This window comes from Bubalus bubalis, chromosome 3 (genome assembly GCF_019923935.1).
Source record: "Bubalus bubalis isolate 160015118507 breed Murrah chromosome 3, NDDB_SH_1, whole genome shotgun sequence".
Lineage (NCBI taxonomy): Eukaryota > Metazoa > Chordata > Mammalia > Artiodactyla > Bovidae > Bubalus > Bubalus bubalis.
This window is the reverse complement of record NC_059159.1, coordinates 85272035-85344123: the sequence shown is the minus strand read 5'-3', so window position 1 is coordinate 85344123 and position 72089 is coordinate 85272035. Positions and strand designations below refer to the sequence as shown.

Genomic DNA, 72089 nt, shown 5'->3' with positions numbered 1-72089 from the left:
AATACTTATTTTGTCTACATAAACTTATCATGGAATAGCATTTGCCCATTTATACTACAGAATAGTCATATCACGTGATTTTTGACAATCAGAAATGATTGTCGAAAGGTAGAATTCCTGGAATTCCCTGGCAGTCCAGTGGATAGGACTCCATGCTTCCAGTGTGAGAAGCTCAGGTGCCATGGATACCTGGTCAGGGAACTAAGATCCTGCAAGCTGTGGAGTGCAGCCCCCACTCCAAAAAAAACAAAAAAACAAAAAAAAAAAACAAAAAAAACCAGGTAGTCCTAGATATATTTTTACTATTTTTACGATCATTCTTTCTTTTTTTTTAATTAAAAAAAATTTTAAGTCCTCTATTATTCCTTTAATTTTCACTTTTATAACCTACTTTGCAAAAAAAAAAAGACCCTATATTTTTTAAAGCAAACTTCATATATATATATTTTATAATTTTTTTGACCTTGTTTTTTTTTTTTTCATTCTTTTCTTTAACATTGTATTTTTGAAATTCCAAACTCTACTCTAGATTTTTAATTTTAGCTTTTTGGTATTTGCTATCAATTTTGTACCTATTTTTTTATATATAATTTTTGTGACTTTTTTTTCCTCTCTTTCTTTCTCTTCTTCTTTTGTATAACATTGTATATCTGAAATTCCAAACTCAACTCTAGATTTTTAATTTATGCTTTTTAGTATTTGTTATCAATTTTGTACCTATATTTTCTTTATAATTTTTGTGACTTTGTTTTTTTTTCTCTCTCTCTCTTTTTCTTTTCCTTCTTCTTTTCTTTAACATTGTATTTTTGAAAGTCCAAACTCTACTCTAGATTTTTAATTTTTGCTTTTATGTATTTGTTACCAATTTTGTACCTTTAAGAACCCAATCTTCAGTACCCATTTTTCACTAGGGAGTGAGATTACTGGCTTGACTGCTCTCTCTCCCTTTGGACTCTCCTTTTTCTCCACCAGGTCGCCTGTGTCTCCTCCCTAACCCCTCTCTACTCTACCCAACTCTGTGAATTTCTGTGTGTTCCAGATGGTGGAGAACACTTAGGGAACTGATTACTGGCTGGATCTGTCTCCCCCCTTTTATCCTCCTGGCCACCTCTGCTTCCTTCCTCCTTCTTCTCTTCTCTGTATAACTCCGTAAACATCTCTGAGCGGTCCAGTTGTGGAGTGCACATAAGGAAGTGATTACTGGCTAGCCCACTCTCTCCTCTATTGATTCCACCTCATCTCTTCCGGGTCACCTCTAACTCCCGCCTCCCTCTTCTCTTCTCCATGTAATGCTGTGAACCTCTCTGGGTGACCCTCACAGTGGAGAAACTTTTCATCTTTAACGTAGATGTTTTATCAATGGTGCTGTATAGAAGGAGAAGTTTCGAAACTACTGTAAAAATAAGACCGATAACTGGAAGCAGGAGGCTTAAGTCCAAACCCTGACTCCGGGGAACTCCTGACTCCAGGGAACATTAACTGACAGGAGTTCATCAAACGCCTCCATACCTACACTGAAACCAAGCACCACACAAGAGCCAACAAGTTCCAGGGCAAGACATACCAAACAAATTCTCCAGCAACAAAGGAACACAGCCCTGAGCTCCAAGATACAGGCTGCCCAAAGTCACCCCAAAACCATAGACATCTCATAACTCATTACTGGACACTTCATTGCACTCCAGAGAGAAGAAATACAACTCCACCCACCAAAACACCAACACAAGCTTCCCTAACCAAGAAACCTTGACAAACCACCTGTACAAACCCACACACAGTGAGGAAACGCCACAATAAAGAGAACTCCACAAACTGCCAGAATACAGAAAGGACACCCCAAACTCAGCAATTTAAACAAGATGAAGAGACAGAGGAATACCCAGCAGGTAAAGGAACAGGATAAATGCCCACCAAACCAAACAAAAGAGGAAGAGATAGGGAATCTACCTGATAAAGAATTCCGAATAATGATAGTGAAATTGATCCAAAATCTTGAAATCAAAATGGAATCACAGATAAATAGCCTGGAGACAAGGACTGAGAAAATGCAAGAAAGGTTTAACAAGGACCTAGAAGAAATAAAAAAGAGTCAATATATAATGAATAATGCAATAAATGAAATTAAAACACTCTGGAGGCAACAAATAGTAGGATAACAGAGGCAGAAAATAGGATTAGTGAATTAGAAGATAGAATGGTAGAAATAAATGAATCAGAGAGGAAAAAAGAAAAACGAATTATAAGAAATGAGGACAATCTCAGAGACCTCCAGGACAATATTAAACGCTACAACATTCGAATCATAGGGGTCCCAGAAGAAGAAGACAAAAAGAAAGACCATGAGAAAACACTTGAGGAGATAATAGTTGAAAACTTCCCTAAAATGGGGAAGGAAATAATCACTCAAGTCCAAGAAACCCAGAGAGTCCCAAACAGGATAAACCCAAGGCGAAACACCCCAAGACATATATTAATCAAATTAACAAAGATCAAACACAAAGAACAAATATTAAAAGCAGCAAGGGAAAAACAACAAATAACACACAAGGGAATTCCCATAAGGATAACAGCTGATCTTTCAATAGAAACTCTTCAAGCCAGGAGGGAATGGCAAGACATACTTAAAGTGATGAAAGAAAATAACCTACAGCCCAGATTATTGTACCCAGCAAGGATCTCATTCAAATATGAAGGAGAAATCAAAAGCTTTACAGACAAGCAAAAGCTGAGAGAATTCAGCACCACCAAACCAGCTCTCCAACAAATACTAAAGGATATTCTCTAGACAGGAAACACAAAAATGGTGTATAAATTCGAACCCAAAACAATAAAGTAAATGGCAACGGGATCATACTTATCAGTAATTACCTTAAACGTAAATGGGTTGAATGCCCCAACCAAAAGACAAAGACTGGCTGAATGGATACAAAAACAAGACCCCTACATATGTTGTCTACAAGAGACCCACCTCAAAACAGGGGACACATACAGACTGAAAGTGAAGGGCTGGAAAAAGATTTTCCATGCAAATAGGGACCAAAAGAAAGCAGGCGTAGCAATACTCATATCAGATAAAATAGACTTTAAAATAAAGGCTGTGAAAAGAGACAAAGACGGTCACTACATAATGATCAAATAATCAATCCAAGAAGAAGATATAACAATTATAAATATATATGCACCCAACACGGGAGCACCACAGTATGTAAGACAAATGCTAACAAGTATGAAAGGAGAAATTAACAATAACACAATAATAGTGGGAGACTTTAATACCCCACTCACACCTATGGATAGATCAACTAAACAGAAAATTAACAAGGAAACACAAACTTTAAATGATACAATAGACCAGTTAGACCTAATTGATATCTATAGGACATTTCATCCCAAAACAATGAATTTCACCTTTTTCTCAAGCGCACATGGAACCTTCTCCAGGATAGATCACATCCTGGGCCATAAATCTAGCCTTGGTAAATTCAAAAAAATAGAAATCATTCCAAGCATCTTTTCTGATCACAATGCAGTAAGATTAGATCTCAATTACAGAAGAAAAACTATTAAAAACTCCAACATCTGGAGGCTGAACAACATGCTGCTGAATAACCAACAAATCACAGAAGAAATAAAAAAAGAAATAAAAATTTGCATAGAAATGAATGAAAATGAAAACACAACAACCCAAAACCTGTGGGACACTGTAAAAGCAGTCCTAAGGGGAAAGTTCATAGCAATACAGGCATACCTCAAGAAACAAGAAAAAAGTCAAATAAATAACCTAACTCTACACCTAAAGCAACTAGAAAAGGAAGAAATGAAGAACCCCAGGGTTAGTAGAAGGAAAGAAACCTTAAAAATTAGGGCAGAAATAAATGCAAAAAGAAACAAAAGAGACCATAGCAAAAATCAACAAAGGCAAAAGCTGGTTCTTTGAAAGGATAAATAAAATTGACAAACCATTAGCCAGACTCATCAAGAAACAAAGGGAGAAAAATCAAATCAATAAAATTAGAAATGGAAATGGAGAGATCACAACAGACAACACACAAATACAAAGGATCATAAGAGTCTACTATCAACAATTATATGCCAATAAAATGGACAACATGGAAGAAATGGACAAATTCTTAGAAAAGTACAACTTTCCAAAACTGAACCAGGAAGAAATAGAAAATCTTAACAGACCCATCACAAGCACGGAAAATGATACTGTAATCAAAAATCTTCCAGCAAACAAAAGCCCAGGTACAGACGGCTTCACAGCTGAATTCGACCAAAAATTTAGAGAAGAGCTAACACCTATCCTACTCAAACTCTTCCAGAAAATTGCAGAGGAAGGTAAACTTCCAAACTCATTCTATGAGGCCACCATCACCCTAATACCAAAACCTGACAAAGATGCCACAAAAAAAGAAAACTACAGGCCAATATCACTGATGAACATAGATGCAAAAATCCTTAACAAAATTCTAGCAATCAGAATCCAACAACACATTAAAAAGATCATACACCATGACCAAGTGGGCTTTATCCCAGGGATGCAAGGATTCTTCAATATCCGCAAATCAATCAATGTAATACACCACATTAACAAATTGAAAAATAAAAACCATATGATTATCTCAATAGATGCAGAGAAAGCCTTTGACAAAATTCAACATCCATTTATGATAAAAACTCTCCAGAAAGCAGGAATAGAAGGAACATACCTCAACATAATAAAAGCTATATATGACAAACCCACAGCAAACATTATCCTCAATGGTGAAAAACTGAAAGCATTTCCTCTAAAGTCAGCAACAAGACAAGGGTGCCCACTCTCACCATTACTATTCAACATAGTTTTGGAAGTTTTGGCCACAGCAATCAGAGCAGAAAAAGAAATAAAAGGAATCCAAATTGGAAAAGAAGAAGTAAAGCTCTCACTGTTTGCAGATGACATGATCCTCTACATAGAAAACCCTAAAGACTCCACCAGAAAATTACTAGAACTAATCAATGATTATAGTAAAGTTGCAGGATATAAAATCAACACACAGAAATCCCTTGCATTCCTATACACTAATAATGAGAAAACAGAAAGAGAAATTAAGGAAACAATTCCATTCACCATTGCAACAGAAAGAATAAAATGCTTAGGAATATATCTACCTAAAGAAACTAAAGACCTATATATAGAAAACCATAAAACACTGGTGAAAGAAATCAAAGAGGACACTAATAGATGGAGAAATATACCATGTTCATGGATTGAAAGAATCAATGTAGTGAAAATGAGTATACTACCCAAAGCAATTTATAGATTCAATGCAATCCCTATCAAGCTACCAACGATATTCTTCACAGAGCTAGAACAAATAATTTCACAATTTGTATGGAAATACAAAAACCTCGAATAGCCAAAGCGATCTTGAGAAAGAAGAATGGAACTGGAGTAATCAACCTGCCTGACTTCAGGCTCTGCTACAAAGCCACAGTCATCAAGACAGTATGGTACTGGCACAAAGACAGAAATATAGATCAATGGAACAAAATGTAAAGCCCAGAGATAAATCCATGCACATATGGACACCTTATCTTTGACAAAGGAGGCAAGAATATACAATGGAGAAAAGACAATCTCTTTAACAAGTGGTGCTGGGAATACTGGTCAACCACTTGCAAAAGAATGAAACTAGAACACTTTCTAACACCATACACAAAAATAAACTAAAAATGGATTAAAGATCTAAACGTAAGACCAGAAACTATAAAACTCCTAGAGGAGAATGTAGGCAAAACACTCTCCAACATACATCACAGCAGGATCTTCTATGACCCACCTCCCAGAATATTGGAAATAAAAGCAAAAATAAACAAATGGGACCTAATTAAACTTAAAAGCTTCTGCACAACAAAGGAAACTATTAGCAAGGTGAAAAGACAGCTTTCAGAATGGGAGAAAATAATAGCAAAGGAAGCAACTGACAAACAACTAATCTCAAAAATATACAAGCAACTCCTACACCTCAATTCCAGAAAAATAAATGACCCAATCAAAAAATGGGCCAAAGAACTAAACAGACATTTCTCCAAAGAAGACATACAGATGGCTAACAAACACATGAAAAGATGCTGAACATCACTCATTATCAGAGAAATGCAAATCAAAACCACAATGAGGTACCATTTCACGCCAGTCAGAATGGCTGCGATCCAAATGTCTACAAGCAATAAATGCTGGAGAGGATGTGGAGAAAAGGGAACCCTCTTACACTGTTGGTGGGAATGCAAACTAGTACAGCCACTATGGAGAACAGTGTGGAGATTCCTTAAAAAACTGGAAATAGAACTGCCTTATGATCCAGCAATCCCACTGCTGGGCATACACACTGAGGAAACCAGAATTGAAAGAGACACGTGTACCCCAATGTTAATCGCAGCACTGTTTATAATAGCCAGGACAAAAAGCAACCTAGATGTCCATCAGCAGATGAATGGATAAGAAAGCTGTGGTACATATACACAATGGAGTATTACTCAGTCATTAAAAAGAATTCATTTGAATCAGTTCTAATGAGATGGGTGAAACTGGAGCCTATTATACACAGTGAAGTAAGCCAGAAAGAAAAACACCAATACAGTATACTAACACATATATATGGAATTTAGAAAGATGGTAACAATAACCCTGTATACGAGACAGAAAAAGAGACACTGATGTATAGAACAGTCTTATGGACTCTGTGGGAGAGGGAGAGGGTGGGGAGATTTGGGAGAATGGCATTGAAACATGTATACTATCATGTATGAAACGAGTCGCCAGTCCAGGTTCGATGCACGGTACTGGATGCTTGGGGCTGGTGCACTGGGACGACCCAGAGGGATGGTATGGGGAGGGAGGAGGGAGGAGGGTTCAGGATGGGAAACACATGTATACCTGTGGTGGATTCATTTCGATATTTGGCAAAACCAATACAATATTGTAAAGTTTAAAAATAAAATAAAATTAAAAAAAAAGAATATGGTTCTCTCTGCTATACCATAAAAAAAAAAAAAGAAAGAAAAGAAAAGCAATCTTCAGGCAAAGGAGAAATGTACTGAAAGGAACTGGAGCCCCAGCATCACAGAGTAGAGCTGAGAAGAGCTGTGGAGTTGAGACTTTAGTTTTAAGACCAGTGTGCTAGAGCAGGTGACAGCCTTTCCCCATCATATCCACTGGAAATGCAGGTTTCTTCTGTGAATTTCTGATCCATGCACAATGCAGCCACTGCTCTTGCATTGTCACTTTACCCATGTAAAGGAGTTCATGATTCATTTTTGTTCAAACTCCATCATCTCCAGCTAGAAGACACACAGATTGCAAGGTCCTCAACCAGATCCCAGGCTCCATACTCACACTGCACTCCTGCCATCTGGCTTGTATCCAGTTGAGGTTCATGTATGACAAGACACTTGTGGTTTTCCTCTGTTCAGAGCCCAGTACTATTTTCTGTTTAAACTCATGAACTAGGTCATGACCTGCTCTAGTTTTCAGGCCTTTAAAAATCTCTCTTGATGGTGATGCCATCCGAAGATGCATGCTGCAATCATATACCCAACTGCCTATTTCACAGTTGGTACCTACTGAGCACCCAGTATGCTGAAATCAAAAGCATTTTGACTGCATGTTTTTAAGCAACTTATCCATATGATTTGACATTTTGAAAAAGTTAATGAAACTCTCCAATGAAAAACTGACTACATAAAAAAATGAATGTTTAATAGATGATCCTTGGTTAACAGACATGAGAAGAAAAAGGAATTTGTAAGTTGAGATTGGTAATTTAAGGTAGTATTGGGTCATAATTTGTCAAATATGGCATTCCCTCAGTGAAGAGAGATATATACAAAGTAGCAATTTTGAAAACATTACTGATGATTTTGCTTCCATTAAAGCTAGGAACTTAAAAGTACTGTTGTGGCATAAGGAAAATATTTCAGCTTGATGTGAGTTTAAGACGTATATTTTAAAAGATTTTTCAGACAATTAACATTACAGGAGAAATTTACCTTTTATATTAATATTGAATGAAATAATTTTCTCTTTCCCCTGGGGCTCCTTTAAGTCTCAGTCTTGTCCCCAAGTCTTCCTTCCCACTGGAGAGTCGCAATATCGAGTAGATTTCTGTCCGGATTGTAGATGCCTTTCCCGTTGTCCCTGAATTAGCCCTTTTCCCAAGAAACAGTCCTGAATCTGAAAACATACCACAACATGCTCTGATTTTCAGCCATCTGCTGCTGCTGCTAAGTCGCTTCAGTCATGTCCAACTCTTCGCGACCCCATAGACTGCAGCCTACCAGGCTCCTTCGTCCATGGGATTTTCCAGGCAAGAGAACTGGAGTGGATTGCCACTGGATTTCCAGCCATCCATCGCAGCATAAACGGGCACCGGTGTAAATCGTTCTGGGTAAAATCTCCTCCCAGGAAGGGGAGGGTGGATACAAGGGCAGGTGCAGAAATCAAAGGCTCTGATAGAAGCGGCGGCAAAGCTCCCCTGGGCAGTCGGGCCGAAAAAGAAGTTTCCTTTCTGCTCGCGCGGCCCCACGCGCTCCCTGGGCCCCGGCGGCGCCTTGCCCGGGTCGCGGCTCCTGCCGAGGGCGACCCCCGAGTTCTCCCCGTGGATCCGCCGCCCGAGTTGGCCGCTCTGTACCTGGAGGCGGGTCCAGCTTGGTTTGCGGCGCCGGTCTGTCAGTTACTGAGAGATCGGGCGCCCCCTACCGGCCGATGGGGCGCAGCAAAAGGAGCTCAGAGGGCTGCTTAGCTTAGTGCAGGACCTGAGCTGTTGTTTCACTGAGGCCCAGGGGAAGTGCTGAGTTTCCGGACTCCTGTTTCCCTGCTGATGGCCATGGGGATGTTCTGCTCCATCCCTCACAATTCACCCGTTAGCATACGTCGTCTTCTATTCTTCCAGTCATTTCCCATATTCATGTAATTTGGTAGCCTTAAGTATGCTTTACTTATATCCACAAGTACCATCAGCTTGGGGTTTTCTACAGAGGATTCACTGAAAGTTTTGTAACCCAATCTCGTGCAGGGGTCATAACTCTCAAGGATCTTGTCCATTATGTATCTCAATTTTATGGTGAGGATCACTTAACAATCTATGAGTCATCTTGGACAGTTAAATACGATTATTTTATAATTATTAGAATTATTAATTTTGTCAAGCACAGTTAGACTCTCAGTAATAACTACAACTTGATAATTTCATTTTGCTTCTTATACAAAATAATCAGGATACTTTGTAAATCGCTCAGCTTATCGAGAATTTGGAGGCAGACGTTAATGGAAATAAGAGATTTGTAACATCGAGGTATGAAACAACAAAGGGACATCTTGTGTTAGAAGTAAAAGAGGTAAATAAGCGAGAGTTCAGTACATGCAGTGTGCTCAGGTGTTTATGCTGTGGACAGGGAGTTTGGAATCTGACATATTAGGTTTTGAAATCTGGATTTGCAAATTCATTATTAGATTATTTCATTCAAATAAAGTCCTAGCAGGGGGCTCTTGGAAAGGAGAACATTAACTCAGTTTCACTATGTTGGAAGGATTACGTGAGTCCCTTCAGAGGCTAAGGAATTTGTCGCTGTTGTCACTGTCATTTGATGAACACTGATAGTCTGTGGAATTTGTCTGGTGAAAGTGTTAGTCGCTCAGTCGAGTCCGACTCTCTGTGACCCCATGAACTGTAGCCTGTCAGGCTCCTCTTCCCATGGAATTCTCCAAGCAAGAATACTGGAGTGGGTTACCACTTCCTTCTCCAGGGGATCTTCCCGACTCAGGGATTGAATCTTGGTCTCCTGCATTGCAGGTGGATTCTTTACCACCTGAGCCACCAGGGAAGCCTGGTAGGTCCTTTGTAATTAGGTTCACAGTATAACATTTATTTAGTAAACAATTCAGGATGTATGTGCCATAAAAAGTGAGGATAGCATCAGGGAATGTGTTCTTTCTCCTCAAATAAATACAGGAATGAAATAGATCCTAATGAATCCTTGCCATAAACACAATACCTTGGTATCTTCTTATTACCACGTACAGACTGAATGTGTGTGTGTTCCCCAAATTCATATATTGAAACCCCTCGAGACTTACCTGAGGGTTCAGTGGCCAGGACTCCATGCTCCCATGGCGGGGAGCCTGAGTTGGATCTCTGGTTAGGGAACTAGATCCTGCATGTGGAAAGCAAGATTTCCCATGGCCCAAGTAAAGATCCTGCATGAAGCAAGGAAGATCCAAGATCTAGCATGATTCAACTAAGACCTGGCCCAGCGAAATAAGCACATAAAATAAATATTTTTAAAATTCTTAAAAAACCTGTAGAAACCCAACCCATCAATGTGATCATATCATAAACTGGAATATTAGGGAGATCATTAGGGTTAGCAATCAATAAAATTCAGCTATTACTTTTAATATCATAATTTTACTCTTACCCTGATTAAGATCAGGATCTTTTGGAATCATTTCATTCCCTGTCATTCTAGTTTTTTCAAACCATCTTCTCATTACCCAAGTGGATTTACCAACTACACAGATGCTAGGCAACGCTGGTCTCCTAAACCCTGCCAGAAAGGGTTTGTGTTCTAGCAACTGGGGTTCTGATTGCCTGTCTCTCTTCCGTCTCCGCTTATACTGATCACATGTGGATTAAAGGAAAGGAAAATCAGCTAGCTGGTCTTACAAAGCTGAAGGCAGTCAACTGACCCAGGACTTGGCCTTCATTGAGCTTCTGTAAGAAGCAGCCCTGTCCCAGTCTTTCTGTTGTGCATACTGGCCTCATCCTTCCCCTCGGCCACAGCCACTCCCCAGCTGTGCTGCACTGCAGTTTGCTAACTCAGAATAATACATCATTACGTCAGGGGAAAACCACTTCCCTTCTTTCATACTCAGGACATTGAGACTTACCCTTGTTTTCTTCTTGCCCACAAAACAACTGTGCAATTTTACTTTCTAGGAAAGTTGCAAAGAGAAACAAAAACAAATCCAACGTCTTGAAAGTGAAAGAGATGCAGCCTCTCTGGCTCTCTTTACTTCCCTTTCTTGTTCTTACCTCATCATGAAATACAACCAGAGCAGAGGCAGGAATACCAACATTGTCCAATAAGTCACTAAGTGTATATAAAAAGTTTAAACGAAAAATTACACTCAAGTAAAGGAAAGAAGGCTATTTCTCCTGATCTAGTACCCCAGGTCTCACTGCCCTGCAATCTCAGAGGAGACAGAAACAGAGGAACAGAGATGCCCAGTAGAATCAACTGCCTGAATCAATGACTGAAACTCATTAGATTCTGTGACATAAGCTTCCAATAAGAGACAATACCATCACTGAATCTCCTTCCTCCAGCTCAGAAACTCTGAGCGGAACAAGTGTTGAAGAGTTTAAGTAAAAGAGTTGAATAATAAAACCTATACTTGGCAAAGTAAATATTATTTATCTACTGAAAGTAAAATAATTGCAGATGGAAACTCCTCCACCAACTTGCACAAACACACTTTTGCTCTCAGCATCTGAGCACTGCTGACACTTTAGACACCTGGGGAAACGGGTCAGGAGAAGAGGAGGTCACCACTGAGAACTAGGGTCCTTCACACAAAGACTCCAGGGGAGAGGTTGAGGTTTCGGGGAGACAATTTATTTTCCCAACAAATCAATAAGCCCTCCACAGAAAGGAGATTTTCGAGTCCACAGGATGTGGTGAGCCTGTCCTCAGGGAGGGAGTCCAGCAGGTGAACAAGGGGACTCAGTCACTCCAGAGGACAGGGGGTGGCTCCATGTCATCTCTCCCTGTGAGTGAGGTGCTTCTGGGAAAATAAAATTATCCTGGATTTACAGTTTCCTCACCGATGTACCCTGAGTAGAACCAGGATTCTGGTGGGGGTATTGGCCCAGTCTGTGGAGGACGATAGGTCTCCAGTAAGAAAATGGTGGAAAGAAAGGGTGAGTTCTGTAATGGTCCTGCCCTCACGGTTCCCTGAAGGGCAGGGATTTGCAGGAACATGTTCTAGAAGGAAGAGAAATGTGGGAGGGGTTCAAGGACTGATGATAATCAGCCTCTTCTCTAAATCAAACACTAAAGAAAACTCATCATTTGTTTTGAAGAGCTTAACTGCCAGAGTGATCTGGTAAATCCCTTATAAAGACAGAAACCATAGAGCAAACAGAGCCTGGCTTCCTATGGAACCTAAGAGGGAAAAATGGAGCCTAAGAGCAAGCCAAAAATGTGTTCATGGATGAGAGGAGAGCAACACTTATGCATGAGAGATAAAGGGCAATAACGTGTGTAATTACAAATGTCCATCAATTATGACTTAAGACAAAGACCTTTGTCATTTGATTGAAAAATATCCATTTGGATGGGCACATCTGAACTCACTACGAAAAGGCAAAATTAATAGTCTAGAAGGAAGAAAATTTCTTAGACTGTGTTGAGAATACATAACAGAAAACCAAAAAAGGAAGTAAAAGTGCACAGAAATGATTAGAAAATGAAAACTATCATATTCACTATTTAATGGCCTCACTTAGAAAGCATGGCATCAGAGAACCTACCTCAAGGTTCCACCAGACGCCGCCTCAGCCAGGCCAGCAGCAGCCTCATCTTCCCCATGGCCTTCGTGCTCTCTCTATTGATGGCCCTGGTGCTGGTCAGCTATGGCCTGGGAGGATCCCTGGGCTGTGACCTGTCTCAGAACCACGTGCTGGTTGGCAGGCAGAACCTCAGGCTCCTGGGCCAAATGAGGAGACTCTCCTCTCGCTTCTGCCTGCAGGACAGAAAAGACTTCGCTTTCCCTCAGGAGATGGTGGAGGGCGGCCAGCTCCAGGAGGCCAAGGCCTTCTCTGTGCTCCATGAGATGCTCCAGCAGACCTTCAACCTCTTCCACACAGAGCACTCCTCTGCTGCCTGGGACACCACCCTCCTGGAGCAGCTCCTCACTGGACTCCATCAGCAGCTGAATGACCTGGACGCCTGCCTGGGGCAGGTGATGGGAGAGGAAGACTCTGCCCTGGGAAGGACAGGCCCAACACTGGCTGTGAAGAGGTACTTCCAGGGAATCCATATTTACCTACAAGAGAAGGAATACAGCGACTGTGCCTGGGAAATCATCAGAGTGGAAATCATGAGATCCTTCTCTTCAGCAACCAGCTTGCAAGGAAGTTTAAGAATGACGGATGGAGACCTGAACTCACCTTGACATGACCCTCACTGACTAAGTTGCCACATCATCCTTGTATACTCACATGGGGTCATTTGAGAAGACTCTGAATTCTGCTTTAGCCTCCAAATTTATTGAATTAACTCAGCTAATACATGTCAGTAGTAATAAGCAATTAGACACGTGCAGGTGTATCAATCCATAAGCGATAACTGCCCTGATGTTATTTATTTTTTTCTTTATTTATTTAGTTAAAGTAATATTTTATCTCATCATATTTATATTTTCATATAAAAGATGTGTATGTTTACATTGTAGTAACATTTAGAAAATATATTTCCCTATTTCATTAAAATTGTTATTCGTTTTACTTATTAAATAGTTATCAAGATAAATTTCTTGAGTTCTTATTTTGAAAACCTAAATCCTTATTTTGTCTGCATATACCTATCACAAAATAGTATTTGTTCACTTTATTCTGTGGAACAGTTCTATCATTTTCTAGGAAATGTCTGTCAAAAGGTGGAATTCTGAGAATTTTCTGTGGGTGCCATTGTTAGGACTCTGAGTTTTTCCTCCAGGGAGCTTTGGTTGAGGAACTAAGAACCTATAAGCTGTGGAGGGTGACGAAAACAAAAAAGTTAGAAAGGAAATTATGAATTTGTAGAAAATGGTTAGTCTTGATGTCACAGGCATAACTAATTTATACCCACTCATTAAAGAATGGTGGATAGACATATCTGAGGGAAGCAGTCACCTCGTGCAGGAAAGCTGATGCCATACGGTGTTGACTGGCTGCTCCTGACTCCTATTACTCTGTCTCCCACCTTCTCCTCAGCACTGCCTTACTGAGCAATTCACTCCCTTCCACAATACCTTCACTGCCTCCACACAGGAGCTCTGTTCTGTGCTGATTTCTTCTAGCTGCATGGTGTAGTCAGAGTGGAAGCCACGGGAAGAGAGTCCAAGTGAAAGGAGAGTTCTAGAAATTCCAAAACCTCTGAATCCCAACTCTGCTATTTACCAACAGCGTGACCCTGAAATATCTTACAAACACAACAGGTCAGTTTCCTCATCTTTAATACGGGGACAGTAAGAGTGCTTTTCATACAATTACTGTTTGGATTCAATGAGTCCATATCACACAAGAGGCATCAAGCGCTCCTGGCAGAAATCATCAGGACTGTGAGAATCATGGAGTGGCTGCCCTCAGGGAGGAGACAGGACAGCCGCCCTGAGACAGCGACTGGAGGGCAGCATGGAAAGGTGCTAGCCCCTGGCAAAGGTATTTTCTTTTCCACTTGGGTGCTAGTTTCACAGTGCTTTCAGTGTGAGAACGTTCCTTTGCTGTATGCTGAAGAGCATTCCAATTTCTGGGTTTCATACTTCTAAAAGCATACCTATGTGTTCATAAAAAACTCTTTGAGAAAGAAGAATTAGTAGAAAATTCTTGATCTAACATAAATACAATAATAGGGAAAGAATAGAGATCACATATCAGTGCAGATAATCAAACACAAGCAGAGGCAGGAAGGAAAGAGCAGGGGCTGTGAAGTGTGTGGTTCTGATCTCCAGTTCTGGGCTGTCCCAGGTTGGATCCTAGTTCCCCTTTCCATAAAATCCCTTGTCCATACTTGCTGGCAATGTCACCTCCTAGAGCCTCTGTTTTGCTACTGAAAGAACAAAACCCAACAAATGGTTCAGAAGCCAGTTTTACCTCTTCTCATACTAAAGAAGTGAGAAACATGATTAATGAATGAGGTGCTTGATTTTTGGCAACCTCCAAGGAGACTTACACCAAGGGCCACCTTCCAGGATTGCTTCTGCTAGTACCCTTGTCCCCAGAGCAAGCCACTGCTGACCCACACTTCCATAGGAGACTCCAACCTTAGGAGGTAGGTCTGGTTCAGTCTCCTGTGGGGTCACTGCTCCCTTCCCCTGGGTCTTGGTGCATGCAAGATTTTGTTTGTCCCCTGCAAGAAGAATCTCTCCCACAGTACTGTGGAAGTCCTGTAATCAAATCCCACTGGTCTTCAGAGTCAGATTCCCTGGGGATTCCCTATCCCTTTGCAGGCTTGCCAGCATGACATGAGGCTCAGAACCTTCACAACGGTGGGAAAACTTTTCTGGTATTATTGTTTTCCAGTTTGTTGCTTTCCCATCTGGCAGGTATGAGATTTATTTTTATTGTGCTTGAGTGCCTCCTGGATCTCGTTGTAGTTTCTTCTTTGTGTTTAGACGTGGGACATCCTTTTTCAGCGGGTCCAGAGTCCTCCTCTGGATGGTTGTTCAACAGCTAGTTGTGATTTCGTTGCTCTTGCAGTAGATAAGTGCATGTCCTTCTAGTCTGCCATCTTGAACCAGAAGCTAAGCCAAAACTTTGATATTTGACCATTTGACCATGGATGTACGTGTGGCTAAGATTTGAACAGGGTGTTAATTACTGGAAATAGGTATGTTGCCTGTCTTCAAATAGTATGATTTTCTAAGAAAGATTTTAATTTCAATATGTCAACATGCTGCACAGAAAATATTGTTACTGAGGTATATCCTAGTTCCTGCAGTAACAAGCCAGGGTTCATTTATAAAAACTGATCAACCAAGATCCCACCAATTTATACATTTCATTCACCATATTTCAACCTTTATTATTTTAAGAATTTCTTTTAGTCTGTAGTTTCCAAGATCAAAGTCTTTCTTTTCATTTTAAAATCCTTCCCCACACACATCCTCCATCAGGACCTTCTAACTGAGAGTCCCTTAAATGGGGAGGAATTGACTCCCCAAAGCAGGAGCAAGTCTCCATTTCTTATTCCCACCCAGCATCCTACACAATGGTAGCATACTACCGGTCCTCAGGGTTGTCAATAAAAGTGTAAGCGTAATAATGATAATAATAATAATGATAAGCTTAAAGGAGTTTTACCAATTAAACTGTTTGAAAACAACAATTTTGCTACATTTTTTGTCTTTATTTTTTGTGGGTTACTCCTGTCTTCTCAGGTGACCAGTATATTTGTTATCTAGGCATCTCTTTAGTTTTCCCTGAATTTCCTGCATCATTTCGTCCAGTCGATTTTTCTGTCCTATGCTACAGTTTTCTCAGTTTAAAATAAGGATATGGGAGTGGATGTCGGACATGACTGAGCAACTTCACTTTCAATTTTCACTTTCATGCATTGGAGAAGGAAATGGCAACCCACTCCAGTGTTCTTGCCTGGAGAATCCCAGGGACGGGGGAGCCTGGTGGGCTGCCGTCTCTGGGGTTGCACAGAGTCGGACACGACTGGAGCTACTTAGCAGCAGCAGCAGCAGCAGCAACATATGTGTACTTACAGCTGGTTTACATTGTTGTACAGCAGAAACCAGCACAACATTGTAAAGCAATTATTTTCCAATTAAAAAAAAATAGGGATAATGAGACTACTGTACTCCATTCAATATACCATCTCATGTTCTGTACTCTATATGATGTTAATATAACAACTTAGAAAATTAGCAAAAATAAGTAGATTATATAAAGCATGAGGGACACATTAAACAGCTGTGAGAGTTGTCACTGTGCCAGGTGTATACAAAGGTTTCGCCATTATTTCATGTCTACCCTAAAGATGATTATGCCATATCTGTGCCTTGCTCAACTCTAATTTTTAATGCAAAAATTCTACCTCTGCAACTTAGAATAAGTTAATCTTTTCTGCTGCTGCTAAGTAGCTTCAGTCATGTCCGAAACTGTGCGACCTCATAGATGGCAGCCCACCAGACTCCCCCGTCCCTGGGATTCTCCAGGCAAGAACACTGGAGTGGGTTGCCATTTCCTTCTCCAATGCTGAAAGTGAAAAGTGAAAGTGAAGTTGCTCAGTCCTATCCGACTCTTCGCGACCCCACGGACTGCAGCCCACCAGGCTCCTCCATCCTCGGGATTTTCCAGGCAAGAGTACTGGAGTGGGGTGCCACCTACACATTTAAAAGTTTTACTAGCAAATAAAATAATCATATGACTTTACCAAGCACACTGCGATATTTAGTGGGCATCAAATCAATATGCAATCAGTACATTTGGCATATAAGATGTTTATTAGATAGGAAATGGTATATTAAATGTAAACCTACATTATTCTGAAATAAAAAACCTCTTGTTTATGACTTTTAAAGCACTTATGTGTACGAAATGACAGTTTTAAAAAGTTAATAAAACTCTCTAATGCAAAACTATGTATAAATTTGAAAGCTTAACACAAGATCGTTAGTTAAAGGAAATGAGAAGAAAAAAGATTTTGAAAATTGAGATTAATTATTTAATCTACTGGGTCATACGTTTTTCAAATATGGCTTTCTGTCAATTGAACTGAGATGAACAAAGAAGTAATTTTGAAAACATTACAGATAATTTTGCTTCCACTGAAGGCAGGAACCTAAAGTTTTGTTTTGGCATAAGGAATATTTAGACTTAGTGTGAGTTTCAGACTTCTTTATACATTTTAAAATATTTTTAACTACTTGAACGTTGCAGGAGAAATTAACCATTTATATTAAATAAAATCATTTTCCCTTTTCCCAGGGGCTCCTATAAGTCTCAGTCTTGTCCTGTAAGTCTTTTCACTGGATGGTCCCAATATCTAGCTTACTGTCCAGAATGTACATGCCTTTCCCCTTTCCCCAAGTTAGTCTTTGTCCCCAGTAACAACCCAGAATCTGAAAACATACCACAACAGGTTCAGATTTCCAGGCGTCAGTAGCAGCATAAACGGGCACCAGTGTAAACCACTCTGGCTAAAATCTCCTCCCAGGAAGGGGAGGATGGACTCAGGGGCAGGTGTAGATATCAAGTTCTAACCGAAACCCCTGCAAAGCTCCCCTGGGCCATCTGGCCCAAAAAGGAAGTTTCCTCACTGTTCCCGAGGCCCCACGCTCTCCCTGGGCTCAGCAGCACCTAGCTCAGCTGGATGCTCCTGCCTATACAGATTCCCCGGTTCTCCCAGTGGATGTGGTGCTGGAGTTCATGGTGTTGGAGTTCAAGGTGCTGGACCTGGAGACAGGTCTGCTGGGTGAGCAAGGCCAGCTGCTCTGTTACAGGGAGTTCTGTGGTGCCCTCCCGGTTGCTGGGGCGCAGGAAAGGCAGATTTGAGCATCTTATTGAGCTGGAGCCGTGGGACTCAATTTCACTGAAGTGCTGATTTTGGGGGATTCCTGGTCTCTTGGAGGGTGGCAATGGTGATGATCACCATTCTCCAGGGCTGGAGAACATCACCCTCTGTGTCACCAGGGAAGAAGTTGGCATCTGGTGAGCTTGGTGATGCTGCAGGTGTTGGGCTGTACCAGCCTTTATCAAGCTGTTCCCAGCACCTTCCCATAAATAAGATCTTTAATTAGGCCAGAATTGTCACTTTCTACACTTTTCTCAATTTTGTCTCCACTGAAAACTTTTCTCTTCTATTCTGGGCATCAGAGAATGTCACAGCTTCGATGCTTCCTTTGTGTTATTACACTGGAAATGAAATATACTCATGGAAAAGTCTCAATCCAAAAGGAAATATTCATCTATATGAGTCAACTCAGCTTGAAAGAAAAACCTGAGGCTCAATCTCTCCTCTTTAGTCTAAAAGAGAACTTAGAGGTGTGACTCCATAAGGTTTGAATTCTTCAGTTATTTACAGGGCTATAGCTCCTGTGTTCTGGTGGTCTACAGATAATAGTGGCATAATAACAAACATGGGTTAATTCATAGAGTTCTCTTTGTTCTCTCACCAAAGTGTGCTGACCACACACACATATGTGACAATGTGCTTGGCGATGTGGATTCCAGGAGGGGATGATGACTGCCCTCCTGGGAGCAGGGGAGAAGACTTTGGAGGCAGGAAGAGGAGCATGTGCTCAGAGCAGCTGAGGGCCAGTACTCAGAGTTGATGAAGAGGAGGGACTGGGAGCAGCAGGAAGCTCTACTCTCACACAATCTGGGGCTCCTGAGTGTAGCCCACACTGATGTTCATTTCGTCTTCTAAAACATCAAGACAACTTTAGTAGCAGTCACAGAGGACATTCTTTAATTCAAATAATTCAAAGTTCAAATAATACAAATTAACCTGAGAATGTGGAACTTAGTGAATGATAGCAATCTTTCATATCAATATAACCAATAGTAACCTCTTTACTCCACCCTCAGTCGAAGCAAGAGCAGCTTTGACTGCAAGTTCCTTAACACAGTCAAGGGTCATAAGTGTTCATTCTAGGAGAGGGAATGACCGCAGGACTGTGAAGAGCCCAGGAACCCAAGTTTCCTCCCTTTTGAGCAGGGCCTTGTACATAATGGAGAGAAATCCCACAGCACTTGAAGTTCTTTGCTGAGGAAGAGATTCTAGGAAAGTTGTCCACTCTCCTAGAATGTCAATGTCTTGTTCCTAGCCAGGGAACTAGATCCTACAGTCCACAACCAAGACTTCCCATGCCACAAGTAAAGATCCTATTTGAGGCAAGGAATACGGAAGATCCAGCATGCCAAACTAAGACCTGGAACAGCCTAATAAATACATAAAATGGAACACATGTATACCTGTGGCGGATTCATTTTGATATTTGGCAAAACTAATACAATTATGTAAAGTTTAAAAATAAAATAAAAAAAATAAAATAAAATTCTTAAAAAACCCAAAGAAACCCAACCCATCAATGTGATCATATCACAAGGTGGGATATTAGGGAGATTAGGGTTACAATCAATAAAATTCAGTTATCATTTTTAATATCATAATTATTGTTACCCAATTTAAGATCAGGATCTTTCAGAATCATTTCATTCCCTTTCATTATAGTTTTTTCAAAGCAACTTCTCATTGCCCAGGTGGATTTGTCACAGATGCACAGCAAGACTGGTCTCCTTGACCCTGTGAGAGAGGGTTAGTGTTCTAGCAACTAGGGTTCTGATTGCTGTTTCCCATGAGCTGGTGCGTGTGACTTCTTCCTTCTCCCCTTATACAGACCACATATGGATTAAAGGAAAGAAAAATCAGGTAGCTGGTCTTAGAAAGCTGAGGGCAGTCCATGGATTCAGGACTTGGCCTTCCTTGATATTCTATCAGAAGCAGCCATGTCGCAGCATTTCTGTTGTTCATATTGACCTGGTCCTTCCCCTCTGCCACAGCCTAGGCCCCAGCTACGCTGCACTGAAGTTCGCTAACCCAGAATACATCACTGTGTCAGGGAAAGCCACTTCCTTTCTTTCATATTCATGACATTGAGACTTACCCTTGTTTTCTAGTTGCCCACAAAACAACTATGGAACTTTACTTTTTAGCAAAATTGCAAAGAGAAACAAAAAAATCTAACCTCTTGAAAGTGATGCAGCTCCTCAGGCTTTTTTTACTTCTCTTTCTTGTTCTAACCTCATCATGAATTACAACCAGAGAAGGAGCAATGAGACAAATCTTGTCCAATAAGTCACTAAGTGAATATAAAAAGTTTAAATGAAAATCTACGCTCAAGTAAAGAAGGCTATTTCTCCTGATCTAGCATGCTGGTTCTCACTGCCCTGCATTCTCAGAGGAGACAGAGACAGAGACAGAGGAACAGAGATGCTGGGTGGAATCAACTGCCTGAACAAACAACCGTAACTCACTAGATTCTGTGACATACGCTTCCAACAAAAGACAACACCATCACTGAATCTTCTTCCTCCAGCTCAGAAACTCTGAGCAGAACAAGTGTTGAACAGTTTAAGTAAAAGAGTTGAATAATAAAAACTATACTTGGCAAAGTAAATATTATTTATCTACTAAAAGCAAAATGACTGCAGTTGGAAACTCCTCCACCAACTTGAACAAACATACTTTTGCTCTCAGCATCTGAGCACTGCTGACACTTTGGACACCTGGGGAAACGGGACAGGAGAAGAGGAGGTCAGCACTGAGAACTAGGGTCCTTCACAGAAATACTCTGTGAAGGATGGGGTTCAGGAAGAGAATTTACTTTCCCAACAAATAAACAAGCCCTCCACAGAAAAGAGATTTTCGAGTCCACAGGATGTGGTGAGCCTGTCCGCAGGGAAGGAGTCCAGGAGGTGATGAAGGGACTCTGTCACTCCAGAGGACAGGGAGTGGCTCCATGTGGTCTCTCCCGTGTGAGTGAGGTGCTGCTGGGGAAATACAATTATCCTGGAATTACAGTCTCCCCACCCATATTATCTGAGAAGAACCAGAATTTTTGGTAGGGAAATGGCCAGGCCAGCAAAGGACAATAGGTCTCCAGTATGAAAATGGTGGAAAGAAAGTGTGATGTCTGTAATAGTCCTGACTTCGTGGTTCCCTGAAGCACAACCACATGGACCTGCAGGAACGTGTTCTAGAAGGAAAAGAAACATGGGAGGAGCTCATGGACTCATAATAATCAGCCTCTTCTCTAAATCAAACACTCAAGAAAACCCATCCTTTGTTTCAAACAGTTTCTTTGCTAGAGTGACCTGGTAAATGCTTGATAAACACAGAATCTGCCTTCCAAAGTAGAGTAAGAAACAGAACTTGATCCTAGGATCAGGGCCAAAAATGTGTTCACGGAACAGAGAAGAGTTACATTTACATATGAAAGAGAAAGAGTGATAATGTTTGTACTTAGAAACCTACATCATTTCTGATGTAAGAAAAAGACCTTTCTCATTTGATTGATAAATATCCATTTGGATGGGTACATTTGAAGTTATTGGGAAATAGATAAAAGTAATAGTTTAAACTGATGACAATTTCTTTGACCATATTCAGAATACATAAATGAAAATCAAAAAAGGAAGTAAAAGTCTAGAGAAATGATTAGAAAATGAAAATTACTGTGTTCCCTATTTAATGGCCTTGCTTAGAAAGCATGGCATCAGAGAACCTACCTCAAGGTTCCACCAGACGCCGTCTCAGCCAGGCCAGCAGCAGCCTCATCTTCCCCATGGCCTTCGTGCTCTCTCTACTGATGGCCCTGGTGCTGGTCAGCTATGGCCCGGGAGGATCCCTGGGCTGTGACCTGTCTCAGAACCACGTGCTGGTTGGCAGGCAGAACCTCAGGCTCCTGGGCCAAATGAGGAGACTCTCCCCTCGCTTCTGTCTGCAGGACAGAAAAGACTTCGCTTTCCCCCAGGAGATGGTGGAGGGCAGCCAGCTCCAGGAGCCCCAGGCCTTCTCCGTGCTCCACGAGATGCTCCAGCAGACCTTCAACCTCTTCCACACAGAGCAGTCCTCTGCTGCCTGGGACACCACCCTCCTGGAGCAGCTCCACACTGGACTCCATCAGCAGCTGGACGACCTGGACGCCTGCCTGGGGCAGGTGACAGGAGAGGAAGACTCTGCCCTGGGAAGGACGGGCCCCACACTGGCCGTGAAGAGGTACTTCCAGGGCATCCATGTCTACCTGAAAGAGAAGGAATACAGTGACTGCGCCTGGGAAATTGTCAGACTGGAAATCGTGAGATCCTTGTCTTCATCAACCAGCTTGCAAGAAAGGTTAAGAATGATGGATGGAGACCTGAACTCACCTTGACATGACTCTCATTGACTAAGACGCCCCATCATCTTTGTACACTCATCTGTAGCCATTTCAGAAGACTCTGATTTCTGCTTTAGCCACAAAATTTATTGAATTACTTCAGCCAATACTTTGTCAGTAGTAAATGAATATATATAAATTTTTTTGGCTGCAGGTGCATCAGTCCCAAAGTGAAGACTGTGCTGATTTTATTGTTTGTTTGCTTATTTATTTTGTTATATTTATTCTTTTATCTCCTCATATTTATTTTTCATATAAAATATTTTTGTTTACATTGTATTAAAATTTCACATTTAACATTGTATTAAAATTTCACATTTTTATTTCATTAAATTTGTAATTTGTTTTATTTACTAAATATTATCAAGGTGAACTTCTTGAATTTTTTACCATTTTATATTTAATTGCTAGGAAAGGTCTGACTCTTTTGTGACCCCATAGACTATAGCCCACCAGGCTCCTCTGTCCATGGGACTCTCCAGGCAAGACTACTAGAGTATGTTGCCATTTCCAGGGGATCTTCCCAACCAAGGTAGGAATCTGAAATCTGCATTTCAGTCAGATTCTTTACTGTCTGAGACACAAGGGAAGACCCATGTTTGAAAGAAATGAGAGAAAAAGGGATTTTGTAAACTGAAATTAATTATTTACAATAGTTACTGGATCATTAGTTCAGTTCAGTTCAGTCGCTCAGTCGTGTCTGACTCTTTGCGACCCCATGAACTGCCGAACGCCAGGTCTCCCTGTCCATCACCAACTCCCAGAGTCCACCCAAACTAATGTCCATTGAGTCAGTGATGCCATCCAGCTATCTCATCCCCTGTCATCCCCTTCTTCCTCCTGCCCTCAATCTTTCCCAGCATCAGGGTCTTTTCCAATGAGTCAGCTTTTCCTTTTCCCATCTGGTAGCCAAAATATTGGAGTTTCAGCTTCAACATCAGTCCCTTCAATAAACACCCAGGACTGATCTCCTTTAGGATGGACTGGTTGGACCTCCCTGTAGTCCAAGAGACTCTCAAGAGTCTTCTCCAACACCACAGTTCAAAAGCATCAATTCTTCGGCACTCAGCTTTCTTTATAGTCCAGCTCTCACATCCACACATGACCACTGGAAAAACCATAGCCTTGACTAGATGGACCTCTGTTGACAAAGTAACGTCTCTAGTTTTTAGTATGCTGTCTAGGTTCGTCATAACTTTCCATCCAAGGAGTAGGCTTCTTTTAATTTCATGGCTGCAATCACCATCTGCAGTGATTTTGGAGCCCCAAAAATTAAAGTCAGCCACTGTTTCCACTGTTTCTCTATCTATTTGCCATGAAGTGATGGGACCAGATGCCATGATCTTCGTTTTCTGAATGTTGAGCTTTAAGCCAACTTTTTCACTCTCCTCTTTCACTTTCATCAATAGGCTCTTTAGTTCTTCTTCACTTTCTGCCATAAGGGTGGTGTCATCTGCATATCTGAGGGTATTGATATTTTTCCCCACAATCTTGATTCCAGCTTGTGTTTCCTCCAGCCCAGTGTTTCTCATGATGTACTCTGCATATAAGTTAAATAAGCAGGGTGACAATATACAGCCTTGACAGACTCCTTTTCCTATTTGGAACCACTCTGTTGTTCCATGTCCACTTGTAACTGTTGCTTCCTGACCTGCATACAGGTTTCTCAAAGGCAGGTAGGTGGTCTGGTGTGCCCATCTCTTGAAGAATTTTCCACAGTTTATTGTGATCCACACAGTCAAAGGCTTTGGCATAGTCAATAAAGCAGAAACAGATGTTTTTCTGAAACTCTCTTCTTTTCTGATTATCCAGCAGATGTTGGCGATTTGATCTTTGCTTCCTCTGCCTTTTCTAAAACCAGCTTGAACGTCTGGAATTTCACGGTTCACGTATTGCTGAAGCCTGGCTCGAACAATTTTGAGCATTACTTTACTAGCCTGTGAGATGAGTGCATTTGTGATGTAGTTTTAGCATTCTTTGGCATTGTTAGTCAAATACAGCTCATGCAATGAAATGAGATAAACTGGGAAGCAATTTTGCAAACATTACTGATGATTTTGTTTCCACTGAAGCCAAGAACTTAAAATTTTGTTTGGTCTTAGAGAAAATATCTTAACTTGATATTTAAGACTTATAAAGTTTAAGTTATTTATAATTACTTATAAATTATAAGAATCCACCTGCAGTGCAGGGGTCCCTGGGTCGATGACTGGGTCAGGATTGGAGAAGGAAGAGGCTACCCGCTCCAGTATTCTTGGGCTTCCCTAATGGCTCATCTGGTAAAGAATCTGCCTGCAATGTGGGAGACCTGGGTTCGATCCCTGGGTTGGGAATATCCCCTAGAGAAGGGAACGCCTATCCACTCTAGTATTCTGGCCTGTAGAATTCCATGGACTGTATAATCCATGGGGTCACAAAGAGTCAGACATGACTGAATGACTTTCACTATAAATTTTGAAATATTTTTTAACCAATTAACATTGCAAGAGAAATTAACCATTTATATTAATATTAAATGAAATAATTTTCAGTCTCAGTCTTGTCCCCAAGTCTTCCCACTGGAGGGTCCAAATATCTCCTAGATTCCTGTCCAGACTTCAGGTGCCCTTCCCTTTTCCCTGAATCCCTGAAAGAATTAGTCTTTCTCCCCAGAAATAATCCTGAATTTGAAAATACTTCACAACATGCTCTGATTTCCAGCCATCAATCGCAGCATAAAACGCCCAGTGTAAACTTCTCTGTCCAAAATCTCCACCTGGGAAGGGGAGGGAGGACATGGGGGCAGGTGCAGAAATCCAAGAATCTGAGCAAAGTAGCATTAAAGCTCCCCTGGGCAGTGGGACCGAAAAGGAAGTTTCCTCACTGCTCCCGTGGCCCCAGAGGCTGGCTGGATATGACGGCGCCTCGCCCAGTCAAGGCTCTTGTCCACAAGGACTCCTCGGTTCTCCCCTGGATCCTGCGCAGGAGTTCCAAGTGCTTGACCTGGAGGCACGTCCGGTCCATTACTGAGAGTTCAGGTGCACATCCCGGCCGCTGGGGCGCAGCGAAGGGAGCTTGGAGGACTTAGCTTAGTGCAGGACCTGAGTTATTTCACTGAGACCCAGGTGAAGTGCTGAATTTCTGAAACTCTGGTCTCCCTGCTGATGGCAACAGGGATGCTCTGCTCCATCCCCAACGTTTCACCTGTTACCATATGTCGTCTTCTGTTCTTCCAGTCATTTCCCATATTCATGTAATTTGGTAGCATCAAGTATTTTTAACCTAAATCCACAAGAGCCCTGTCAGCTTTGTGTTTTCTACAGTTCTCATTGTTGAGTCACCAAGTCTTATCCGACTCTTTGTGACCCCATGGACTATAGCCTGCCAGGCTTCTCTGTATGGCATTTCCCAGACAATACTGGAGTGCGTTGCCATTTCCTCCTCCAGAGGACCTTCCCAATCCAAGATTTAACACCCCTCTCCTGCATGGACAAGTGGATTCTTTAATCCACTGAAAGATTCTTTCCCATCAGGGAAGCCTGTTTCCTACAGAGACTCACCGAAATGTTTGTAATCCAATCTCTTGCAATGGCTATAATTCTCAAGGGTCTTATCTATCATACATCTCAAGTTTATGGTGACGGTTAATTGAGCAATCGATATGAATCATCTTGGACAGTTAAATATGATTATTTTATAATTATTAGAAATATTAATTTTGTCAGTCACATTTAGACTCTCAGAAAGAATTACCAGTTGATAATTTAATTTTGCTTATTACATAAAATAATCAGGATACTTTGTCTATTGCTCAGTTCATCAAAAAATTTGGAGGTAGATGATAAATTAATGAAAATATAGAGTACTGTAACAAAAAGGTAAGGAAAACAAAGGTACAACATGTGTTAGTGAAAAAGGAAAATAATCAATGGTTCAATACATCCAATTGCACAGTGTTTATGGTATGGATAGGGAGGTGGAGTTTGGAATTTGACATAATAGGTTTTGAAACCTGGACTAGCCATTTTCTTATTAGATTGTTTTTTCAAATAAAGTCTTAGCAGGTGGCTCCTGGAAATGAGAATATTTACAACTCAGGTTCAACTATGTTGGAAGGATTAAGTGTCCCTTTTAAGGGCTAAGGAATTTGTAGTTGTTGCTGCTGCTGCTGCTGCTGCTAAGTTGCTGCAGTCGTGTCCAACTCTGTGCAACCCCATAGACGACAGCCCACCAGGATCCACCGTCCCTGGGATTCTCCAGGCAAGAACACTGGAGTGGGTTGCCATTTCCTTCTCCAATGCATGAAAGTGAAAAGTGAAAGTGAAGTCGCTCAGTCGTGTCCAATTCTTCACGACCCCATGGACTGCAGCCTACCAGGCTCCTCCGTCCACGGGATTTTCCAGGCAAGAGTACTGGAGTGGGCACCATCGCCTTCTCTGTTGTAGTTGCTGTCAACATGATTTTTTATAAAGACTGAAAGTCTGTGGAATTTGTTTGGCAAGTTCTTGGTAATCACGTTCACAGTAGCATTGTAACATTTAATTAGTAATCAATTCAGGATGAATGAGCCATAAAGAGGGATGACAGCATCAAGGAATGTGTTATCCTCAAATAAATATCAAGAATGAAATATATTCTAATGAATCTGCAATAAACGCAATGCCTCGGGATCTTCTTGTTACCATGTTACAGGTTGAATGTGTGTGCGTTTCCAAAATTCATATGTTGAAATCTACCCCCACCATGTGATCATATCAAGAGGTGGGATATTAGAGAAATCATTAGGGTAAGAGGAGGTTAGGAGGGGGGATTCCTCATGCACAGCATTACTGTCTTCATGAGGCTCTCAAGACACTTTGCATTGTCTGTGCTGTCCACCATGTGAGGACATAGAGAGACGCTGGCAGTCTGCAACCCCCAAGAGGGTTCTCACCAGAACTCCACCCTGCTGGCACCCTGATCTCACACTTGCAGCCCCCAGGACTGTGACAAATAAACTTCTATCACTGATGAGCCACCAGACTCTGGGACCTTGTTAGAGCAGCCTGAACCAAGACCCAGGGCACAGCACATTTAGCGCCTGCAGTCCACTAGTTGAGGTTGTATGTAAATATTTCATGTTCAAAGCATACATGACAGAGAAGACATAGTCATGTGTAATTACTCTCAACCCCCTTCCTCAGAAAGAAAACTGATAATCTGCACTCACAAGTAAAAACCATAGAGTCTGAATCAGAGAGAGGAATGATGGCCCATCTAAAGGACATTAAGAGTACTGATGAAAGAAAGGAAACAGCAAGAAAAATGAGGCAACAGGAAAGAATGCTCTGCCTTCTGGTTCTTCCCAAGGGATAATGGGAAAAATATACCTAAAATAATTTTCATTTTAATATATTTTGAAAAACACTTTGATATTTTAAAAATCATTTAACTGTATAGCCAAATGTTCCCTATCCATGGCTTGATCCAAATATTTGCATGAACCATTCCTTTAATCATTAACCAGTCAGAGAAGGGGCAGTGAAATTAACCAATTTGCTTAACTTCATGTTTTGGTGAAAGTTAGTAAATTTCAGTATCTTGAGAATTAAAATATTTCTCCCTAATTCCTGAGTTTTCCTGCCAGCTTGTTCAAAAAAGAAATCTGTAGGTTTCATGTTCTAATTTTTTTTTCTTATTATCCATGAATAGGCCAGAAAATATTTTTTAGTTTAATCTGTACAGGGATAAATATTCTTAAGGCAGGAAGTAACAGTTCCCCGGTCCTTGGCCCTGGTGGTGGCCATGCTCTGACTCACCCCCAGGACATCCTGGACACCTTCCAGAGGTCCCATCACCATCACCAGGTTCCCTGTCTCTGAGCTGTTGCTGGATGGCACCAGAAGGGACCTGAAACTGTAAATTCTACCCCAACTCGCTGACTCCTCACCTGAAGCCCTTCAGTAAATGGAATCCTTCCTGGAAAATAAAGCACAAAACTCTAGGGAAGGCTTGGAAAATGCAAGGTTCCGAGCTTCCAACCAGAGGACACTGTCGCTGGCAGGGCTACAAAGCTCCCTCTTCAGCTCTCAGCACTGTGAAAACAAAAGGTTTTCCCCCCAGTAGTAAATCAGTATCAAAAGACTCACTGAGGATGCTGTGCCCTGATGGTCTGCAGAGCCCAGAACTGCAAACTCTCCAAAGTGGGCATCCCAAAGGAACCCGAGAAAAAGAGCTCTTTGGTCCTCCTACAGCTGCCTGGAGAAGCGCACTGTCCAGGGCTCAAGGGAAGGATATTTTATTGCTATTTTTGAGTTGCTAAATCCATTGCTCAATCCTGTCTGACTCTTTGTGACCCCATGGACAGCAGCATGCCAGGATTCCCTGTCCTTCACTATCTGCTGGAGTTTGCTTAAATCCATAACCACTGAGTTGGTAATGCCATCCAACCATTTCCTCCTCTATCACCCCCTTCTCCTCTGGCCCTCAATCTTCCCCAGCATCAGGGTCTTTTCCAATGAGTTGGCTCTGTACACCAGATGGCCAAAGTACAGGGCTTCCCTGGTAGCTCAGATGGTAAAGAATGTACCTGCAAGTGTGGGAGACTCGGGTTTAATCCCTGGGTCAGGAAGATCACCGGAAAAAGGAATGACAACCTACTCCAGTATTCTTGCCTAGAGAATACCATGGACAGAAGAGCAACTGGCTGGCTATGGTCCATGGGGTCACAAAGATGAGACACGACTGAGCAACTAACATTTACTTACATGTTGGAGCTTCATTCTTGACTGGTTTGATCTCCTTGCTATCCAAGGGACTCTCAAGAGTCTTCTCCAGCACCATCATTTGAAAGCATTGATTCTCCTGCTCTCAGCCTTCTTTATGGTCCACCTCTCACATCCATACAAGACTATTGGAAATACCATAGCTTTGACTATACAGACGTTTGTTGTCAAAGTGATGTTTACTCTTTTTAACATGCTGTCTAGTTCTGTCATAGCTTTTCTTCCAAGGAGCAAGTGTCTTTTCATTTTGTAGCTGCAGTCAATGTCCACAGTGATTTTGGAGACCAAGAAAAGAAAATCTGTTAGTTTCCACTCTTTCCCCATCCATTTGCCATAGATGTCAGAAGCTTAGGTTTTTAAATGGTGAGTGTTATGCCAGCTTTTTCAGTCTCCTCTTTCACCCTCAACAAGAGGCTCTTTAGTTCCTCTTCACTCTCCTCCATTGGATTGGTATCATGGTATTTTATTCTTTATTCCTATCAAAGTTGTTAAGAACATCCATTAGTATGTCAAGAGCTAAACAGAAAGAAATGTTATAAACTTAAGATGAGTATTCAGCAGACAGGGAATTAAAAAGTGATTTCTGAAATGAAACAAAGTTAAAAGTACTTCAAAATAAATTTGAAGAAAATAACCTAAGATTTTGAATGATTTTGAGTTTTCAAAGATTTTGAAGTTTATCTATACTGTGGTATTATTATATATTTTTATATGAATTTCATATGAAGATGTAATTTGGTACATTACTATTTATATAAGTAAATATTCTCCATTAAAAGTCATTCTGCAAACTCATTCATAAAATTAAATAAAATTCAACAGCTTTTACATTTAATGTACACCTTTCCTTTTATGGCATTGTTAACCCTAGGGTGAATACAACAAGGAAGTTTGCACTTTCTTTTTCTATGTATAAAGATATGCATGGAGTACGAAGATGGATCCACAGCATAAATGTGTTGTCAACATTTCATGGTGGGGGTAATTAGGAAAAAAAAATCTCAGAAGACTCTGTCAATAGGGGAAGGGAAGGCAATAATGAAAAAAAGGTTTGTGAAACACTATCCTAATGCATTTGGAGACTGCAAATTGAAAAGCAAAAAAAAAGTGAAAAGTAAGAGGGAACTTTCAGAAAATGGAAACCATGGGCTCCTATTTAAGACACAGGCCTGAAGGAAGGTCTTCAAAGAACCTAGAGAGCAGGTTCACAGAGTCAACCACATCCCTAGGCCAGAAGCATCTGCAAGGTCCTCGATGGCCCCAGCCTGGTCCTTCCTCCTGGCCCTGCTGCTGCTCAGCTGCAACGCCATCTACTCTCTGGGCTGCCACCTGCCTCACACCCACAGCCTGGCCAACAGGAGGGTCCTGATGCTCCTGCGACAACTGAGGAGGGTCTCCCCTTCCTCCTGCCTGCAGGACAGAAATGACTTCGCATTCCCCCAGGAGGCGCTGGGTGGCAGCCAGTTACAGAAGGCTCAGGCCATCTCTGTGCTCCACGAGGTGACCCAGCACACCTTCCAGCTTTTCAGCACAGAGGGCTCGGCCACCACGTGGGACCAGAGCCTCCTGGACAAGCTCCGCGCTGCACTGGATCAGCAGCTCACTGACCTGCAAGCCTGTCTGAGGCAGGAGGAGGGGCTGCGAGGGGCTCCCCTGCTCAAGGAGGACTCCAGCCTGGCTGTGAGGAAATACTTCCACAGACTCACTCTCTATCTGCGAGAGAAGAGACACAGCCCTTGTGCCTGGGAGGTTGTCAGAGCACAAGTCATGAGAGCCTTCTCTTCCTCAACAAACTTGGAGGAGAGATTCAGGAGAAAGGACTGACACACACCTGGTTCAACACGGAAATGATTCTCATGGACCAACAGACCACACTTCCTCCTGCGCTGCCATGTCAAGGACTCTCATTTCTGCTGTCATTGCGCCCTGAAATGAATCAGTGTGTAAAATGATTTGTGGAATATTAAGCAACATCATGTTCTTCTCTATAGGCAAAAGATGCCAAAGCTGATCTATCTACATATTTAAATACCTGGACATTTATTTATTTTAATATTTATTTAACTATTTATGAATATTTAAATTATTTTGTTGATAAAATATTATGTATGTATACTTATGGGAAAATGTATATTTTGTATTTAGTCAGTTTATGATTTTTCTTCCTTTATTAAATTCATACTGTAAAAGACTTACTTTGTTTTTTTTTAAAGAGAAACACCAAGCCTGAATGGCATCTTGATTAAAAAATGCATTTTACGAATCCTTGAGCCCTCTTTAGGATTCGCCTGTTAGAAGTAAAAATACTCTAGCTCTAGCTATGTTGTTTGCTGCTCTGAGGACCTTGAAGTGAACATAACCACTCCAAGCTTTTTGTAACTCTGAATTTTTTCAAAAAAGTAACCTAAAAACAACGATCAAAAAAAAAAAAAAATCCATGCTTCAGGATTTGATGCATTCTTGGGAAGGATTTTCTGCCTCTTGTTGGTTGTGGAATTTTTTTCCCTGGAAAAATTTGTAGAGATGCTTGAAGACGTGGTATTCAGTTGGCGAGAGGTCAGGTGAATATCTTATCCTTACACTCAAATATCACAGTCATTCACTCCTCCCAGTGTAGAAATCCCCATTTCTCTCCTCATTCACTCTGCATGAAGGTGTCCTTTCCATTCATACAGCTGTGTCCTTCTCCATTATGGTTTCTGGTTGTCAATTTCCCCTTATGACCGCAAACCACCAACTAAAAGCAGAACCTGAGTGAAAGTTCTAGATCTGTCAGACAATCTCCTATGACTTCATCTGCTCTGCCTGCCAGGCACTGCAGGTCCAGACTGTCCAGCCTCCCAGAGAAACACAGTAAATAGAGGGAACCCCACCCCACAGTGAACAATGGTGGAGACACCAGGGGCTCCTCTGAGCGTCTGCTGCTGCTAAGTCACTTCAGTCGTGTCCGACTCTGTGTGACCCCATAGAAGGCAGCCCACCAGGCTCTGCCATCCTGGGGTTCTCCAGGCAAGAACACTGGAGTGGGTTGCCATTTCCTTCTCCAATGCATGAAAGTGAAAAGTGAAAGTGAAGTCATTCAGTCGTGTCCCACTCTTTGTGACCCCATGGACTGCAGCCTACCAGGCTCCTCTGTCCGTGGGATTTTCCAGGCAAGAATACTGGAGTGGGTGGCCATTGCCTTCTCCTCTGAGCATCTAAGTAGGCTATTCCATGTGCTGGTTGCACCAGGAGGAACTCACCTGGTTCCAGAATCTGAGAAAAGCCCAAAGCACTGGAAACTTGGAGTTGAAATTCAGCAGCAGCTTGAGAACTTGGAAGGAGAACAGAGACATTTAAAGTGTTCACTGGAACAGCAGCAGGTCCTCAGGACACAGAACAACACAGATGAACTACACTGAGGCAAGTGCTTCTCCACAACATTCCTGTTCAGAGACTGAGAAGACTGAAGCGGATGCTGAGAGCACAGAGACAGAGCACGAATGCCTGGCCACCAGCTGTGTCCCCAGCATGGGTGACGTTCACACCACAGCAGCCTGCAGAGTCCTGGAAGGCACGAGGGTCACTCCCATCACAGCTGCAGACTTTTTTCTTCCTTAGGACTCAGCAAGTTATCACAGAGCAGGGCAAGAGGTGCCTGGGGACAATGCAATCCAAGGAAGTTCTTAAATTCCATCACGGTGTCTTTGCATCTTTGAGAGACAAACAAAATCAAACAAGATTGAATAGAAGGGGCACATGCAGGGCTTTTAATACATTTAGCAACAGTGGGACAGAGCTTTCCTTGTAGGACATATGCTAGTAACATGCACACTGGAAGAATACAATTTCTCAAAGTAACAAAGATCTTTGTGGAAATTCATGTATTTAATGTAGGCAATCTTCAGGACATTGATGGATCAGTCATCTTTCTCTTCTTTCCTGTTGGGACATATAGCACTCAGTAGCTATATGTAAAGTCAGAGGGACTTTTGAAATAATTTTATTTTTTATTCATTTTTCACTGTGCTGTGTCTTCATTGCTGCACCGACTTTTCTCTAGTTGTGGCAAAGGTGGGTCCTCTCTACTTGTGGTGCACAGGCCTCTCACTGTGGGAGCTTCTCTTGTTGGGGAGCACAGGCTCCGGTGCACTTGGCTTTGGTAGTGGGGGTCCCGGGGTCTGGAGCACAGGGCAATAGTTGCGGCACACGGCTCAGCTGTTCTGCAGCATGCGCATCCTCTAGGGCCGCATGTGGTCCTATTGGCAGGTGGGCTCCTCACCACTGAGCCACCATGGAGGCCCCTCAGGGAACATGTAAAGTACACTGAGAGGTTTGGAAACCTTCTTGAGGATTAGGGTCCTAAACAAGTAAAAAACATTCTGATATTACTGACTCCCGAGAGTTCATTTTATTGGGAGAACTTGCTGAGGACTACAGGCCAGAGGACAGCCTCCCCTCAGCTCTGAGAAACTGCCCCATGGATGTAGAGGAGGTCAGAATGCATGCGATTGTGGCGAAGGGGTGACGTGCAGATAAGCTCACATCTTGGGAGAAAGTGGCTGAGAATCAGGAGGAATAGATGTCTCTCTGAAAGATTTTAGAGCTTTTCCACCCATGAGAAGTTGTAAAATTGGGTTTATCCGTTTTCTCTGGAAATTATTTAACTATCTGAAGGCCTGTTGTGTCAGTTTTCCCAGAGCACAGAGTGCCTCGTTTCCAATCTCAACCCTGAACTCCTATCAGGGTGTGTTGGAGGTCAGGGACTGCAGTGGGTAGAGACCTCATTCTGCAGAATCTGATGCAGAAAAATGTTTTCATTGTCATCCTGAAGGAGAAATGTCAGAACTCATGTGGAAAGAAACTCTTAGATGCTTTTTTTTGTTCTTAAGCTCACAAGAAAGGGCAAAAGATTAAAATACATAGAAACTAGGGCTTACCTTTCATAGGGTTAATAAAATCATTTTACTATATTTTATTCAAGAAACCACTCATAAAAGCTTAGACTTCTGTGAGGCTTGTGTGATTGGACTTCCCAACCAGGGATTGAAATCAGGTCACAGCAGTGAAAGTGCTGGATCCTAACCACTAGACAATGAGCAAACTCCTGCTTTTCTTTTAGTTGGCAGAACAATCTACTTCCTTCCAACTACTTAATAGTGATTTTGACTATTTATGATTAGATCTCAATTTTGCAGACTGCAGACCACACACTGCGGCCCTACAAAACAATAGGTCATGACCCTTTGGCATTTGAAATGGATTAACGGGTCTTTGTCAACTCATTCTCCCCCTATCACTTATTTCATTGGTTCCTTAAGGAATGTCCATTTGCACCCTTGCTTTTTTTTTTTTAAATTGGATTGTTCAGACAAATCAAAGCCCCCAAGGTTTGCTCTTGAATCTTTGCTATGACTGGAATAGTTCATTTGTCTAGATTTATATTTTTCTCCAGGAGTATAAGTAAGTGGGACCCTAAGAGTAATGAGAGGATTCAGTTAAAATTATAAAGAACTTGAAAATGACTAGTCCAATCAGTTCAGTTCAGTCACTCAGTCGTGTCCGACTCCTTGCGACCCCATGAATCTCAGCACACCAGGCCTCCCTGTCCATCACCAGCTCCCGGAGTTCACCCAAACCCATGTCCATCGAGTTGGTGATGCCATCCAGCCATCTCATCCTCTGTTGTCCCCTTCTCCTCCTGCCCCCAATCCCTCCCAGCATCAGAGTCTTTTCCAATGAGTCAACTCTTCGCATGAGATGGCCAAAGTACTGGAGTTTCAGCTTTGGCATCATTCCTTCCAAACAACACCCAGGGCTGATCTCCTTCAGAATGAACTGGTTGGATTTCCTTGCAGTCCAAGGTACTCTCAGGAGTCTTCTCGCACACCACAGTTCAAAAGCATCAATTCTTCTGCACTCAGCTTTCTTCACAGTCCAACTCTCACATCCATACATGACCACTGGAAAAACTATAGCACTGGACTCCATCAAAAGCTGGACGACCTGGACGCCTGCCTGGGGCAGGTGATGGGAGAGGAAGACTCTGCCCTGGGAAGGACAGGCCCCACACTGGCCGTGAAGAGGTATTTCCAGGGAATCCATGTCTACCTGCAAGAGAAGGAATACAGCGACTGCGCCTGGGAAATCGTCAGACTGGAAATCATGAGATCCTAGCTTGCAAGAAAGGTTAAGAATGATGGATGGTGACCTGTACTCACCTTGACATGACTCTCACTGACTAAGATGCCTCATCATCTTTGCACACTCATCTGTGGTCAATTCAGAAGACTCTGATTTCTGCTGTAGCCAGAAAATTTATTGAATTACTTCAGCCAATACTTTGTCAGTAGTAAATGAATATATATAAATTTTTTTGGCTGCAGGTGCATCAGTCCCAAAGTGAAGACTGCCCTGATTTTATTGTTTGTTTGATTATTTATTTTGTTATATTTATTCCTTTATCTCTTCATATTTACTTTTCCATATAAAATATTTTTGTTTACATTGTATTAAAATTTAACAAATATATTCACATTTTTATTTCATTAAATTTGTAATTTGTTTTATTTGTTAAATATTATGAAGGTGAACTTGAATTTTTTACCGTTTTATGTTTAGTTGCTCGGTAAAGTCTGACTCTTTCGTGACCCCATAGACTATAGCCCACCAGCCTCCTCTGTCCATGGGATGATCCAGGCAAGACTACTGAAGTATGTTGCCATTTCCTTCACCAGGGGATCTCCCCAACCAAGGATGGAATCTGGAATTTGCATTTTAGGCAGATTCTTTACTGTCTGAGACACAAGGGAAGATCCTTGGTTGAAAGAAATGAGAGAAAAAGGGATTTTGTAAACTGAAATTAATTATTTACGATAGTTACTGGGTCATCAGTTCAGTTCAGGTCAGTCATTTAGACGTGTCTGACTCGTGGCGACCCCATGAACTGCACCACGCCAGGCCTCCCTTTCCATCACCAAGTCCCAGAGTCCACTCAAACTCATGTCCATTGAGTCAGTGATGCCATCCAACCATCTGATCCTCTGTCGTCCCCTTCTTCTCCTGCCATCAATCTTTCCCAGCATCAGGGTCTTTTCAAATGAGTCAGCATTTCCCATCAGGTGGCCAAAATATTGGAGTTTCAGCTTCATCATCAGTCCCTTCAATGAACACCCAGGACTGATCTCCTTTAGGATGGACTGGCTGGATCTCCTTGTAGTCCAAGGGACTCTCAAGAGTCTTCTCCAACACCACAGTTCCTAAGCATGAATTCTTTGGCACTCAGCTTTCCTTATAGTCCAGCTGTCACATCCATACATGACCACTGGAAAAACCATAGTCTTGTCTAGATGGACCTTTGTTGACAAAGTAACATCTCTACTTTTTAATATGCTGTCTAGGTTGGTCATAACTTTCCTTCCAAGGAGTATGCTTCTTTTAATTTCATGGCTTCATAAATTTGAGAGGCATGATAGATAAGACCCTTGAGAATTATAGCCATTGCAAGAGATTGGATTACAAACACTTCAGTGAATCTCTGTAGGAAACAGGCTTCCCTGGTGGGAGAGAATCTTTCAGTGGATTAAAGAATCCACGTGCCCATGCACGAGAGGGGTGTTAGATCCCTGGACTGGGAAGATCCTCTGGAGGAGGAAATGGCAACGCACTCCAGTATTCTTCTCTGGGAAATCCCACTCAGCGAATCCTGGCAGGCTACAGTCCATGGGGTCACAAAGAGTCGAATAAGACTTAGCAACTAAACAATGAGAACTGTAGAAAACACCAAGCTGACAGGGCTCAGGTCCAGAGCCGTGAACTCCTGCGCAGGATCCAGGGGAGAACGAGGAGTCCCTGTGGACAAGAGCCTTGACCCAGCGAGGCGCCGCCATAGCCATCTGCAGTGATTTTGGAGCCCCCAACAGTAAAGTCAGCCACTGTTTCCACTGTTTGCCCATCTATTTGCCATGAAGTGATGGGACCAGATGCCATGATCTTCGTTTTCTGAATGTTGAGCTTTAAGCCAACTTTTTTACTCTTCTCTTTCACTTTCATCAAGAGGCTCTTTAGTTCCTCTTCACTTTCTGCCGTAAGGGTGGTGTCATCTGCATATCTGAGGGCATTGATATTTCTCCCCACAATCTTGATTCCAGCTTGTACTTCCTCCAGCCCAGTGTTTCTCATGATGTACTCTGCATATAAGTTAAATAAGCAGAGTGACAATATGCAGCCTTGACAGACTCCTTTTCCTATTTGCAACCAGTCTGTTGTTTCATGTCTAGTTGTAACTGTTGCTTCCTGACCTGCATACGGGTTTCTCAAGAGGCAGGTCAGGTGGTCTGGTATGCCCATCTCTTTCAGAATTTTCCACAGTTTATTATGATCCACACAGTCAAAGGCTTTGGCATAGTCAATAAAGCAGAAATAGATGTTTTTATGGAACTCTCTTGCTTTTTCAATGATCCAGCAGATGTTGGCAATTTGATCTCTGGTTCCTCTGCCTTTTCTAAAACCAGCTTGAACATCTGGAAGTTCATGGTTCATGTATTGCTGAAGCCTGGCTCGAAGAATTTTGAGCATTACTTTACTAGCCTGTGAGATGAGTGCAATTGTGAGGTACTTTTAGCAGTCTTTGACATTGTTAGTGAAATACAACATTCATGCAATGAAGTGAGATAAACTAGGATGCAATTTTGCAAATATTACTGATGATTTTGTTTCCACTGAAGCCAAGAACTTAAAAATTAGTTTGGTCTAAAAATATCTTAACTTGATATTTAAGACTTATAAAGTCTAAGTTATTTATAATTACTTATAAATTATAAGAATCAGCCTGCAATGCACAGGTCCTCAGTTCAATCACTGGGTCAGGAAGATTCCCTTGGAGAAGGAATAGGCTACCCACTCCAGTATTCTTGGGCTTTCCTAATGGCTCATCTGCTAAAGAATCTGCCTGCAATGTGGGAGACCTGGGTTCAATCCCTGGGTTGGGAAGATCCCCTGGAGAAGGGAGTGCCTACCCACTTTAGTATTCTGGCCTGGAGAATTCCATGGACTGTATAATCCATGGGGTCACAAAGAGTCAGACATGACTGAATGACTTTCACTATAAATTTTGAAATATTTTTTAACCAATTAACATTGCAAGAGAAATTAACCATTTATATTAATATTAAATGAAGTAATTTTCAGTCTCAGTCTTGTCCCCAAGTCTTCCCACTTGAGGGTCCGAATATCTCCTAGATTCCTGTCCAGACTTCAGGTGCCTTTCTCTTTCCCTGAATCCCTGAAAGAATTAGTCTTTCTCCCAAGAAACAATCCTGAATTTGAAAATACTTCACAACATGCTCTGATTTCCAGCGATCAATCCCAGCATAAACAGCACTGGTGTAAACTGCTCTGGCCAAAATCTCCTCCTAGGAAGGGGAGGGTGGACATGAGGGCAGGTGCAGAAATCTAAGGATATGAGCAAAGTAGCATTAAAGCTCCACTGGGCAGTGGGACCAAAAAGGAAGCTTCTTCACTGCTCCCGCGGCCCCACGGGCTCGCTTGGCTATGGCGGCGCCTCGCTGGGTCAAGGCTCTTGTCCACAGGGACTCCTCGTTCTCCCCTGGATCCTGCGCAGGAGTTCACGGCGCTGGACCTGAGCCCTGTCAGTTTGGTGTTTTCTACAGTTCTCATTGTTTAGTTGCTAAGTCTTATTCGACTCTTTGTGACCCCATGGACTGTAGCCTGCCAGGATTCGCTGAGTGGGATTTCCCAGAGAAGAATACTGGAGTGCGTTGCCATTTCCTCCTTCAGAGGATCTTCCCAGTCCAGGGATCTAACACCCCTCTCGTGCATGGGCACGTGGATTCTTTAATCCACTGAAAGATTCTCTCCCACCAGGGAAGCCTGTTTCCTACAGAGATTCACTGAAGTGTTTGTAATCCAATCTCTTGCAATGGCTATAATTCTCAAGGGTCTTATCTATCATGCATCTCAAATTTATGGTGATGGTTAACTGAGAAATCTATATGAATCATCTTGGACAGTTAAATATGATTATTTTATAATTATTAGAAATATTAATTTTGTTAATTAATATTAATTCTCGGAAAGAATTACCAGTTGATAATTTCATTTTGTTTATTACATAAACTAATCAGGATACTTTGTCAATTGTTCAATTCATCTAGAAATTTGGAGGTAGACGATAAACTAATGAAAATATAGAGTACTGTAAAAGCAAGGTAAGGAGTACAAAGGCACAATGTGTGTTAGTGAAATAGGAAAATAAGCGATGGTTCAATACATACAATTTGCACAGTGTTTATGGTATGGATAGGGAGGTAGAGTTTGGAATTTGACATAATAGGTTTTGAAACCTGGACTTGCCATTTTTTTATTAGATTGTTTTATTCAAGTAAAGTCTTAGCAGGTGGCTCCTGGAAATGAGAATATGTACAACTCAGGTTCAACTATGTTGGAAGGATTAAGTGTCCCTTTCAAAGGCAAAGGAATTTATAGTTGCTGTCAATGTCATTTTTTATAAAGACTGAAAGTCTGTGGAATTTGTTTGTCAAGTTCTTGGTAATCACGTTCACAGTAGCATTGTAACATTTAATTAGTAATCAATTCAGGATGAATGAGCCATAAAGAGGGATGACAGCATCAAGGAATGTGTTATCCTCAAATAAATATCAAGAATGAAATATATTCTAATGAATCTGCAATAAACACAATGCCTCGGTATCTTCTTGTTACCATGTTACAGGTTGAATGTATGTGTGTTCCCAAAATTCATATATTGAAATCTACCCCCACCATTTGATCATATCAGGAGGTGGGATATTAGAGGAAATCATTAGGGTTAGAGGAGGTTATGAGGGGGGACTCCTCATGCACAGCATTACTGTCTTCATGAGGCTCACAAGACACTTGGCTTCGTCTCTGCTCTCCACCATGTGAGGACATAGAGAGACGCTGGCAGTCTGCAACCCCGAAGAGGGTTCTCACCAGAACTCCACCCTGCTGGCACCCTGATCTCACACTTGCAGCCCCCAGGACTGTGACAAATAAACTTCTATCACTGATGAGCCACCAGACTCTGGGACCTGTTAGAGCAGCCTGAACCAAGACCCAGGGCATGGCACACTTAGCGCCTGCAGTCCACCAGTTGAGGTTGTATGTAAATATTTCATGTTCAAAGCATACATGACAGAGAAGACATTGTCATGTGTAATTACTCTCAACCCCCTTCTTCAGAAAGAAAACTGATAAACCACACTCACAAGTAAAAACCATAGAGTCTGAATCAGAGAGAGGAATGATGGCCCATCTAAAGGACATTAAGAGTACTGATGAATGAAAGGAAACAGCAAGAAAAATGAGGCAACAGAGAAGAATGCTCTGCCTTCTGGTTCTTCCTAAGGGATAATGGGAAAAATATACCTAAAAGAATTTTTATTTTAATATATTTTGAAAAACACTTTGATATTTTAAAAGTCATTTAACCGTTTAGCCAATTGTTCCCTATCCATGGCTTGATCCAAATATTTGCATGAACCATTCCTTTAATCAGGAACCAGTCAGAGAAGGGGCAGTGAAGTTAACCAATTTGCTTAACTTCATGTTTTGGTGAAAGTTAGTAAATTTCAGTATCTTGAGAATTAAAATATTTCCCCTTAATTCCTGAATTTTCCTGCCACTTGTTCAAGAAGAAATCTGTCGGTTTCATGTTCTAATTTTCTTTTTCTTATTATCCATGAATAGGCCAGAAAATATTTTTTTTAGTTTAATCTGTACAGGGATAAATATTCTTAAGGCAGGAAGTAACAGCTCCCCGGTCCTTGGCCCTGGTGGTGGTTGTGCTCTGACTCACCCCCAGGACATCCTGGACACCTTCCAGAGGTCCCATCACCACCACCAGGTTCCCTGTCTCTGAGCCATTGCTGAATGGTGCCAGAAGGACCGGAATAGGTAAAATCGACCCCAACTCGCTGACTCCTCGCCTGAAGCCCTTCAGTAAATGGAATCTTTCCTGGAAAATAAAGCACAAAACTCTAGGGAAGGCTTGGAAAATGCAAGGTTCTGAGCTTGCAACCAGAGGATACTGTCACTGGCAGGGCTATAAGGCTCCCTCTTCAGCTCTCAGCACTGTGAAAACAAAAAGTTTTTCCCCCTAATAGTAAATCAGTATCAAAAGACTCACTGAGGATGCTGTGCCCTGATGGTCTGCAGAGCCCAGAACTTCAAACTCTCCAAAGTGGGCATCCCAAAGGAACCCGAGAAAAAGAGCTCTTTGGCCCTCCTACACCTGGAGAAGCGCGCTGTCCGGGGCTCAAGGGAAGGAGATTTTATTACTATTTTTGAGTTGCTAAATACTGTGACAATCCTGTCTAACTCTGCAACCCCATGGACCGCAGCATGCCAGGATTCCCTGTCCTTCACTATCTGCTGGAGTTTGCTCAAATTCATAACCACTGAGTTGGTAATGCCATCCAACCATTTCCTCCTCTATCGCTCCCTTCTCCTCCTGCCCTCAATCTTCCCCAGCATCAGGGTCTTTTCCATTGAGTTGGCTCTGTACATCAGATGGCCAAAGTACAGGGCTTCCCTGGTAGCTCAGATGGTAAAGAATGTACCTGCAAGTGTGGGAGACTCGGGTTTGATCCCTGGGTCAGGAAGATCGCTGGAAAAGGGAATGGCAACCTACTCCAGTATTCTTGCCTAGAGAATTCCATGGACAGAAAAGCAACTGAATGGCTACCGTCCATGGGGTCACAAAGATGAGACACGACTGAGCAACTAACATTTACTTACATGTTGGAGCTTCAGCTTTATTAGCAATCCTCCCAGTGCTTTTCAGGGTTGATTTCTTGACTGGTTTGATCTCCTTGCTATCCAAGGGACTCTCAAGAGTCTTCTCCAGCACCATCATTTGAAAGCATTGATTCTCCTGCTCTCAGCCTTCTTTATGGTCCACCTCTCACATCCATACAAGACTATTGGAAATACCATAGCTTTGACTATACAGACGTTTGTTGTCAAAGTGATGTTTACTCTTTTTAACATGCTGTCTAGTTCTGTCATAGCTTTTCTTCCAAGGAGCAAGTGTCTTTTCATTTTGTAGCTGCAGTCAATGTCCACAGTGATTTTGGAGACCAAGAAAAGAAAATCGGTCACTGTTTCCACTTTTTCCCCATCCATTTGCCATAGATGTCAGAAGCTTAGGTTTTTAAATGGTGAGTGTTATGCCAGCTTTTTCAGTCTCCTCTTTCACCCTCAACAAGAGGCTCTTTAGTTCCTCTTCACTCTCCCCCATTGGATTGGTATCATGGTATTTTATTCTTTATTCCTATCAAAGTTGTTAAGAACATCCATAAGTATGTCAAGAGCTAAACAGAAAGAAATGTTATAAAATTGAGATGAATATTCAGCAGACAGGGAATTAAAAATTGATTTCTGAAATGAAACAAAGTTAAAAGTACTTCAAAATAAATATGAAGAAAAGAACCTAAGATTTTCAGTGATTTTGAGTTTTCAAAGATTTTTAAGTCTATCTATACTGTGTTATTTGAGAAGACAATGGCACCCCACTCTAGTACTCTTGCTTGGAAAATCACATGGACGGAGGAGCCTGGAAGGCTGCAGTCCATGGGGTCGCTGAGGGTTGGAAATGACTGAGCTACTTCACTTTCACTTTTCACTTTAATGCATTGGAGAAGGAAATGGCAATCCACTCCAGTGTTCCTGCCTGCAGAATTCCAGGGACGGTGGAGCCTGGTGGGCTACCGTCTATGGGGTCGCACAGAGTTGGACATGACTGAAGTGACTTAGCAGCTTAGCAGCAGCATACTGTGGTATTATTATATATTTTTATATGAATTTCATATGAATATGTAATTTGGTACATTACTATTTATATAAGTAAATATCCTCCATTAAAAGTCATTCTTCAAACTCATTCATAAAGTTAAAACTCAACAACTTTTACATTTATTGTACACCTTTCATTTTATGGCATTGTTAACCCTAGGGTGAATATAACAAGTAAGCTTTGCACTTTCTTATGGAGTACAAAGATGGATCCATAGCATAAATGTGTTGTCAACATTTCATGGTGGGGGTAATTAGGAAAAAAAAACTCTCAGAAGACTCTGTCAATAGGGAAAGGGAAGGCAATAATGAAAAAAATGTTTGTGAAACACTATTCTAACGAATTTGGAGAGTACACATTGAAAAGCAAAAATAAAAGTAGAGAAAGTAAGAGGGAACTTTCAGAAAATGTAAACTATGGGCTCCTAGTTAAGACACAGGCCTGACGGAAGGTCTTCAGAGAACCTAGAGAGCAGGTTCACAGTCACCCACCTCCCCAGGCCAGAAGCATCTGCAAGGCCCCCGATGGCCCCAGCCTGGTCCTTCCTCCTGGCCCTGCTGCTGCTCAGCTGCAACGCCATCTGCTCTCTGGGCTGCCATCTGCCTCACACCCACAGCCTGCCCAACAGGAGGGTCCTGATGCTCCTGCAACAGCTGAAGAAGGTCTCCCCTTCCTCCTGCCTGCAGGACAGAAATGGCTTCGCATTCCCCCAGGAGGCGCTGGGTGGCAGCCAGTTACAGAAGGCTTAAGCCATCTCTGTGCTCCACGAGGTGACCCAGCACACCTTCCAGCTCTTCAGCACAGAGGGCTCGGCCGCCACGTGGGACCAGAGCCTCCTGGACAAGCTCCGCGCGGCACTGGATCAGCAGCTCCCTGACCTGCAAGCCTGTCTGAGGCAGGAGGAGGGGCTGTGAGGGGCTCCCCTGCTCAAGGAGGACTCCAGCCTGGCTGTGAGGAAACACTTCCACAGACTCACTCTCTATCTGCGAGAGAAGAGACACAGCCCTTGTGCCTGGGAGGTTGTCAGAGCAGAAGTCATGAGAGCCTTCTCTTCCTCAACAAACTTGGAGGAGAGATTCAGGAGAAAGGACTGACACACACCTGGTTCAACACGGAAATGATTCTCATGGACCAACAGACCACACTTCCTCCTGTGCTGCCATGTGGAAGATTCTCATTTCTGCTGTCATCAGGCACTGAACTGAATCAATTTGTCAAATGATTTCAGGTATATTAAGTGACATCATGAGCTACTCTACAGGCACTACTCCTTTGCAGATACTCAAATTGATCATCTACTTATTTATCTATTTGGACATTTATTTATCTAATTTAATATTTATTTATCTATATTTAAAGAATTAAATTATTTTGTTCATATAATTATTTATGTATACTTATGGGGAAAAATATATTTGTATATATTTATATATATATTCATTAAACCTTACTATAAAAAACTTCCTTTGTTTTTCTTTAAAAAAGAAACATCAAGACTGAATGGGCAACTTGATTAAAGAATGCATTTTACAATTCCTTCACTCATATTTATGATTTGCACATTACAAGTAAAAATATACTTTCTCTAGCCAGGTGGTGTGTTGCTTTCAGGATGTAGATGTGAACATAATTAATCCAATCATTTTCATAACTTTGATTTTTTTAATGGAAAGTAACCTAAAAACAATGATGAGTTAATTTATAATAAAATGTTAACTATTTTAAAAATAGTATAATTAGTAGTAGAAATGAATATCAGTTAGCTTGAATGCTACAATGAAAGGGAGAAAAATGGAATTCCCCCAGTAGAAGGTGGATCAAGCTGTGAGAGGATATAAAAATAAAAGGTAACTACTTATAGTAGACATTTCAGTGCAAATGTTCAATGGATATTGGAGATGGCAATTTACAAGCAATTTCATAAAGTGTAAGGCGTAACAGAAGAACTCATCAAATAGGATGAGAGTATGGAATGAGAAAAGGACTTAAAATGGAGTCCCATGACCTCAGTGTTAAAAGGGAGGGAATGGCACAAGGGAGCAGCGATGGAACGGCTATGTGTTAACAGCACACGAGGGCAGGAGGAAAAGGGAACCCAGGAGAACGGCTCTGCCGGGCAGTTTCCTCATCTTTAATATGGGGACATGAATGTAGTTTTCATACAATTACTGTTTGGATTCAGTGAGTCCATATCACACAAGAGGCATCAAGCCCTCCTGGCAGAAATCATCAGGACCGTGAGAATCACAGAGTGGCTGCCCTCAGGGACGAGACAGGACAGCCGCCCTGAGACAGCGACTGGAGGGCAGCATGGAAAGGTGCTGGCCCCTGACAAAGATACTTTCTTTTCAACTTGGGTGCTAGTTTCAGAGTGTTCTCAGTGTGACAACTTTCCTTTGCTGTATGCTGAAGAGCATTCCAATTTCTGGGTTTCATACTTCTAAAAGCATTTCTATGAGTTCTGAAGAAACTCTTTGAGAAAGCAAGATTAGTAGAAAATGCTTTGATCTAAGACAAACATGAAAAATAGGGAAAGAATAGACATCTCACATCAATGCAGATAATCAAATACATGCAGAGGCAGGAAGCAAAGAGCAGGGGCTGTGAAGTGTGTGGTTCTGCTCTCCAGTCCTGGGCTGTTTCGGGTTGGATCCTAGTTCTCTTTTCCATAAAGTCCCTTGTCCATCCTTGCTGGTAATGTCACCTCATGGAGCCTCTGCATTGCTACTGAAAGACCAAATCCCAAAAGAGTTCAGAAGCCAATTTTTGCCCTTCTTGTACTATAAAAGTAAGAAACATTATTAATGAATGAAGTGTTTGATTTTCTGCAACCTCCAAGGGGACTCACGCCAAGGGCCACCTTCCAGGATTGCTGCTGCTAGTGCCCTTGTCTCCACGGCAAGCCCCTGCTGACCCACCTCCACAGGAGACTCCACCTTTAGTAGGTAGGTCTGGTTTGGTACGCTGTGGGGTCACTGCTCCTTTCCACTGGGTCATGGTGCACTCAAGATTTTGTTTGTCCCCTTTGAGAATGGAGTCTTTTTCCAACAGTCCTGTGGAAGTCCTGTAATTAATCACACTGGCCTTCAGAGTCAGATTCCTTGGGGATACCCAGTCCCTTTGCCAGATCTGCAGGCTTGGAAGCCTGACATAAGGCTCAGAACATTCACAAGAGTGGAAGAACTTTTTTGGTATTACTGTTTTCCAGTTTCTCGGTTTCCCATCTGGCAGGTATGGGGTTTATTTTTATTGTGATTGAGCACCTCCTTTGCCTCGTTGCAGTTTCTTCTTTGGCTTTGGACGTGGGGTATCTTTTTTGGGTGGGCTCCAGAGCCCTCCTGTGGATGGTTTTCAACAGCTAGTTGCGATTTCAGTGCTCTTGCAGGACAAGATGAGTGCATGTCCTTCTATTTTGCCATTTTGAACCAGAAGCTAAGCCAAAACTTTGATATTTCACCATTGAAATAGGCTGAAGTATCTCATGCACACCCACCATATCTTTTATTCACTGCCATGGACATACTTTGGCTGAGATTTGAACAGAGGGTTAATTACTGGAATTAGGTATGTTGCCTGTCTTCAAATAGTATGATTTTCTAAGACAGATCTTAAAAATCAAATGTCAATGTGCTGTACAGAAAATATTATTATCGAGGCATATCCAAGTTCCTGCAGTAACAAGTCAGGGTTCATTTATAAAAAGTGATCAAAAAAGATTCCACCAATTTATATATTTACCATATTTCAACTTTTATTATTTTAAGAATTTCCTGTAGTCTATACTTTTCAAGATCAAGGTCTTGCTTTTTAAACACCTTTTCCCCACACACATCCTCCATCAGGACTTTCTAACTGAGAGTCCCTTAGATGGGGAGGAACTGACTCCCCAGAGCAGGAGCAAGTCTCCATTTCTTACTCCCACCCAGCATCCTGCACAATGGTAGCATACTACTGGTCCTCAGGGTTGTCAGTAAAAGTGTAAGTGTAATAATGATAATAATAATGATAAGCTTAAAATAGTTTTACCAGTTAAACTGTTTGAAAATGATAAACTTGCTGCATTTTTTCGTTTTTATTTTTTGTGGGTTTCTCTTGTTTTCTCAGGTGACCAGTATATTTGTTATCTGGGCATCTCTTTAGTTTCCCCTCAATTTCCTGCATCATTAAGTCCAGTTGATTTTTCTGTCCTATGCTACTGTTTTCTCGGCTTTAAAATATGAATATGAGAGTGGATATACGTGTATTTAGAGTTGACTTACATTCTTGTACAGCAGAAACCAGCACAACACTGTAAAGCAATTTTTCTCCAATTAAAAACAAAATAGGGATAACAGGAATACTGTAGTCCATTCAATATACCATCTCATGTTATGTACACTATATGATGTTAATACAACAGCTTAGAAAATTATCTTAATTGAGTAGATTATATAAAGCATCAGGGACACATTAAACAACTGTGAGAGTTGTTACTATGACAGGTGTATACAAGGGTTTCGCCATTATTTCATGTCTACCCTAAAGATGATTATGCTGTATCTGTGCCTTACTCAGCTTTAATTTTTAATGCAAAAATTCTACCTCTGCAAATTAGAATATGTTAATCTTTTCTAGTATCGTACAAAGCATATCTACACATCTTGAAATTTTACTAACAAATAAAATAATCTCATGACGGTACCAAGCACACTGAGATATTTAGTAGGCATGAAATCAACATGCAAATCAGTTCACTTGGCATATAAGATGCTTATTAAGAAGTAAATGGTATATTAAGTGTAAACCTACATTATGCTGAAATAAAAAACATCTTGATTATGAATTTTAAAGCAACTTATCTATATGAAACTACATTTTTAAAAAATTAATAAAACTCTCCAATGAAAAACTATGTACAAATTTGAAAGCTTAACATAAGATCCTTAGTTAAAAGAAATGAGAAGAAAAAAATATTTTGAAAATTGAGATTAATTACTTACGGTAGTAACTGGGTCCTACGTTTGTCAAATATGGCTTTCGCTCAATTGAACTGAGATGAACAAAGAAGTAATTTGGAAAACATTACAGATCATTTTGCTTGCACTGAATCCAGGACTTAAAGTCTTGTTTTGGCATAAGGAAAATATTTAAACTTGGTATGAGTTTAAGAGTTATCTATACATTTAAAAATATTTTTCAACTACTTGAACGTTGAGAAATTACCGTTTGTATTAAATAAAATAATTTCCCCTTTCCCCAGGGGCTCCTCAAGTTTGTCCTCAAGTCTTCCCACTAGATGGTCCCAATATTTAGATTACTGTCTGGAATCTAGAAGCCTTTCTCCTTTCTCCGAATTAGTCTTTTTTCCCAGAAACAACCCGGAATCTGAAAACATACCACAACATGCTCAGATTTCCAGCCATCAATCACAGCATAAATAGGCACCAATGTAAACCGCTCTGGCTAAAATCTCCACCCAGGAAGGTGAGGATGTATGCAGGGGCAGGTGCAGAAATCAAAGCCTCTGAGCAAAGCCAATGAAAGGCTCTCTGGGGGCAGTCTGGCCCGAAAAGGAAGGTTCGTCATTGCTCCTGGGGCCCCATGCACTCCCTGGGCCTCAGCAGCACCTAGCTCAGCTGGAGGCTCCTGCCTACAGGGACTCCCCGTTTCTCCCCGTGGACTTGGTGCTGGAGTTCGAGGCGCTGGACCTGGAGACAGGTGTGCTGGGCGAGAAAGGCCAGTTGCTCTGTTACACAGATTCTGTGGTGCCCTCTTGGTCGCTGGGGCACAGGGAAGGCAGCTTAGGGCACCTTGTTGAGCTGTAGCCTTCAGTTTCACTGAAGTGCTGAGTTTGGGGGATTCCTGGTCTCTCAGAGGGTGGCAATGGTGATGATCACCATTCTCCAGGGCTGGAGAACACCACCCTCCATGTCATCAGGGAAGGGGTTGGCATCTGGTGAGCTTGGTGATGCTGCAGATGTCAGGCTGTGCCAGGCTTTATGCAGCTGTTCTCAGCACCTTCCTACAAGTAAGATCTGTAAATAGGTCAGAATTGTCACTTTCTGCACTTTTCTCAATTTTGTTTCCACTGCAAAACTTCCCTTCTATTCTGGGCATTGAAAAGTCACAGCTTCGATGTGCTTTTTGTGTTATTACACTGGAAATGAAATTTTATTCATGGAAAAGTCAAAATCCAAAAGGAGATATTCATCTATATGAGTCAACTCAGCTTGAAATAAAAACCTGAAGCTCAGTCTAACTCTCTTCCTTAGTCTAAAAGAGAACTTAGAGGTGTGACTCCATAGTCTATTTTGACAGTTTTTAAATCGAACCAAAATAAATCTAGCCACAACTCTCTGCATTTTCTTTTTAAGGTCTAATACATAAGATTTCAATTTTTCCACAATTATTTACAGGACCATAGCTCTCATTTTCTGATGGTCTACGATAATAGTGGCATAATACCAAACATGGGTTAATTCATACAATTCTCTTCATTCTGTACCAAAGTGTGCTGACCACACACACATGGGACAGTGTGCCTGGAGATGTGGATTCCAGGAGAGTCACGAGGGGATGGTGTCTGCCCTCCTGGGAGCAGGAGAGAGGACACTGGAGGGAGGATGAGGAGGAAGGAGGCAGCAGGAGCTCAGAGCAGCTGAGGGCCAGTACTCAGAGCTGACGGAGGAGGGACTGGGAGCAGCAGGAAGCTCTGCTCTCACACTAACTGAGGTCCTGAGTGTAGCCGACACCAGACTTTCACTTCCTCTTCTAAAAGATGAAGACAACTTTAGTACCATCACAGAGGACATCGTATAGTCCAAATAATATAAAGTTTGCAAATTACAGGCTGAGCACGTGGAAATTAATGAATGATAGTAGTCTTTATATCAATATAACCAAGAGTCACCTGTTTACTCCACCCTCAGTCTAATGAAGAGAAGCTTTGCCTGAAAGTCCCTTAACACTGTCAAGGGTCTGCATTTTGAGGCCCCAAGTGTTAATTCTAGGAGAAGGACTGCCTGCAGGACTTTGAAGGAGCCCAGGAGCCCAAGTTTCCTCCCTTTTGATCAGTGTCTGGTACATTATGGAGAGAAATCCCACAGCATTTGAAGTTCTTTGCAGAGAAACAGATTCTAGGAAAGTTGTCTAATGAAACACAACTGCTCTGTTAATATGGAGAAGGCAATGGCACCCCACTCTAGTACTCATACCTGGAAAATCCCATGGATGGCGGAGCCTGGTGGGCTGCAGTCCATGGGGTCGCACAGAGTTGGACATGACTGAAGTGACTTAGCAGCAGCAGCAACTCTGTTAATAAATGAGATAAGTCGTCCCATTCCTCAACCTCAGTTAGTTTCAGTTAGATCACCTCTGATGCTACTTTTTAAGACACAGATTATGATATACTTCAAAATCACACTGGGAGAAAAAGAAACCAGATTTGTAGTTACCAAAAGGTAAGGGGTGGCTGAAGAGGAAATTAGATGAAGGCAGTCTAAAGGGAATTTTTTTTCTTAATAGAAAAAAAAAAAAGATATATTAGAAAAAAAAGATACGGAGAGAAGGAAAATGGCTAAAAGGCTGTGTTTTGAGGCCCCCCAAAAGCAAAGTCGAGGATGGGGGCGGCCAAAAAGTCTCTGAAGGAGCAGATCCCAAGATTCCAGGCTTACGGCAGTCCTGGAACATTATGGAAAGAAATCTTACAACCCTTGAATCATTTTGCAGAGAACCAGCATTTTGAAAAATTGTCTGACAAAATAATGGCTGCTCTGTGAAGAGTATAAATGAGGTAAACAGTCCCTTGGTTGGATGGCATCACTGACTCAATGGACATGAGTTTGGGTAAACTCTGTGAGTTGGTGATGAACAGGGCGGCCTGGTGTGCTGCGGTTCATGGGGTCGAAAAGAGTTGGACACGACTGAGCGACTGACTGAATTGAACTGAAACAGTTCCTTACATCATGCTCAGTTAGTTTCAGACCACCTTTGGTGATATTATTTTAAGACAAAGACTTTTTTTTTTTAATTTTACATAATTGTATTAGTTTTGCCAAATATCAAAATGAATCCGCCACAGGTATACATGTGTTCCCCATCCCGAACCCTCCTCCCTCCTCCCTCCCCATACCATCCCTCTGGGTCATCCCAGTGCACCAGCCCCAAGCATCCAGTATCGTGCATCAAACCTGGACTGGCAACTCGTTTCATACATGATATTTTACATGTTTCAATGCCATTCTCCCAAATCTTCCCACCCTCTCCCTCTCCCACAGAGTCCATAAGAGTTTTTTAATGGTTAAAGAGACCAGGAAATCGGTTATACAATGAAACAGGAAAGAATGACAAGAAATGGGACATTCCCATACTTTCATCCAGGGAAGATGGCAACAGTACTTCTAAAGCTATTTCTTGGGTTAGTATTGGGGCAAAGTAAGAAAGGACTTCTCTTAAGTGTGATATGTAAAAAGGCACCAAGTCTAAGACAGCAAGATAAATAATATTGTAATTCAGTATTAAAAAATGAAAGTGCCAAAATATAGATGCTGAACAAAACATCTAAATTTTCAAGAAAGACAAGAAATGCCCTTTTATTTGCAAGACCATATGTGTCTTACAAAGCAAGGCTTCACATTGTCAGTGAAATCTGGGCAATTTTCATTTCACCAATAAAATTCTTCCCAAAGAAAATGAAAAGATCAGACCTGTAAATGTCCTCAATGCTTTGTACAGGACACTGCCTCTTCTTCCTTTGGTTTCTCTCTTCCTCTCTCTCTTCCATCCTTCTTTCCTTTCTTTTTGACTGCACAGCACTGCATGTGGGATCTTAGTTCCCAGACCAGACATCAGATTCGCACCTCTTACCTTGAAAGCTCAGTCTTGCTCATTGGACCAGGGACATCTGCACTAATTCTCTTTTCTACACTACACTCAAGGTGGGGTGCTGGCAGTGGTGTTTCAGAAACTCGGGTTAAATAAAAATTATTTAAGACTGTCACAGAGTCACAAGAATTGTCAAATATAGAAGTGATCTTGAATATATTGAGTTTGCTTCCATTAAAGCCAGGAAAGTAAAATCATATTAAATTCTTGTTTCAGTATAAATCATAGCTTAAAAAGAATTTAATAAAACAGAATAAATATTAATATATATTTTAATATTCATACCTTAATATCACATATCTAATATTTAAAATATTTTCATAAAAATGAATGTTTTAATACTCATGCATTTTAACATCATATATCTAATATTTAAAATGTTTTCATAAAAATATTGCAAAAATAAAAGTTTTAAAATATTTAATGAGACAAATATAATTAAGTATAAATTTAAAGGCATACATTCCTGTTCGTTTTTTAATATTCCTACTTTTCAGTTGTTCAATGCTTACTCCCCCACTTCAAGGCCAATTCCTTGAACGACACCCTAAAAGTCCCAGAGCATCTCCAGGGGCGCACAGCTCCCCCGTCCTCGGCCCGGGTGGGGACCATGCTGGGACTCATCCCAGGGCGTCCCCAACACCATCCAGTCGTCCCATCGCCGCCACCAAGTTCCCCATTCCCTGAGCTGTCCCTTCATCGAACCAGAAACGATAAACCAGAAACGGCCCAATCTGTAAAATCGGCCCCAACTCGCTCTAATTCTCCGCTTCAAACGCCTCAGTAAACGCATTTTCTTTGTAAACATGTAAACATGTAAACATGGCCTCGTTCTAGTTTCTGTGCGAAAAGAAAGCACAACATTCATTGGACGCCCAGAAATGCAAGATTCCTGGCTTGCCATCACACAAAATGTCTCTGGCGAGGGCTCGGATTGAAGATTTCTTAGTGCACTATTAAATGAGCACCAACCTGGTCTCTGAGCAGCGACGCCTTTCCCCTGTGGCTGCCAAACCCGCTGAAAGGAAGTCTCAGAACTCCCAAACTCCCAAACAAAACCAATAAGAAGACATCCTCCGCGCTCTTGCGGCCTCCTAGAGAAGCGCTCTCCCAGGACCGGGCGAAGAAACGTTTAGCTCTTTGATTAGTGGTGTCCGCGCGCCCCCTCTTGGCCTTCCAGTGAATCACGGAAACTCGGTGTCAGTTCAGTTCGGTCCAGTTCAGTTCAGTCGTTCAGTCGTGTCCGACTCTTTGCGACCCCATGAACCACAGCATGCCAGGCCTCCCTGCCCATCACCAACTCCCGGAGCCTACCCAAACTCATGTCCACTGAGTCGGTGATGCCATCCAACTATCTCATCTTCTGTTGTCCCCTTCTCCTGCCCTCAATCTTTCCAGCATCAGGGTCTTTTCAAATGAGTCAGCTTTCCTATCAGGTGGCCAAAGTATTGGAGTTTCAGCTTTAACATCAGTCCTTCCAATGAACACCCAGGACTGATCTCCTTTAGGATGGACCGCTTGGATCTCCTTGCAGTCCAAGGGACTCTCAAGAGTCTTCTTCAACACCACAGTTCAAAAGCATCAATTCTTCGGCACTCAGCTTTCTTTATAGTCCAACTCTCACATCCTCACATGACTACTGGAAAAATGATAGTCTTCATTAGATGGACCTTTGTTGGCTAATGTCTCTGCTTTTTAATATGCCGTCTAGGTACGTCACAACTTTCCTTCTAAGGAGTAGAAGTGAAGTGAAGTCACTCAGTCGTGTCCGACTCTTTGTGACCCCATGGACTGTAGCCTACCAGGCTCCTCTGTCCAAGGAGTAAGCGTCTTTTAAAATTTCATGGCTGCAATCACCATCTGCAGTGATTTGGGAGCCCCCAAAAATAAAGTCAGCCACTGTTTCCACTGTTGCCCCATCTATTTGCCATAAAGTGATGGGATCGGATGCCATGATCTTAGTTTTCTGAATGTTGAGCTTTAAGCCAACTTTTTCACTCTTCTCTTTCACTTTCATCAAGAGGCTTTTTAGTTCTTATTCACTTTCTGCCATAAGGGCAGTGTCATCTGCATATCTGAGGTTATTGATTTTTCTCCCGGCAATCTTGATTCCAGCTTGTGCTTCCTCCAGCCCAGCATTTCTCATGATGTACTCTGCATATAAGCTAAATAAGGAGGGTGACAGTATACAGCCTTGACGTACTCCTTTTCCTATTTGGAACCAGTCTGTTGTTCCATGTCCAGTTCTAACTATTGCTTCCTGACCTGCATACAGGTTTCTCAAGAGGCAGGTCAGGTGGTCTGGTATTCCCATCTCTTTCAGAATTTTCCAGTTTATAAATAAACAGTTTTCCAATAAACTGTGGAAACTCCCTATGGCCAAGATCTATTTGCTAGTGGCATGAGTGATGCTCTGTTCCATTCCTGCTTGTCCTCTTGACAACAAAGAAATCTTCATACATTTAAGACAAATGAAAACGATTCCCTCTCAGTCATGCCTAGAGCACAGACACGACTTCAAGTTTCCTTGGAGAAGAGAGAATATCAGCCCAATCCAGATGACTCAAGGCACCAGTTATCACCAATGGATTCTCCAGCAGATCTCAGCCTCTTCACCACAGAGAGCAGCTGTGCTGGTTGGAACAGCGGCCTCCTCGACAAACTACTCTCCAGCCTGAATCAGAGCCTGGAACAGCTGGAAGAAGTGACTCTGGATTGTCCCGATTTGGGAATTGCTGTCCGGAAGTATTTCCAAGGTATCCATCTCTACCTGAAGGGAAAGGAATACAGCCCCTGTGCCTGGGAGGTTATTAGAGTGGAAATTGAAAAGTGTCTTTCCCTCAGGTAAGAATCCTCAAGAAAAGTCAACAGATACAATGAAAATTATACTTGTGACAACTCTCTACTGAATCAGACTGTTGTTTGCTTAAGACTCCAAAGTGATCATCTGTTTGCTTACAAGGTGAAAAATGACTGAAATGAAAATCACAATTTTACAAAAATATTTAGACAGAATAACACAATCTCTTTTCTTTACTAAACAATTTTATAACATAGCGTAAAAGATCTTTTTATGTGTTTTGTGGGTATTTGCTATTTTCAACATACGAAATTTATTTTTTTTATGGAAAAGTTTTTAAGAGAGTATGTTGTTAAAGGTATTTGTCAGTTAACCTAATGCTTAGTCTCTGTAACAGGTAAAAGCAAAGTGTCATGAATTTGATTCTAATGGACACTTTTCTTTCCTTTTTGAAGAGCACAATGCAGGCCTTCTTGATCAGGTGAATCTTGTAACTTGCTCTCCTCCAAGCAGTGAATTGAGGACATGGGTTCCCTTGTTTTGCATTTTTCCTATCATCAACATGTGACTCTGAATTTCTCTGTAGCACTTGAGTCTATTCTCCTTGAAGGCAAAGGGAAAAGTCTGGTGGATCACATGGGATGCTTCCAAGGATCAGGACTAGATGGGATAATAGCACTTCTCACATTACATGGCCTGGACTTATCCTCATGGGAATCTTACTGCAAGGAAGTTGGGAAATAATTGGATGATTAAAAGAGGAGAATACAAGTTCAGTGCACAAGACTGTTTTTTCATTTTTGCACTATTTGTCCTAATGGAGCTCTGGGTGGGTGTGCAAGGGGAAATCCAATGTTCTTGCTTGCACACACTCTGACAAACTCTTATATCACAGTTTCAGCTTGGAGAAGATGACAGAGATGTCACTCAGAGTTCACAGCATCATAGACTATTTGAAAGAAGCATTCAGGTTGACTCCCAAAGGCATAGGCCAATGAAGAAAACATCTACAAGTGTAGACAAAGTGTTTCCTTATTACCTGAGGGAGACAACGAAAGAATGATCAGGCAGCTCCTTGCAAATACTTCAGAATCACTGAACTAAAAGGGGACAGTGGGTCTTCCACTCCACACTTTCCAAATATTAAAAACACAAACTTGAATAAAATATTCCTATAAATGATCTTTAGAAAAATGCCTCTCACAATATTCCACTATAGCTTCCCTTGTAGAACCATGAGGAATCTTTAAAGTATCTTTATATTTTTGTCTTCTCACATCCTATTTAATAGATGTTGGTGTTACTCTTTCTCCCATCATTGTCGTCATTGTGAATTGACGTTACATAAATATGGTTGAGCTCAAGCAATGGTAGGGCTCAGACTAGATGTCTAGGAAATGGGGTTGAGTTGGATGTGTCTCTCCCTATAGCTATTTTACAGACTCCTGAGAGGTATTCTGAGGATACAACAGATGAGGCCAGATCTCACTATTTGGGCTTCTTCAACAAAATAGCATAGACTGGGTAGTTTGTAAAGAGCAGAAATGTATTGCTCACAGTTCTAGAGTCTGGAATTCTAAGATCTAGGTGTCAGCTTGGCCCAGTTCTGGTGAGAGCCTGCTTCAGGTCTCACACTGTAGAGTTCTTTCTTGTATAATCGTAGGACCGGAGAGGGAGGGTTTTATATCCACATCTTTTATAAGGGCACTAATCCCATTCTTGAGACCTCCATATTCACACCCTAATCACATCCCTAAGGGTTTGTCACATAATACTGGAGATTAGGACTTCAAGATAAGAATTTTGTGGGGACTGAAACTTTCAGACCAGAAAGGTCACTGAAGGCTACATACTTGACATCTAGAAGAGAGGACATAGTCATGCTAAGTAAATAAAGGAGAATGAGCAATTTCTCATTTCTCAATTTCTGCCAAAGGAGCAGACAAAGGACTCAGAATCCAAACTCTGATTTTGAACCTGAAGTAAGAGTTTAATTCTCATATGCCAAATTTTGGAAATCAGACTGGAATGGAGCCCACCATCCCATGGAGGGGAATGAAGATACAGGATGAAAATGGCCATTCATCATTCTTTGTGAGGAATCTCCAAAGAATATCAGGATGCAAGTAGTAATTGCCACGTCAGTAAGGACGCACCAAACAGTAATGTGGGAAATTGTCTGGTTGCTGTTCACTGTGAACCAGGGCGAGCTTGAGTTCAGATATATGGCTCTGTAGATGACACCAGGCTTATTCTTTTCTATCATGACCTAGTAGAGGACAAATTAGAGACAAGGCATCCTCCTGTGTGTCAGAGGTGTCTGACTCTTAGTGACCCCATGGACCGTAACCTGCCTGGCGCCTCTCTTCATGGGAGTCTCCAGGCAAGAATATTGGGGTGGTTTGCCATGCCCTTCTCCAGGGGATCTTCCTGACCCAGGGATTGAACCCATGAATTTTACGCATTGGCAGGCAGGTTCATTATGACTAGCACCACCTGGGAAGCCCAGGCAAAAGCTGAAAATTGTGCTGCTCTTGCCATTTGAATCCCTAGAGCTATATGCACCTTCAAGGAAAGAGAATCCTACTGGTTTTATCAATAAACATAGTAGGCATTATTTAAAAAAAATTTTTTTATTTACTTATTCATGGCTGTGCTGGTCTTCCTTGCTGCTAGGGCTTTTCTCTAGTTGCAGTGAGTCAGGGCTATTCTCCAGGTGCAGTGTGTGGGCTTCCCAATGCAGTAGCTTCTCTTGTTACAGAGCACAGGTCTAGCGCTCTTTGGCTTCAGTGGTTGTGGCACATGGGCTCAGTAGTTGCAGTTCCCCAGCTCTAGAGCACATGCTCAATAGTTGTGGCTCATGGACTCAGTTGCTCTGGGGCACCTGGGATCTTCTCAGGTCAGGGATTTGACTGGTGTCTCCCACATTTCAGGCAGATACCACTGAGGCACTAGGGAAGACCCTAGTAGACATTACTGATACCAGTAGGAGTAGAGTAAAAATATTAGCTATTGTCTATTACAATCCTAGCAGATATGTTCAAAAGGAAGCAAAATAGCTTGGTCATCTGTAAATACCTCCCAGTGGTAGGAGGAAATCTGAGAAACTGCTCTAGTGGAAACTGCTTGTTGCTGGATTATACTGGGCCTGGTGCCAAAGAGCCCAGAGACAGTGAGACGGAGTCTGGTCACTACAGAGCTGATTTGTCAGAGATGCTCACAACCTATTGCCTGAAGTTTGGAACATAGAGGCTGAGGCAACAGAAAATTCACTGTAAAAATCAGAAGCAGAACTGAAAGCTAATTCTTCCCATGAAAAAAATCAATATTTATCTGGTTCTGAATAAATCACAGAGGTGTTCCTTTTGTTTGAAAAGAACAGACTTGGATTGGAACCTTGAATGTCCCCTGGGAAATCTGAAATTTAATGCAACAATAAAGAGATAGATTCAAATGGACGGTGATTCCTAAATCATGCTTTCTCACTGGGGATGATATGCTTCCACGTTTGCAGACATTTGTTTTTTGGAATATGAGCAAATCCTGTCATTACAATTATTTATAGTACTTCAAAGCTCAACCAGATATAACAAACTCTTACTCCTTAGTATTTATTTCTGTATTTGGGCTTTCTAATCTATTATGCACAAGGGAAGCATTGAGATTGAGTTCAAGGAAGAAAAACAAATGATGTACGCCAACAGTGGTACCACCTAAGGTGACTTGATGGCTCATTGGAGAACCTTCTCTCCATCAGTTGCGTGATCTCAAAGTCATATCGTGAGAGGTGGCCTTTCCATACTTATGAGCAACCATTGGCTGTCTTGTGGATGTTGCTTGTGTTTGAGTTTCAGTGTGATTTGGACTCTGGAAATTAAATACAAATAGAAATTTTTATTTGTAAATAAAATTAAAAATTACATTTTATTATGTAATTCTACTAGAGTGGTTCAACATATCCATAATTGTGGTGAGTGGTAAACAGAAGAAAATGGTAACAATATCCAGATGACTATCTAACAGGCAGTGAAGTAACAATTCTTTTTTTTTGATATGAAGCGAAATTAAATGTTAAGTACCTAAAATAAATATGAAACAAATAAGTTTTTCAATGATTCTGAGCAGCTTTGACTGACTTTTATATATGTCTATACTTTGGTATTATTATAAAATATTTATCTAAATTTTACTTGAATATGTAATTTGATAATTCCTACTTATATAAGTAAATATGTTACATCAAAAGTCACTCTGAAAACTTAGTTTTAAAGTTAAATTAAAATTCAGTAGCTTTCAGATTTAAGTTATAGCTGAAATTTAACTCTGCACTGAATTTAAAGAGTAAGATTTGCACTTTCTTTTTCTATCTACAGAGTAGAGATATCCATAAGTTACATAAATACATACACAATATATCAGTGTTATCAAATTTTCATGGGGTGGGGAGGAATTAGGAAAAAAAAAATCTAAAAAGGCCCTGTGGGCAGAAGAAATAAGGGTAACATGAAAAAAAAAAAAAAAAAAAAAAGGTTGAAAAATTCTGCCCTAACCCATTTGGAGAGTACAAAATGAAAAGCAAAGAGAGAAATGGGAAGTAAGAGGGAACTTTCATAATATGGAACCCATGGGCTCCTATTTAAGACACAGGCCTGAAGGAAGGTCTTCAGAGAACCTAGAGAGCAGGTTCACTGAGTCACCCACCTCCTCAGGCCAGAAGCATCTGCAAGGTCCCCGATGGCCCCAGCCTGGTCCTTCCTCCTGGCCCTGCTGCTGCTCAGCTGCAACGCCATCTACTCTCTGGGCTGCCACCTGCCTCACACCCACAGCCTGGCCAACAGGAGGGTCCTGATGCTCCTGCAACACCTGAAGAGGGTCTCCCCTTCCTTCTGCCTGCAGGACAGAAATGACTTCGCATTCCCCCAGGAGGCGCTGGGTGGCAGCCAGTTGCAGAAGGCTCAGGCCATCTCTGTGCTCCACGAGGTGACCCAGCACACCTTCCAGCTTTTCAGCACAGAGGGCTCGGCCGCCGTGTGGGAAGAGAGCCTCCTGGACAAGCTCCGCGCTGCACTGGATCAGCAGCTCACTGACCTGCAAGCCTGTCTGAGGCAGGAGGAGGGGCTGCGAGGGGCTCCCCTGCTCAAGGAGGACTCCAGCCTGGCTGTGAGGAAATACTTCCACAGACTCACTCTCTATCTGCGAGAGAAGAGACACAGCCCTTGTGCCTGGGAGGTTGTCAGAGCACAAGTCATGAGAGCCTTCTCTTCCTCAACAAACTTGGAGGAGAGATTCAGGAGAAAGGACTGACACACACCTGGATCAACACGGAAATGATTCTCATAGACCAACAGACCACACTTCCTCCTGCGCTGCCATGTCAAGGACTCTCATTTCCGCTGTCATTGCGCCCTGAATTGAATCAGGTTGTCAAATGTTTTCAAGAATTTTAAGCTACATCATGTTCTATTCTACAGGCACTAGGCTCTCACAGATGCCCAAGCTGATCTATTTATCTATTTATTTACCTATTTATAAAGATTTAAATAACTTTTGTTCATATAATAATATGTGAATCTTTACACAGTGGTTTCAGAGGAAAAAAATACATACTTTGTATTTAGTCAATTTATTATTTTCTTTGTTCATTAAATTTTTGGGGTATAGAAAATTTCTATTTATTATTATTATTATTTTTTAAAATTACATTGTGGCATATATATATAGGGGGTTCCCTTGTGGGTCAGCTGGTAAAGAATATGCCTACAATGCAGGAGACCCTGGTTTGATTCCAGGGTTGGGAAGATCCCCTGGAGGAGGGCATGGCAACCCACTCCCGTATTCTTGCCTGGAGAATCCCCATGGATAGAGGAGCCTGGGGGGCTATAGTCCATGGGGTCATAAAGAGTTGGACACGACTGACCCACCACCACTTTCACACAGGGCTAAACTCTCCAGTGGCTCTGGAAGCACAGATGCCTTTGGTGACTTTAGTAAGACCCGGTTTGGCAGAAAAGTAGGGCAGAAACCAGACTGGTGTAGATTGAGGGATGACTAATACTAGTGTGGTAAATTGTTTCCTCTTTTTAGTTAGATCAGTCTGGCTAGAGTTCTATAATTTATTAAACTTTTTCTTTAAACAAATTCTTGCTTTTTCTTATTTTCTTTATAGATTTCTATTTCCTTGACTTTTGCTATTCTCCTTTTATTTATTTTACGTTTAATTGTTATTGTGACTTTGTTCTCTTAATTTCCTGCCCTCTCTTGGATTGTGTGTGTTGTGTGTGTTAGTTGCTCAGTCATGTCTAACTCTCTGTGACCCCATGGACTGTAGCTTACCAGGCTCCTCTGTCCATGGAAATCTCCAGGCAAGGATCCTGGAATAGCTCTTCCCTTCACTAGGGCATCTTCCCAACCCAGGGATTGAACTTAATTCTCCCTCATCACAGGCAGATTCTTTACTATCTGAGCCACCAGGGAAGCCCCTCTCTTGAATTAATTGACCTTAAATATGATTCTATTTTCTGTTTTATCTCCATTGGCTTAATAGTTGTTTTCTTTTGTCTCAATTTTACTATTCTTTATCAGTTCAGTTCAGTCACTCAATTGTGTCTGACTCTGTGACCCCATGGACCAAAGCATGCCAGGCTTCCTTGTCCATCACCAACACTTGCTCAAACTCATATCCATTGAGTTGGTGATGCCATCCAACCATCTCATCCTCTGTCATGCCCTTCTCCTCCTGTCTTCAATCTTTCCCAGCATCAGGGTCTTTTCCAAGGAGTTAGTTCTTTGCATCAGGTGACCATTGGGTGATTGAGCTTCAGCTTCAGCATCAGTCCTTCCAGTGAATATTCAGGACTGATTTCCTTTAGGATTGACTGGTTTGATCTCCTCTAGTCCAAGAGACTCTCAAGAGTCTTCTACAGCACCACAGTTCAAAAATATCAAGTCTTTGGCGCTCAGCTTTCTTTATGGTCCAACTCTCACACCCACACATGAATGCTGGAAAAACCATAACTTTGTCTAGATGAACCTTTGTCAGTAAAGTAATTTCTCAGCTTTTTAATAAGCTGTCTAGGTTGGTCATAGCTTTTCTTCTAAGGAGCAAGCGTCTTTTAATTTCATGGCTGCAGTCACCATCTTCAGTGATCTTGAAGCCCAAGAAAATAAACTGTTTCCATTGTTTCCCCATCTATTTGCCATGAAGTGATGGGACTGGATGCCATGATCTTAGTTTTCTGAATGTTGAGTTTTAAGCCAGCTTTTCACTCTTGTATTTCACTTTCATCAAGAGGCTCTTTAGTTCCTCTTCACTTTCTGCCATAAGGGGGGTGTCATCTGTGTATCTGAGGTTTTTAATATTTCTCCTGGCAACCTTGATTCCATCTTGGGCTTCAAGCACTGGTACAGAGACCGGCCTCCTAAAGGAAAGTTGAAAAAATATATATATATATATATGAATAATATATAGTATATAATGTTTGATGGCATGCTTTACTGTATAGAACATATTAAAATATATATCTATTTGCAATAAACAATTCTGATACCTGCCTTACTTCCCCTTTTCCTCTCTGCTTTCCTGGATCCCATTCTTTCACTCCGTTTCATAATTGCTTCCTTCCTCCCAGTGAAGAAAGGCCCTGTGTGCTCTCCTCACTCATTCTGCAGTAACCTGTATTATCCTTTCATTCAGCTGTTTCCTATTCCCTTGTGGTTTCTTGCTGTCTATTTTGAAAGTGAAAGTCGCTCAGTTGTGTCCAACTCTTTGGACATCCCATGGACTATACAGTCCATGGAATTCTCCAGGCCAGAATACTGGAGCGGGTAGCCTGTTGCTTCTCCAGGGGATCTTCCCAACCACGGGATTGAACCCAGGTCTCTGACATTGCAGGCAGATTCTTTACCAGCTGAGCCACAAGGGATGCCCAAGAATACTGGAGTGGGTAGCCTATTTCTTCTCCAGCAGATTTTCCCCACCCAGGAATTGAACTGGGGTCTCCCTGCATTGCCGGAGAAGGAAATGGCAACCCACTCCAGTATTTTTGTCTGAAGAATCCTGGACAGAGGAGCCTGGCAGGCTACAGACCATGGGGTTGCAAAGAGTCAGACCCAACTGAGTGACTAACAACAACTCCTGCACTGCAAGCAGATTCTTTACCAACTGAGCCATCAGGGAAGCCCGCTGTCTATTTTACTTGAGCATAGAATCTCTAATCAAAATAAAAAATTGTGTGAAAGTCCTAGGTTTCTCAGAAACTCTCACATGACAGGCATTTTTCTTTTCTTTTTCTCTTGATGAATATTTTTGGAAGTGAGTGAATGTTACAATGATGTAATGGTAGCTGTAGGAAAAAGGAAATAGAAAGCAGGATCCATTTCACTTAGACTATTTATAAGGGAGGAATGCCACCTATTGGCCAAGATGGATAATGACATCGACCAATATGAAAACCTGGTTTCTGTTCTAGGCAAAAGTCTTGTCCTCTAGCAGGAGATTTTTCTTCAGAGTTAAAAAGGTGTTTTCTTGGAAAGAGCTATCTGTAATAGTCAAGGAAGCCTACTTTCCTAGTTTTTAAATATTGTTTTTGATAACGGATCTTTTTAAAAAGTAATTTTTATTGGCGTATAGTTGATTTACAATGTTGTGTTTCTGCTGTACAGCAAAGTAAATCAGTTGCTGCTACTGCCGCTAAGTCGCTTCAGTCATGTCCGACTCTTTGCGACCCCATGGACGGGAGCCTGCCAGGCTCCTCTGCCCATGGGATTTCCCAGGCAAGAATACTGGAGTGGGTTGCCATGCCATATATATACACATACAGGAGGTGAAGGGGACAACAGAGGATGAGATGATTGGATGGCATCACTGACTCAATGGACATGAGTTTGAGTAAGCTACAGGACATAGTAAAGGACAGGGAAGTCTGACAAGCTAGTCCCTCAAACATGCCCAAGACAATCTTTTTATTTATTTATCTACTTAAATATTTATCTTTAAAAAATATTTATTTGACTATTTAAAAGAATTAAAGTACTTTTATTTATATATTTGTGTACCTTTATACTGTAATAAAAATGTGTCCATAATTAGCTTATTGTATTTCTGTTTATTAAATTTTTATTATAGAAAACTTCTTATATTTTTGATTTTTGAAGGAAAAGAAATTTAAAAATAGCAATCATACTTAATGCAATAATGGGCTTCCCAGGTGGCTCAGTGGTAAAGAATCTGCCTGGTAATGCAGGAGATGCAGGCTTGATCCTTGGGTCAGGAAGAGCCCTTGGAGTAGGAAATGACAACCCGTTTCAGTATGCTTGCCTGGAAAATCCCACGGACAGAGGAGTCTTGTGGGCTGTAGTCCATGGGGTTGCAAAAAAGTCGCACATGACTCAGCAACTAAACAAAAATAATAACAATGAATGCAATAATAAGAAGAAGGAAAAACAAATGAATTCTTTCAGTAAGAACAAGAATGGAGAATGTCAGGAAACAAAAGCAAAAGCAGTAGATACCCTCTCTAGTTGACTGGCAGACATTTATATGCAAATATCATTTGCTAGTTGGATGTGTGCGTTTGTAATTTAAAAGGATGTGATGGATTCTGAAATAACAAAAATAATACTGAATATAAAGACTGAGACTTTCTTCAAAAAGGAAAGTGGGAAACTGGATCAGGCAACCTCTTTCTCAAAACTTAAGGTAAAGGAAAAGAAAATGGTCAAAATCAGCTCAAAAACAACATGAACCATCAAAATCTGTAGAGCGAGAGAGTGTTGTGTTTAATTCAGGAGTAAGAACAGATTTAACAATTGGAACAGAAATCCAGAATACAAAGCTCACAGAATCACCCATCACTCACAATAAGGCAATTTTCACTGAAATTCCATTCTGTTTGGACACATGTGTGATGTTGAGAAACCCACTTAATCTAAGCCTCAGCTTTTCCATAAATAAAATGAGTTCAAAATATTTATAGAGTTTTTGTGAATATTAAATAAACTTAGGCATTTAAAGGCATTTAGCATCATATATTAGAGTAAGGAATTAAAATATGGTAGGTATTTTCCTGTTTTCCTTCAGACAGCTATATAAATGCATATTATTTGTCTCTATAAAGTTCTCAGGAACTGTGACCTACTTTTCAGTAACTGACCTCCAAAGGAGGCAGCCTAAAAAAAGAATTCTATAATGAATTCTACCAAAGGCTGAAAAAAATGTCATTTTTTTCCCTCATTTCAAAGAAGTGTGCCATTTACATTCAGAGGTGAAATGGTGGCTTACATTAACATCTGAGAGAGGGGTACAAATATTTAGATAAAGGGCAGAAGAACACGTTGTCTAAAGGTCTGGAGCCTGGTGCATTCTCTTCTCAGCATTTCAGGAACCATTCCCATTTCACAATATTGCCTTCCCCTCCAAGGTAGAAATCCCCATACCACCCTTCTCATTCACTTTTTAACCTCTCCACCATTCACACAATTGTTTTCTGCTGTTTGGTTTCCACTTTAAGTTTTCCCCGAACAACACGAATAGAAGGCAAATACTAAATAAAATGTCTAGGCTTTGTAGAAACAACTGCAAGAGAGGCTTTCCTTAATTTCTGTTGAGTATGATGTCATAGTGAATGATGAATGAAAGTCACTCAGTCATGTCTGACTTTTTGCGACCCCATGGACTGTAGCCTGCCAGGTTCCTCTGTCCAAGGGATTCTCTAGGCAAGAATACTGGAGTGGGTTGCCATGTCCTCTACTGTGGAGTCTTCCTGACCCAGGGATCGCTGTGTCTCTCTACATCTCCTGCACTGGCAGGCAAATTCTTCACCACTAGTGCTGCCTGGGAAGGCCCCTCCTAACACTGTAGCTGTAGCTAAAGGGAAACAAAGTAGGACCCAGCTTTTGGGTGTAAGAGGAAAGTCCTTTCAGGGGAGACAGCCCTCTGGCAAGTGCAACAAGGGCAGTGACCAAAACCAGAGAACAAGCTTCTGAGCTATGCAGAAATCCTACCACTTTCTGGGGCTGTCCCTTCATGGTACAAAACGGCTTTCTTGGCACCAATAGATTTTGATGCTATCATAAGCTGTTTCTTTATTTTTTGTCTGTTACTACCAGAAAGAGTCTCCAGAGTCTCTGGCTTCAGACAGGGCATGGACTCTTTGGGATGGAGTAGTTAAAGGGACAAAGATGTGCTCATGGTCTACAAACTACTCTGCAGACCAGAGCCTCCCTTTGAATCATTCCTTCCCTGTACTGCACAACAGGCAGAGCTGCCAACCTGGCCATGGAGTTCAATAAGAACCAAGAACACCTCAGATTTACAGTGCATTAAACAATTCAGATGTTCAAGCTGGTTTTTGAAAAGGCAGAGGAACCAGAGATCAAATTGCCAACATCTGCTGGATCATTGAAAAAGCAAGAGAGTTCCAGAAAAACATCTATTTCTGCTTTATTGACTATGCCAAATCCTTTGACTGTGTAGATCACAATAAACTGTGGAAAATTCTGAAAGAGATGGGAATACTAGACCACCTGATCTGCCTCTTGAGAGACCTATATGCGGGTCAGGAAGCAACAGTTAGAAGTGGACATGGAACAACAGACTGGTTCCAAATAGGAAAAGGAATACATCAAGGCTGTATATTGTCACCCTGCTTATTTAACTTATAGACAGAGTACATCATGAGAAAAGCTGGGCTGGAAGAAGCACAAGCTGGAACCAAGATTGCTGGGAGAAATATCAAGAGCCTCAGATATGCAGATGACACCACCCTTATGGCAGAAAGTGAAGAGGAACTAAAAAGCCTCTTGATGAAAGTGAAAGAGGAGAGTGAAAAGGTTGGCTTAAAGTTCAACATTCAGAAAAAGAAGATCATGGCATCTGGTCCCATCACTTCATGGGAAATAGATGGGGAAACAGTGGAAACAGTGTCAGACTTTATTTTTCTGGGCTCCAAAATCACTGCAGATGGTGAATGCAGCCATGAAATTAAAAGACGCTTACTCCTGGGAAGGAAAGTTATGACCAACCTAGATAGCATATTGAAAAGCAGAGACATTACTTTGCCAACAAAAGTCCATCTAGTCAAGGCCATGGTTTTTCCAGTGGTCATGTATGGATGTGAGAGTTGGACTGTGAAGAAGGCTGAGCACCGAAGAATTAATGCTTTTGAACTGTGGTGTTGGAGAAGATTCTTGAGGGTCCCTTGGACTACAAGGAGATCCAACCAGTCCATTCTAAAGGAGATCAGCCCTGGGTGTTCTTTGGAAGGACTGATGCTAAAGTTGAAACTCCAGTACTTTGGCCACCTCATGTGAAGAGTTGACTCATTAGAAAAGACTCTGATGCTGGGAGGGATTGGGGACAGGAGGAAAAGGGGACAACAGAGGATGAGATGGCTGGATGGCATCACCGACTTGATGGATGTTGAGTCTGAGTGAACTCCGGGAGATGGTGATGGACAGGGAGGCCTGGCGTGCTGCGATTCATGGGGTCACAAAGAGTCAGACACGACTGAGTGACTGAACTGAACTGAACTGAACTGAAACAATTTTCAACAGTAAAATTTTAGTTTTACAGATTTATTACAAATATAAGGCTTCAACTATCATTAAATAGAAAAATGCTCTCATTGCTACTTTGAATAACCATCTTTTTTTTAAAAAAAAAACACCTCCCATGATAAGACATATTTATGCCTGAGCCTGCTGCATTAAATAAGCATATATCATATTAATACCTCTCTATGAGTCAGCATACACACTTGCAACAATTCTGCATCCTCTGAGCATTTTGGAGTGATTTTTATAGGTATTATGAAAGTAAAAGTGAAGTTGCTCAGTCGTGTCCGACTTTTTGCAACCCCATGAACTGTAGCCTACCAGGCTCCTCTGTCCATGGGATTTTTCAGGCAAGAGTACTGGAGTAGGTTGCCATTTCCTTCTCCAGGGGATCTTCCTGACCCAGGGATCAAACCCACTTTTACCGCATTGTAGGCAGATGCTTTACTCTTTGAGCCACCAGGGAAGTAAAATAGGTATTATAGTTAAAGTATAAATTCAATCAGTGCTTCATCATTTACCCATCCAAATGACAAACTAGGGGAAAACACAATCATAATTTTCTGACTTACAGTCAAGATGAATAATAATCTTGACATCTGTTTTACCCAGTAGTAAAAATTCTGCCCAGATAGCAAAAGAGAGATGTGTGATATAAGCTAAGGAGTGTGAATTAACAGTATCATTTTTACCTGGGAGCTTAGTGACATTTTCTTAATTCAAATGTATTAAATATGGTATAAGCTGAGAGGAATTTCTGTTAACAGTATTTTCAATGAGGTATTTCACTGGGAAATGTGTGTGAATTGCTAAGGTAGCAGGGGCTATAACTGGGTTATGTGTGGTGAAGGGGCTAGGGGGTTGTCTCCAATCTTTTCCTGAGGTCACTCACTCAGCATCTGGATTTGCTGCTCTCCAGCTTGGGGTTGGCCAGCCACTGAGTAAAATTTCAAAAGACTTCTGTCCTTTGCTGTCTTGCTCTCCCCTCTGGAGGAAGGGAGGATGGGAAAATTTAGTAGATGGAGGAGATTTGAAAACATTTGGCTTCCCAGTCTGTATTGGTCAGGGTCTTCCAGAAACAGAACCAGCAGGGACCAGAGAGAGAGAGTAATTTAAGGAATTTGCTTAGGTGACTATGGAGTCCTGGCAACTTCAAAATCTGCAGGGAAGGCCACAGGCTGGAAACCCAGGGAAGAGCTGCTGCTTGAGTCCAAAGGCAGTATCTGGAGGAATTTCTTCTTATTCCTGGGAGGGTCAATCTTTTTCTATTAAGGCCTTCAACTGATTGGATGAGGCCCACCCATAATATGGAGGGTAATATGCACTACTCAAAGTGTACTGATTTAAATGTAAAATTCCCATAATCTCATGTAAAACCTACTTTCCAGAAACATCTAGAATAATGTTTGACTAAGTATCTTGGTACTGTGGCCTAGCCAAGTTGACATAAAATGAACTATTATACTATTCTTCCCTAATTGAAGACCTAATGCTTTTCAAATATTATTCCTCTCCTTTCTTTGATGGATGCTTATGTATTTTGTATATTTTACTTAATTTTCCTTATTTTATTGGTTTCTGGGTGAGGAAATTCTGAGATCAGGCTTCATTCAGTCAACTTGCCAGATAAGTCTCTATAGCCATGTCCTTTATCATTTGAAGTTAAAAACTTATATATATTTTTTAAAACACCAACTTTTTTTTTTTAGTTAGCTATTTCTCATGGTTACAATGTTACCCCTGATCCCCTCTCTCCTTTTTAAACCTAATCTCAATGCCAATTCTCCATTCCATCAAGATTTTACTATCATATATGATATGTACTCTTATATGCAGACTACATCATGTGAAATGCCAGGCTGGATGAAGCACAAGCTGGAATCAAGATCACAGGGAGAAATATCAATAACCTCAGATATACAGATGACACCACCCTTATGGCAGAAAGTGAAGAGAAACTGAAGAGCCTCTTGATGAAAGTGAAAGAGGAGAGTGAAAAAGCTGGCTTAAAATTCAACATTCAGAAAACTACGATCATGGCATCTGGTCACATCACTTCATGGCAAAGAGATGGAAACAATGGAAACAGTGACAGACTTTATTTTCTTGGGTTCCAAAATCTCTGCAGATGGTGACTGCAACCATGAAATTAAAAGACACTTGCTCCTTGGAAGAAAAGTTATGACAAACCTAGACAGCCTATTAAAAAGAGGAGACGTTACTTTACCAACAAAGGTCTGTCTAGTCAAAGCTATGGTTTTTCTAGTAGTCATGTATGATGTGAGAGTTGGACCATAAAGAAACCTGAGTGCCAAAGAATTGATGCTTTTGAACTGCAGTGCTGGTAGAAGACTCTTGAAAGTCTCTTGGACTGCAAGGAGATCAAACCAGTCAATTCTAAAGGAAATCAGTCCTGAATATTCACTGGAAGGACTGATGCTGAAACTCTATTGTTTTGGCCACCAGAGGTGAAGAACTGACTCCTTAGAAAAAGACCCCAATGCTGGGAAAGATTGAAGGCAGGAGGAGAAGGGAACGACAGAGGATGAAATGGATGGCATCACTGACTTGATGGACATGAGTTTGAGCAAGCTCCGGGAGTTGGTACTGGACAAGGAAGCCTGGCATGCTGCAGTCCATAGGATCACAAAGAGTTGGACACAACTGAGCCACTGAACTGATATATGAGATGAGAAGAGTAGCTCAGATGGTCAAGAATCTGCCTGCAATGCAGTAGACCTAGGTTCAATCCCTGGGCTGGGAAGATCTCTTGGAGAAGGGCATGGCTACCCACTCCAGTATTCTTGCCTGGAGAATTTCATGGACAGAGGAGCCTGGCGAGCTACAGTCCATGGTGTCGAAAAAGTCAGACACGACTGAGTGACTAACACATACACTCAATTTCTGGATTACTAACGATTCATCTTGAACCATCTACTGACATTTTTTTTCATCATGTTAACAGATATATATTTTATCTTAAATCTAATTAATACAGATATTTCAATTTCAGAATTGAAATTTAATCATTTATTCACCTAATTTTCCCTTTATCACACTGTTTTTAGCATTACTACTGTAATCTCATTTCATTTTCTAGAAAAGATAGGTATGCCAAGAATTTTTATATTCCTAACATTATTTGCATTCTTCCTTATTAAGTTTATTTATTTCATCCTTAGTGTGGAGCATCAATTTTATGAAAATCACAAGCTCCTGGGTAAGCACAGATAACCAAATCACAATGATTATAATAGTCTGGGATGATTCTTTCATAAGATAGAGGAGTAAAACTGGATCGAGGAAGTTCTCTTTTATAATACCAAAGGTAAACAATAGGTGAAAACAGCTATACATATATAATAGTATGCACCAATAAAAAGAACACAAGGAAACAAGACATTTATTTAATCTGGGGATCAAAGCTTATTTTAAAACTTAAATTCTAAATGAAACTTTGATGAATTCTAAAACTAAATGAATTCTAATTCTAAACTAAATGAATTCTAAAATGAACCTTTTAAAATTGCTTATAACAAGCAATATAGGGTTCTGTATAGAATCATGATTCTGCCAGCAATTATGTGTGATCCTAGAAATTCACCTAACTTCTCTGAGCTTCAGGTTTCACAAATGTACAATAAGGTGAAAATGTTCTAAGAATTATCCTACAAACAAACATTTAAAAACACTTCATAGGTTGTTTTCCACAGAGTTAGAGCTTAAATATGATAAAGTGAAAGTGAAGTCACTCAGTCATGTCCAACTCTTTGCGACCCCATGGACTGTGGCCTTCCAGGCTCCGCTGTCCATGGGATTTTCCAGGCAAGAACACTGGAGTGGGTTGCCATCTCCTTCTCCAGGGGATCTTCCCCACCCAGGGATCAAACCTTCATCTCCCGCAACGCAGGCAGATTCTTTACTGAGCCACCAGGAAGGTATGGTGAGGCAGCTCTGCCTCAGTGGGTTTCTTGGGTCCCCAAATACTGAGACTCTTGCACATGCCAGCAGACAGGCTTTCCCATTCACCTGATTGGGCTGCTTGGAACTCAAGTCCCCAATTTCTGGAGAGAAAAGGCAGAGAGAAAAGAAAAGTGTTTTAATTCTAGCATAGGGGTAGTTTCCCAAATTGCTATTAAGAACTGGAGTATTTCCTGCCAGATCAGTAAGCAAGGATATCACAGTCATCAGCAATTCCACCCTCCAAATGTGAATTCCTGGGCCTTAAGGGCACTCAGAAAGGAGAACACCTGTGATCTGGTCTCCATCAGGCTGGAGCCACTCAGTACAATGAGCCCTGAGGAACTCAGGATGTGAAAAATACAGGGTAGTGACCACAAGATAGCTAAGATGCATGAAAGGGATGGAGCCCAGGGGCTTCCATTTTCCCATATGCAGAAAAGTGCTAAATTCCTTAATTTGGGATATCTGGTGTTTTTTAATTCACAATAATCTCTTGATGTTCAGGCTACCCTTGTTCAGATAGCCTTTGTTGTAAAACTTCTATATAATACCTTCAACTTTGGGGTCTCACATGCTAGTGGATGCCCCCCACAACTTTCCACCCCCTATCCTGTATTTCCTGATATCTTGACA

At 41.5% G+C, this 72089-nt stretch overlaps 4 protein-coding genes and 1 pseudogene across 4 annotated transcripts; all 5 read left to right on the top strand.

Annotated features, from left to right (window-relative positions):
• The first annotated feature begins 12634 nt into the window (after nucleotides 1–12634).
• Nucleotides 12635–13222, top strand: LOC102410967 (interferon omega-1-like). Its single transcript, XM_006040826.4, has one exon. The coding sequence runs from the start codon at nucleotides 12635–12637 to the stop codon at nucleotides 13220–13222; it is 588 nt and encodes a 195-aa protein (XP_006040888.1).
• Nucleotides 13223–21981: 8759 nt separating this feature from the next.
• Nucleotides 21982–22693, top strand: LOC102399141 (interferon omega-1-like). Its single transcript, XM_006040082.4, has one exon. The coding sequence runs from the start codon at nucleotides 22031–22033 to the stop codon at nucleotides 22691–22693; it is 663 nt and encodes a 220-aa protein (XP_006040144.2). The 5' UTR covers nucleotides 21982–22030.
• An 8003-nt stretch (nucleotides 22694–30696) lies between these two features.
• On the top strand, nucleotides 30697–31365 carry LOC112583541 (interferon alpha-H). The gene has a single exon (XM_025279277.3). The coding sequence runs from the start codon at nucleotides 30697–30699 to the stop codon at nucleotides 31264–31266; it is 570 nt and encodes a 189-aa protein (XP_025135062.1). The 3' UTR covers nucleotides 31267–31365.
• Nucleotides 31366–43803: 12438 nt separating this feature from the next.
• Nucleotides 43804–44489, top strand: LOC102408204 (annotated as a pseudogene).
• A 14378-nt stretch (nucleotides 44490–58867) lies between these two features.
• LOC102414434 (interferon alpha-H) lies at nucleotides 58868–60589 on the top strand. Its single transcript, XM_025279276.2, has one exon. It carries the CDS (start codon nucleotides 59676–59678, stop codon nucleotides 60243–60245), a length of 570 nt encoding a protein of 189 aa, XP_025135061.2. The 5' UTR covers nucleotides 58868–59675; the 3' UTR covers nucleotides 60246–60589.
• The last annotated feature ends 11500 nt before the right edge of the window (nucleotides 60590–72089 follow it).

Coding starts and splice junctions, on each gene's coding strand:
- LOC102410967 (XM_006040826.4), top strand. CDS start 12,635: ATGGCCTTCGTGCTCTCTCTATTGATGGCCCTGGTGCTGGTCAGCTAT.
- LOC102399141 (XM_006040082.4), top strand. CDS start 22,031: ATGGCATCAGAGAACCTACCTCAAGGTTCCACCAGACGCCGTCTCAGC.
- LOC112583541 (XM_025279277.3), top strand. CDS start 30,697: ATGGCCCCAGCCTGGTCCTTCCTCCTGGCCCTGCTGCTGCTCAGCTGC.
- LOC102414434 (XM_025279276.2), top strand. CDS start 59,676: ATGGCCCCAGCCTGGTCCTTCCTCCTGGCCCTGCTGCTGCTCAGCTGC.